The sequence below is a fragment of the Lissotriton helveticus genome, chromosome 1_2 (genome assembly GCF_964261635.1).
Source record: "Lissotriton helveticus chromosome 1_2, aLisHel1.1, whole genome shotgun sequence".
NCBI classification, from domain to species: Eukaryota; Metazoa; Chordata; class Amphibia; order Caudata; family Salamandridae; genus Lissotriton; species Lissotriton helveticus.
In genome coordinates this window covers 423,613,072-423,685,160 of record NC_136058.1, presented here as the reverse complement: position 1 = coordinate 423,685,160, position 72,089 = coordinate 423,613,072, and positions in this window count along the sequence as shown.

Sequence of the window (72,089 nt, the reverse complement as noted above, 5' to 3'; positions counted from 1 at the left end):
GGCACCTCTGTCTCTTAAAATGAGGATGCAGCATGTCCTTCTCTGTCACTTATATTGAGGATGCAGCAGGGTCACCTCTGTCACTTATATTGAGGATGCAGCAGGACCTTCTCTGTCACTTATATTGAGGATTCAGCAGGACCACCTCTGTCACTTATATTGTGGATGCAGCAGGATCACCTCTGTCACTTACATTAAGGAAGCTGCAGGGTCACCTCTGACACTTATATTGAGGATGCAGCAGGGTCACATCTGTCACTTATATTGAGGATTCAGCAGGACCACCTCTGTCACTTATATTGTGGATGCAGCAGGATCACCTCTGTCACTTACATTAAGGATGCTGCAGGGTCACCTCTGACACTTATATTGCGGATTCAGTAGGACCACCTCTGTCACTTATATTGTGGATGCAGCAGGACCACCTCTGTCACTTACATTGAGGATGCAGCAGGATCACCTCTGTCACTTATATTGAGGATGCAGCAGGGTCACATCTGTCACTTACATTGAGGATGCAGCAGGGCCACCTCTGTCACTTATATTGAGGATGCGGCAGGGTCACCTCTGTCCCTTATATTGAGGATGCAGCAGGGCCACCTCTGTCACTTATATTGAGGATGCAGCAGGGCCACCTCTGACACTTATTTTGAGGATGCAGAAGGGTCACCTCCGTCACTTATATTGAGGATGCGGCAGGGTCACCTCTGTCCCTTATATTGAGGATGCAGCAGGACCACCTCTGTCACTTATATTGAGGATGCAGCAGGACCACCTCTGTCACTTATATTGAGGATGCAGCAGGACCACCTCTGTCACTTATATTGAGGATGCAGCAAGACCACCTCTGTCACTTATATTGAGGATGCAGCAGGATCACCTCTGTCTCTTATATTGAGGATGCAGCAGGGCCATCTCTGTCACTTATATTGAGGATGCAGCAGGGTCACCTCTGTCACTTATATTGAGGATGCAGCAGGGTCACCTCTGTCACTAATACTGAGGATGCATCAGGATCACCTCTGTCACTTATATTGAGGATGCAGCAGGGTCACCTTTGACACTTATATTGAGGATGCAGCAGGGCCACCTCTGTTACTTATATTGAGGATGCAGCAGGGTCATCTCTGTCACTTATATTGAGGATGCAGCAGGGTCACCTCTGTCACTTATATTGAGGATGCAGCAGGGTCACCTCTGTCACTTATATTGAGGGTGCAGCAGGGTCACCTCTGTCACTTATATTAAGGATGCAGCAGGACTACCTCTGTCTCTTATATTGCGGATGAAGCAGGGCCACCTCTGTCACTTATATTGGCGATGCAGCAGGGTCACCTCTGTCACCTATAATGAGGGTGCAGCAGGGCCACCTCTGTCTCTTATATTGAGGATGCAGCAGGGCCACCTCTGTCTCTTATAATGAGGATGCAGCAGGATCACCTCTGTCACTTATATTGAGGATGCAGCAGGTACCACCAACGTCACTTACATTGAGGATGCAGCAGGGTCACCTCTGTCACTTACATTGAGGATGCAGCAGGACCACCTCTGTCTCTTATATTGAGGATGCAGCAGCGCCACCTCTGTCTCTTATAACGAGGATGCAGCAGGGTTACCTCTGTCTCTTAAAATGAGGATGCAGCAGGTCCTTCTCTGTCACTTATATTGAGGATGCAGCAGGGTCACCTCTGTCACTTATATTGAGGATGCAGCAGGACCTTCTCTGTCACTTATATTGAGGATTCAGCAGGACCACCTCTGTCACTTATATTGTGGATGCAGCAGGATCACCTCTGTCACTTACATTAAGGATGCTGCAGAGTCACCTCTGACACTTATATTGAGGATGCAGCAGGGCCACCTTTGTCACTTATATTGAGGATGCAGCAGGATCACCTCTGTCACTTATATTGAGTATGCAGCAGGACCACCTCTGTCACTTATATTGAGGATGCAGCAGGGTCACCTCTGACACTTATGTTGAGGATGCAGCAGGACCACCTCTGTCACTTATATTGAGGATGCAGCAGGGTCACCTCCGTCACTTATATTGAGGATGCAGCAGGGTCACCTCTGACACTTATATTGAGGATGCAGCAGGACCACCTCTGTCACTTATATTGAGGATGCAGCAGGGTCACCTCCGTCACTTATATTGAGGATGTAGCAGGGTCCCCTCTGACACTTATATTGAGGATGCAGCAGGATCACCTCTGTCACTTATATTGAGTATGCAGCAGGACCACCTCTGTCACTTATATTGAGGATGCAGAAGGGTCACCTCTGACACTTATGTTGAGGATGCAGCATTGTCACCTCTGACACTTATATTGAAGATGCAGCAGGACCACCTCTGTCACTTATATTGAGGATGCAGCAGGGTCACCTCCGTCACTTATATTGAGGATGCAGCAGGGTCACCTCTGACACTTATATTGAGGATGCAGCAGGGTCACTCCTGTCACTTATATTGAGGAGGCAGTAGGACCACCCCTGTCACTTATATTAAGGATGCAGCAGGGTCACCTCTGTCACTTATATTGAGGATGCAGCAGGATCACCTCCATCACTTATATTGAGGATGCAGCAGGGCCACCTTTGTCACTTACATTGAGGATGCAGCAGGGTCACCTCTGTCAATTATATTGAGGATGCTGCAGGGTCAACTCTGACACTTATATTGAGGATGCAGCTGGGCCACCTCTGTCATTTATATTAAGGATGCAGCAGGACCACCAATGTCACTTATATTGAGGATGCAGCAGGATCACCTCTGTCACTTATATTGAGGATGCAGCAGGACCACCTCTGTCTCTTATATTGAGGATGCAGCAGGGCCACCTCTGTCACTTATATTGAGGATGCAGCAGGGTCACCTCTGTCACTTATATTGAGGATGCAGCAGGGTCACCTCTGTCACTAATACTGAGGATGCATCAGGATCACCTCTGTCACTTATATTGAGGATGCAGCAGGGTCACCTTTGACACTTATATTGAGGATGCAGCAGGGCCACCTCTGTTACTTATATTGAGGATGCAGCAGGGTCATCTCTGTCACTTATATTGAGGATGCAGCAGGGTCACCTCTGTCACTTATATTGAGGATGCAGCAGGGTCACCTCTGTCACTTATATTGAGGGTGCAGCAGGGTCAACTCTGTCACTTATATTAAGGATGCAGCAGGACTACCTCTGTCTCTTATATTGCGTATGCAGCAGGGCCACCTCTGTCACTTATATTGGCGATGCAGCAGGGTCACCTCTGTCACTTATAATGAGGGTGCAGCAGGGCCACCTCTGTCTCTTATATTGAGGATGCAGCAGAGCCACCTCTGTCTCTTATAATGAGGATGCAGCAGGATCACCTCTGTCACTTATATTGAGGATGCAGCAGGTACCACCAACGTCACTTATATTGAGGATGCAGCAGGGTCACCTCTGTCACTTATATTGAGGATGCAGCAGTAACTTATATTGAAGATGCAGCAGGGCCACCTCTGTCACTTATATTGAGGATGCAGCAGGACCTTCTCTGTCACTTATATTGAGGGTGCAGCAGGGTCACCTCTGTCACTTATATTGAGGATGCAGCAGGGTCACCTCTGTCACTTATATTGAGGATAAGGCAGGACCTTCTCTGTCACTTATATTGAGGGTGCAGCAGGGTCACCTCTGTCACTTACATTGAGGATGCAGAAGGACCACCTCTGTCACTTATATTGAGGATGCAGCAGGTACCACCAACGTCACTTATATTGAGGATGCAGCAGGGCCACCTCTGTCACTTATATTGAGTATGCAGCAGGGTCACCTCTGTCACTTATATTGAGGATGCAGCAGGGTCACCTCTGTCACTTATATTGAGGGTGCAGCAGGGTCACCTCTGTCACTTACATTGAGGATGCAGCAGGACCACCTCTGTCTCTTATATTGAGGATGCAGCAGCGCCACCTCTGTCTCTTATAACGAGGATGCAGCAGGGTTACCTCTGTCTCTTAAAATGAGGATGCAGCAGGTCCTTCTCTGTCACTTATATTGAGGATGCAGCAGGGTCACCTCTGCCACTTATATTGAGGATGCAGCAGGACCTTCTCTGTCACTTATATTGAGGATTCAGCAGGACCACCTCTGTCACCTATATTGTGGATGCAGCAGGATCACCTCTGTCACTTACATTAAGGATGCTGCAGGGTCACCTCTGACACTTATATTGAGGATGCAGCAGGGCCACCTTTGTCACTTATATTGAGGATGCAGCAGGATCACCTCTGTCACTTATATTAAGTATGCAGCAGGACCGCCTCTGTCACTTATATTGAGGATGCAGCAGGGTCACCTCTGACACTTATGTTGAGGATGCAGCAGGACCACCTCTGTCACTTATATTGAGGATGCAGCAGGGTCACCTCCGTCACTTATATTGAGGATGCAGCAGGGTCACCTCTGACACTTATATTGAGGATGCAGCAGGACCACCTCTGTCACTTATATTGAGGATGCAGCAGGGTCACCTCCATCACTTATATTGAGGATGCAGCAGGGTCACCTCCGTCACTTATATTGAGGATGTAGCAGGGTCCCCTCTGACACTTATATTGAGGATGCAGCAGGATCACCTCTGTCACTTATATTGAGTATGCAGCAGGACCACCTCTGTCACTTATATTGAGGATGCAGCAGGTACCACCAACGTCACTTATATTGAGGATGCAGCAGGGCCACCTCTGTCACTTACATTGAGTATGCAGCATGGTCACCTCTGTCACTTATATTGAGGATGCAGCAGGGTCACCTCTGTCACTTATATTGAGGGTGCAGCAGGGTCACCTCTGTCACTTACATTGAGGATGCAGCAGGACCACCTCTGTCTCTTATATTGAGGATGCAGCAGCGCCACCTCTGTCTCTTATAACGAGGATGCAGCAGGGTTACCTCTGTCTCTTAAAATGAGGATGCAGCAGGTCCTTCTCTGTCACTTATATTGAGGATGCAGCAGGGTCACCTCTGTCACTTATATTGAGGATGCAGCAGGACCTTCTCTGTCACTTATATTGAGGATTCAGCAGGACCACCTCTGTCACTTATATTGTGGATGCAGCAGGATCACCTCTGTCACTTACATTAAGGATGCTGCAGGGTCACCTCTGACACTTATATTGAGGATGCAGCAGGGCCACCTTTGTCACTTATATTGAGGATGCAGCAGGATCACCTCTGTCACTTATATTGAGTATGCAGCAGGACCACCTCTGTCACTTATATTGAGGATGCAGCAGGGTCACCTCTGACACTTATGTTGAGGATGCAGCAGGACCACCTCTGTCACTTATATTGAGGATGCAGCAGGGTCACCTCCGTCACTTATATTGAGGATGCAGCAGGGTCACCTCTGACACTTATATTGAGGATGCAGCAGGACCACCTCTGTCACTTATATTGAGGATGCAGCAGGGTCACCTCCGTCACTTATATTGAGGATGTAGCAGGGTCCCCTCTGACACTTATATTGAGGATGCAGCAGGATCACCTCTGTCACTTTTATTGAGTATGCAGCAGGACCACCTCTGTCACTTATATTGAGGATGCAGAAGGGTCACCTCTGACACTTATGTTGAGGATGCAGCATTGTCACCTCTGACACTTATATTGAAGATGCAGCAGGACCACCTCTGTCACTTATATTGAGGATGCAGCAGGGTCACCTCCGTCACTTATATTGAGGATGCAGCAGGGTCACCTCTGACACTTATATTGAGGATGCAGCAGGGTCACTCCTGTCACTTATATTGAGGAGGCAGTAGGACCACCCCTGTCATTTATATTACGGATGCAGCAGGGTCACCTCTGTCACTTATATTGAGGATGCAGCAGGATCACCTCTGTCACTTATATTGAGGATGCAGCAGGGCCACCTTTGTCACTTACATTGAGGATGCAGCAGGGTCACCTCTGTCAATTATATTGAGGATGCAGCAGGGTCAACTCTGACACTTATATTGAGGATGCAGCTGGGCCACCTCTGTCATTTATATTAAGGATGCAGCAGGACCACCAATGTCACTTATATTGAGGATGCAGCAGGATCACCTCTGTCACTTATATTGAGGATGCAGCAGGACCACCTCTGTCAATTATATTGAGGATGCAGCAGGACCACCTCTGTCACTTACATTATTGATGCTGCAGGGTCACCTCTGACACTTATATTGAGGATGCAGCTGGACCACCTCTGTCTCTTATATTGAGGATGCAGCAGGGCCACCTCTGTCTCTTATAATAAGGATGCAGCAGGGTTACCTCTGTCTCTTAAAATGAGGATGCAGCAGGTCCTTCTCTGTCACTTATATTGAGGATGCAGCAGGATCACCTCTGTCACTTATATTGAGGATGCAGCAGGGTCACCTCTGTCACTTATATTGAGGATGCAGCAGGGTCACCTCCGTCACTTATATTGAGGATGCAGCAGGGTCACCTCTGACACTTATATTGAGGATGCAGCAGGACCACCTCTGTCACTTATATTGAGGATGCAGCAGGGTCACCTCCATCACTTATATTGAGGATGCAGCAGGGTCACCTCCGTCACTTATATTGAGGATGTAGCAGGGTCCCCTCTGACACTTATATTGAGGATGCAGCAGGATCACCTCTGTCACTTATATTGAGTATGCAGCAGGACCCCCTCTGTCACTTATATTGAGGATGCAGCAGGTACCACCAACGTCACTTATATTGAGGATGCAGCAGGGCCACCTCTGTCACTTATATTGAGTATGCAGCATGGTCACCTCTGTCACTTATATTGAGGATGCAGCAGGGTCACCTCTGTCACTTATATTGAGGGTGCAGCAGGGTCACCTCTGTCACTTACATTGAGGATGCAGCAGGACCACCTCTGTCTCTTATATTGAGGATGCAGCAGCGCCACCTCTGTCTCTTATAACGAGGATGCAGCAGGGTTACCTCTGTATCTTAAAATGAGGATGCAGCAGGTCCTTCTCTGTCACTTATATTGAGGATGCAGCAGGGTCACCTCTGTCACTTATATTGAGGATGCAGCAGGACCTTCTCTGTCACTTATATTGAGGATTCAGCAGGACCACCTCTGTCACTTATATTGTGGATGCAGCAGGATCACCTCTGTCACTTACATTAAGGATGCTGCAGGGTCACCTCTGACACTTATATTGAGGATGCAGCAGGGCCACCTTTGTCACTTATATTGAGGATGCAGCAGGATCACCTCTGTCACTTATATTGAGTATGCAGCAGGACCACCTCTGTCACTTATATTGAGGATGCAGCAGGGTCACCTCTGACACTTATGTTGAGGATGCAGAAGGACCACCTCTGTCACTTATATTGAGGATGCAGCAGGGTCACCTCCGTCACTTATATTGAGGATGCAGCAGGGTCACCTCTGACACTTATATTTAGGATGCAGCAGGACCACCTCTGTCACTTATATTGAGGATGCAGCAGGGTCACCTCCGTCACTTATATTGAGGATGTAGCAGGGTCCCCTCTGACACTTATATTGAGGATGCAGCAGGATCACCTCTGTCACTTATATTGAGTATGCAGCAGGACCACCTCTGTCACTTATATTGAGGATGCAGAAGGGTCACCTCTGACACTTATGTTGAGGATGCAGCATTGTCACCTCTGACACTTATATTGAAGATGCAGCAGGACCACCTCTGTCACTTATATTGAGGATGCAGCAGGGTCACCTCCGTCACTTATATTGAGGATGCAGCAGGGTCACCTCTGACACTTATATTGAGGATGCAGCAGGGTCACTCCTGTCACTTATATTGAGGAGGCAGTAGGACCACCCCTGTCACTTATATTAAGGATGCAGCAGGGTCACCTCTGTCACTTATATTGAGGATGCAGCAGGATCACCTCTGTCACTTATATTAAGGATGCAGGATGACCACCTCTGTCACTTACATTGAGGATGCAGCAGGACCACCTCTGTCACTTATATTGAGGATGCAGCAGGATCACCTCTGTCACTTATATTGAGGATGCAGCAGGGTCACCTCTGTCACTTATATTAAGGATGCAGCAGGACTACCTCTGTCTCTTATATTGAGGATGCAGCAGGGCCACCTCTGTCACTTATATTGGCGATGCAGCAGGGTCACCTCTGTCACTCATATTGAGGGTGCAGCAGGGCCACCTCTGTCTCTTATATTGAGGATGCAGCAGTGCCACCTCTGTCTCTTATAATGAGGATGCAGCAGGGTCACCTCTGTCACTTATATTGAGGATGCAGCAGGATCACCTCTGTCACTTATATTGAGGATGCAGCAGGTACCACCAACGTCACTTATATTGAGGATGCAGCAGGGTCACCTCTGTCACTTATATTGAGGATGCAGCAGTCACTTATATTGAAGATGCAGCAGGACCTTCTCTGTCACTTATATTGAGGGTGCAGCAGGACCTTCTCTGTCACTTATATTGAGGGTGCAGCAGGGTCACATCTGTCACTTATATTGAGGATGCAGCAGGATCACCTCTGTCACTTATATTAAGGATGCAGGATGACCACCTCTGTCACTTACATTGAGGATGCAGCAGGACCACCTCTGTCACTTATATTGAGGATGCAGCAGGATCACCTCTGTCACTTATATTGAGGATGCAGCAGGGTCACCTCTGTCACTTATATTAAGGATGCAGGATGACCACCTCTGTCACTTACATTGAGGATGCAGCAGGACCACCTCTGTCACTTATATTGAGGATGCAGCAGGATCACCTCTGTCACTTATATTGAGGATGCAGCAGGGTCACCTCTGTCACTTATATTAAGGATGCAGCAGGACTACCTCTGTCTCTTATATTGAGGATGCAGCAGGGCCACCTCTGTCACTTATATTGGCGATGCAGCAGGGTCACCTCTGTCACTCATATTGAGGGTGCAGCAGGGCCACCTCTGTCTCTTATATTGAGGATGCAGCAGTGCCACCTCTGTCTCTTATAATGAGGATGCAGCAGGGTCACCTCTGTCACTTATATTGAGGATGCAGCAGGATCACCTCTGTCACTTATATTGAGGATGCAGCAGGTACCACCAACGTCACTTATATTGAGGATGCAGCAGGGTCACCTCTGTCACTTATATTGAGGATGCAGCAGTCACTTATATTGAAGATGCAGCAGGACCTTCTCTGTCACTTATATTGAGGGTGCAGCAGGACCTTCTCTGTCACTTATATTGAGGGTGCAGCAGGGTCACATCTGTCACTTACATTGAGGATGCAGCAGGACCACCTCTGTCTCTTATATTGAGGATGCAGCAGGGCCACCTCTGTCACTTATATTGAGGATGCAGCAGGGTCACCTCTGTCACTTATATTGAGGATGCAGCAGGGTCACCTCTGTCACTTATATTGAGGGTGCAGCAGGGTCACCTCTGTCACTTACATTGAGGATGCAGCAGGACCACCTCTGTCACTTATATCGAGGATGCAGCAGGTACCACCAACGTCACTTATATTGAGGATGCAGCAGGGCCACCTCTGTCACTTATATTGAGTATGCAGCAGGGTCACCTCTGTCACTTATATTGAGGATGCAGCAGAGTCACCTCTGTCACTTATATTGAGGGTGCAGCAGGGTCACCTCTGTCACTTACATTGAGGATGCAGAAGGACCACCTCTGTCTCTTATATTGAGGATGCAGCAGGGCACCTCTGTCTCTTAAAATGAGGATGCAGCATGTCCTTCTCTGTCACTTATATTGAGGATGCAGCAGGGTCACCTCTGTCACTTATATTGAGGATGCAGCAGGACCTTCTCTGTCACTTATATTGAGGATTCAGCAGGACCACCTCTGTCACTTATATTGTGGATGCAGCAGGATCACCTCTGTCACTTACATTAAGGAAGCTGCAGGGTCACCTCTGACACTTATATTGAGGATGCAGCAGGGTCACATCTGTCACTTATATTGAGGATTCAGCAGGACCACCTCTGTCACTTATATTGTGGATGCAGCAGGATCACCTCTGTCACTTACATTAAGGATGCTGCAGGGTCACCTCTGACACTTATATTGCGGATTCAGTAGGACCACCTCTGTCACTTATATTGTGGATGCAGCAGGACCACCTCTGTCACTTACATTGAGGATGCAGCAGGATCACCTCTGTCACTTATATTGAGGATGCAGCAGGGTCACATCTGTCACTTACATTGAGGATGCAGCAGGGCCACCTCTGTCACTTATATTGAGGATGCGGCAGGGTCACCTCTGTCCCTTATATTGAGGATGCAGCAGGGCCACCTCTGTCACTTATATTGAGGATGCAGCAGGGCCACCTCTGACACTTATTTTGAGGATGCAGAAGGGTCACCTCCGTCACTTATATTGAGGATGCGGCAGGGTCACCTCTGTCCCTTATATTGAGGATGCAGCAGGACCACCTCTGTCACTTATATTGAGGATGCAGCAGGACCACCTCTGTCACTTATATTGAGGATGCAGCAGGACCACCTCTGTCACTTATATTGAGGATGCAGCAAGACCACCTCTGTCACTTATATTGAGGATGCAGCAGGATCACCTCTGTCTCTTATATTGAGGATGCAGCAGGGCCATCTCTGTCACTTATATTGAGGATGCAGCAGGGTCACCTCTGTCACTTATATTGAGGATGCAGCAGGGTCACCTCTGTCACTAATACTGAGGATGCATCAGGATCACCTCTGTCACTTATATTGAGGATGCAGCAGGGTCACCTTTGACACTTATATTGAGGATGCAGCAGGGCCACCTCTGTTACTTATATTGAGGATGCAGCAGGGTCATCTCTGTCACTTATATTGAGGATGCAGCAGGGTCATCTCTGTCACTTATATTGAGGATGCAGCAGGGTCACCTCTGTCACTTATATTGAGGGTGCAGCAGGGTCACCTCTGTCACTTATATTAAGGATGCAGCAGGACTACCTCTGTCTCTTATATTGCGGATGAAGCAGGGCCACCTCTGTCACTTATATTGGCGATGCAGCAGGGTCACCTCTGTCACCTATAATGAGGGTGCAGCAGGGCCACCTCTGTCTCTTATATTGAGGATGCAGCAGGGCCACCTCTGTCTCTTATAATGAGGATGCAGCAGGATCACCTCTGTCACTTATATTGAGGATGCAGCAGGTACCACCAACGTCACTTACATTGAGGATGCAGCAGGGTCACCTCTGTCACTTACATTGAGGATGCAGCAGGACCACCTCTGTCTCTTATATTGAGGATGCAGCAGCGCCACCTCTGTCTCTTATAACGAGGATGCAGCAGGGTTACCTCTGTCTCTTAAAATGAGGATGCAGCAGGTCCTTCTCTGTCACTTATATTGAGGATGCAGCAGGGTCACCTCTGTCACTTATATTGAGGATGCAGCAGGACCTTCTCTGTCACTTATATTGAGGATTCAGCAGGACCACCTCTGTCACTTATATTGTGGATGCAGCAGGATCACCTCTGTCACTTACATTAAGGATGCTGCAGAGTCACCTCTGACACTTATATTGAGGATGCAGCAGGGCCACCTTTGTCACTTATATTGAGGATGCAGCAGGATCACCTCTGTCACTTATATTGAGTATGCAGCAGGACCACCTCTGTCACTTATATTGAGGATGCAGCAGGGTCACCTCTGACACTTATGTTGAGGATGCAGCAGGACCACCTCTGTCACTTATATTGAGGATGCAGCAGGGTCACCTCCGTCACTTATATTGAGGATGCAGCAGGGTCACCTCTGACACTTATATTGATGATGCAGCAGGACCACCTCTGTCACTTATATTGAGGATGCAGCAGGGTCACCTCCGTCACTTATATTGAGGATGTAGCAGGGTCCCCTCTGACACTTATATTGAGGATGCAGCAGGATCACCTCTGTCACTTATATTGAGTATGCAGCAGGACCACCTCTGTCACTTATATTGAGGATGCAGAAGGGTCACCTCTGACACTTATGTTGAGGATGCAGCATTGTCACCTCTGACACTTATATTGAAGATGCAGCAGGACCACCTCTGTCACTTATATTGAGGATGCAGCAGGGTCACCTCCGTCACTTATATTGAGGATGCAGCAGGGTCACCTCTGACACTTATATTGAGGATGCAGCAGGGTCACTCCTGTCACTTATATTGAGGAGGCAGTAGGACCACCCCTGTCACTTATATTAAGGATGCAGCAGGGTCACCTCTGTCACTTATATTGAGGATGCAGCAGGATCACCTCCATCACTTATATTGAGGATGCAGCAGGGCCACCTTTGTCACTTACATTGAGGATGCAGCAGGGTCACCTCTGTCAATTATATTGAGGATGCTGCAGGGTCAACTCTGACACTTATATTGAGGATGCAGCTGGGCCACCTCTGTCATTTATATTAAGGATGCAGCAGGACCACCAATGTCACTTATATTGAGGATGCAGCAGGATCACCTCTGTCACTTATATTGAGGATGCAGCAGGACCACCTCTGTCTCTTATATTGAGGATGCAGCAGGGCCACCTCTGTCACTTATATTGAGGATGCAGCAGGGTCACCTCTGTCACTTATATTGAGGATGCAGCAGGGTCACCTCTGTCACTAATACTGAGGATGCATCAGGATCACCTCTGTCACTTATATTGAGGATGCAGCAGGGTCACCTTTGACACTTATATTGAGGATGCAGCAGGGCCACCTCTGTTACTTATATTGAGGATGCAGCAGGGTCATCTCTGTCACTTATATTGAGGATGCAGCAGGGTCACCTCTGTCACTTATATTGAGGATGCAGCAGGGTCACCTCTGTCACTTATATTGAGGGTGCAGCAGGGTCAACTCTGTCACTTATATTAAGGATGCAGCAGGACTACCTCTGTCTCTTATATTGCGTATGCAGCAGGGCCACCTCTGTCACTTATATTGGCGATGCAGCAGGGTCACCTCTGTCACTTATAATGAGGGTGCAGCAGGGCCACCTCTGTCTCTTATATTGAGGATGCAGCAGAGCCACCTCTGTCTCTTATAATGAGGATGCAGCAGGATCACCTCTGTCACTTATATTGAGGATGCAGCAGGTACCACCAACGTCACTTATATTGAGGATGCAGCAGGGTCACCTCTGTCACTTATATTGAGGATGCAGCAGTAACTTATATTGAAGATGCAGCAGGGCCACCTCTGTCACTTATATTGAGGATGCAGCAGGACCTTCTCTGTCACTTATATTGAGGGTGCAGCAGGGTCACCTCTGTCACTTATATTGAGGATGCAGCAGGGTCACCTCTGTCACTTATATTGAGGATGCAGCAGGACCTTCTCTGTCACTTATATTGAGGGTGCAGCAGGGTCACCTCTGTCACTTACATTGAGGATGCAGAAGGACCACCTCTGTCACTTATATTGAGGATGCAGCAGGTACCACCAACGTCACTTATATTGAGGATGCAGCAGGGCCACCTCTGTCACTTATATTGAGTATGCAGCAGGGTCACCTCTGTCACTTATATTGAGGATGCAGCAGGGTCACCTCTGTCACTTATATTGAGGGTGCAGCAGGGTCACCTCTGTCACTTACATTGAGGATGCAGCAGGACCACCTCTGTCTCTTATATTGAGGATGCAGCAGCGCCACCTCTGTCTCTTATAACGAGGATGCAGCAGGGTTACCTCTGTCTCTTAAAATGAGGATGCAGCAGGTCCTTCTCTGTCACTTATATTGAGGATGCAGCAGGGTCACCTCTGCCACTTATATTGAGGATGCAGCAGGACCTTCTCTGTCACTTATATTGAGGATTCAGCAGGACCACCTCTGTCACTTATATTGTGGATGCAGCAGGATCACCTCTGTCACTTACATTAAGGATGCTGCAGGGTCACCTCTGACACTTATATTGAGGATGCAGCAGGGCCACCTTTGTCACTTATATTGAGGATGCAGCAGGATCACCTCTGTCACTTATATTAAGTATGCAGCAGGACCGCCTCTGTCACTTATATTGAGGATGCAGCAGGGTCACCTCTGACACTTATGTTGAGGATGCAGCAGGACCACCTCTGTCACTTATATTGAGGATGCAGCAGGGTCACCTCCGTCACTTATATTGAGGATGCAGCAGGGTCACCTCTGACACTTATATTGAGGATGCAGCAGGACCACCTCTGTCACTTATATTGAGGATGCAGCAGGGTCACCTCCATCACTTATATTGAGGATGCAGCAGGGTCACCTCCGTCACTTATATTGAGGATGTAGCAGGGTCCCCTCTGACACTTATATTGAGGATGCAGCAGGATCACCTCTGTCACTTATATTGAGTATGCAGCAGGACCACCTCTGTCACTTATATTGAGGATGCAGCAGGTACCACCAACGTCACTTATATTGAGGATGCAGCAGGGCCACCTCTGTCACTTACATTGAGTATGCAGCATGGTCACCTCTGTCACTTATATTGAGGATGCAGCAGGGTCACCTCTGTCACTTATATTGAGGGTGCAGCAGGGTCACCTCTGTCACTTACATTGAGGATGCAGCAGGACCACCTCTGTCTCTTATATTGAGGATGCAGCAGCGCCACCTCTGTCTCTTATAACGAGGATGCAGCAGGGTTACCTCTGTCTCTTAAAATGAGGATGCAGCAGGTCCTTCTCTGTCACTTATATTGAGGATGCAGCAGGGTCACCTCTGTCACTTATATTGAGGATGCAGCAGGACCTTCTCTGTCACTTATATTGAGGATTCAGCAGGACCACCTCTGTCACTTATATTGTGGATGCAGCAGGATCACCTCTGTCACTTACATTAAGGATGCTGCAGGGTCACCTCTGACACTTATATTGAGGATGCAGCAGGGCCACCTTTGTCACTTATATTGAGGATGCAGCAGGATCACCTCTGTCACTTATATTGAGTATGCAGCAGGACCACCTCTGTCACTTATATTGAGGATGCAGCAGGGTCACCTCTGACACTTATGTTGAGGATGCAGCAGGACCACCTCTGTCACTTATATTGAGGATGCAGCAGGGTCACCTCCGTCACTTATATTGAGGATGCAGCAGGGTCACCTCTGACACTTATATTGAGGATGCAGCAGGACCACCTCTGTCACTTATATTGAGGATGCAGCAGGGTCACCTCCGTCACTTATATTGAGGATGTAGCAGGGTCCCCTCTGACACTTATATTGAGGATGCAGCAGGATCACCTCTGTCACTTTTATTGAGTGTGCAGCAGGACCACCTCTGTCACTTATATTGAGGATGCAGAAGGGTCACCTCTGACACTTATGTTGAGGATGCAGCATTGTCACCTCTGACACTTATATTGAAGATGCAGCAGGACCACCTCTGTCACTTATATTGAGGATGCAGCAGGGTCACCTCCGTCACTTATATTGAGGATGCAGCAGGGTCACCTCTGACACTTATATTGAGGATGCAGCAGGGTCACTCCTGTCACTTATATTGAGGAGGCAGTAGGACCACCCCTGTCATTTATATTACGGATGCAGCAGGGTCACCTCTGTCACTTATATTGAGGATGCAGCAGGATCACCTCTGTCACTTATATTGAGGATGCAGCAGGGCCACCTTTGTCACTTACATTGAGCATGCAGCAGGGTCACCTCTGTCAATTATATTGAGGATGCAGCAGGGTCAACTCTGACACTTATATTGAGGATGCAGCTGGGCCACCTCTGTCATTTATATTAAGGATGCAGCAGGACCACCAATGTCACTTATATTGAGGATGCAGCAGGATCACCTCTGTCACTTATATTGAGGATGCAGCAGGACCACCTCTGTCAATTATATTGAGGATGCAGCAGGACCACCTCTGTCACTTACATTATTGATGCTGCAGGGTCACCTCTGACACTTATATTGAGGATGCAGCTGGACCACCTCTGTCTCTTATATTGAGGATGCAGCAGGGCCACCTCTGTCTCTTATAATGAGGATGCAGCAGGGTTACCTCTGTCTCTTAAAATGAGGATGCAGCAGGTCCTTCTCTGTCACTTATATTGAGGATGCAGCAGGATCACCTCTGTCACTTCTATTGAGGATGCAGCAGGGTCACCTCTGTCACTTATATTGAGGATGCAGCAGGGTCACCTCCGTCACTTATATTGAGGATGCAGCAGGGTCACCTCTGACACTTATATTGAGGATGCAGCAGGACCACCTCTGTCACTTATATTGAGGATGCAGCAGGGTCACCTCCATCACTTATATTGAGGATGCAGCAGGGTCACCTCCGTCACTTATATTGAGGATGTAGCAGGGTCCCCTCTGACACTTATATTGAGGATGCAGCAGGATCACCTCTGTCACTTATATTTAGTATGCAGCAGGACCCCCTCTGTCACTTATATTGAGGATGCAGCAGGTACCACCAACGTCACTTATATTGAGGATGCAGCAGGGCCACCTCTGTCACTTATATTGAGTATGCAGCATGGTCACCTCTGTCACTTATATTGAGGATGCAGCAGGGTCACCTCTGTCACTTATATTGAGGGTGCAGCAGGGTCACCTCTGTCACTTACATTGAGGATGCAGCAGGACCACCTCTGTCTCTTATATTGAGGATGCAGCAGCGCCACCTCTGTCTCTTATAACGAGGATGCAGCAGGGTTACCTCTGTCTCTTAAAATGAGGATGCAGCAGGTCCTTCTCTGTCACTTATATTGAGGATGCAGCAGGGTCACCTCTGTCACTTATATTGAGGATGCAGCAGGACCTTCTCTGTCACTTATATTGAGGATTCAGCAGGACCACCTCTGTCACTTATATTGTGGATGCAGCAGGATCACCTCTGTCACTTACATTAAGGATGCTGCAGGGTCACCTCTGACACTTATATTGAGGATGCAGCAGGGCCACCTTTGTCACTTATATTGAGGATGCAGCAGGATCACCTCTGTCACTTATATTGAGTATGCAGCAGGACCACCTCTGTCACTTATATTGAGGATGCAGCAGGGTCACCTCTGACACTTATGTTGAGGATGCAGAAGGACCACCTCTGTCACTTATATTGAGGATGCAGCAGGGTCACCTCTGACACTTATGTTGAGGATGCAGAAGGACCACCTCTGTCACTTATATTGAGGATGCAGCAGGGTCACCTCTGACACTTATATTTAGGATGCAGCAGGACCACCTCTGTCACTTATATTGAGGATGCAGCAGGGTCACCTCCGTCACTTATATTGAGGATGTAGCAGGGTCCCCTCTGACACTTATATTGAGGATGCAGCAGGATCACCTCTGTCACTTATATTGAGTATGCAGCAGGACCACCTCTGTCACTTATATTGAGGATGCAGAAGGGTCACCTCTGACACTTATGTTGAGGATGCAGCATTGTCACCTCTGACACTTATATTGAAGATGCAGCAGGACCACCTCTGTCACTTATATTGAGGATGCAGCAGGGTCACCTCCGTCACTTATATTGAGGATGCAGCAGGGTCACCTCTGACACTTATATTGAGGATGCAGCAGGGTCACTCCTGTCACTTATATTGAGGAGGCAGTAGGACCACCCCTGTCACTTATATTAAGGATGCAGCAGGGTCACCTCTGTCACTTATATTGAGGATGCAGCAGGATCACCTCTGTTACTTATATTGAGGATGCAGCAGGGCCACCTTTGTCACTTACATTGAGGATGCAGCAGGGTCACCTCTGTCAATTATATTGAGGATGCAGCAGGGTCAACTCTGACACTTATATTGAGGATGCAGCTGGGCCACCTCTGTCATTTATATTAAGGATGCAGCAGGACCACCAATGTCACTTATATTGAGGATGCAGCAGGATCACCTCTGTCACTTATATTGAGGATGCAGCAGGACCACCTCTGTCAATTATATTGAGGATGCAGCAGGACCACCTCTGTCACTTACATTAATGATGCTGCAGGGTCACCTCTGACACTTATATTGAGGATGCAGCTGGACCACCTCTGTCTCTTATATTGAGGATGCAGCAGGGCCACCTCTGTCTCTTATAATGAGGATGCAGCAGGGTTACCTCTGTCTCTTAAAATGAGGATGCAGCAGGTCCTTCTCTGTCACTTATATTGAGGATGCAGCAGGATCACCTCTGTCACTTATATTGAGGATGCAGCAGGGTCACCTCTGTCACTTATATTGAGGATGCAGCAGGGTCACCTCCGTCACTTATATTGAGGATGCAGCAGGGTCACCTCTGACACTTATATTGAGGATGCAGCAGGACCACCTCTGTCACTTATATTGAGGATGCAGCAGGGTCACCTCCATCACTTATATTGAGGATGCAGCAGGGTCACCTCCGTCACTTATATTGAGGATGTAGCAGGGTCCCCTCTGACACTTATATTGAGGATGCAGCAGGATCACCTCTGTCACTTATATTGAGTATGCAGCAGGACCACCTCTGTCACTTATATTGAGGATGCAGCAGGTACCACCAACGTCACTTATATTGAGGATGCAGCAGGGCCACCTCTGTCACTTATATTGAGTATGCAGCATGGTCACCTCTGTCACTTATATTGAGGATGCAGCAGGGTCACCTCTGTCACTTATATTGAGGGTGCAGCAGGGTCACCTCTGTCACTTACATTGAGGATGCAGCAGGACCACCTCTGTCTCTTATATTGAGGATGCAGCAGCGCCACCTCTGTCTCTTATAACGAGGATGCAGCAGGGTTACCTCTGTCTCTTAAAATGAGGATGCAGCAGGTCCTTCTCTGTCACTTATATTGAGGATGCAGCAGGGTCACCTCTGTCACTTATATTGAGGATGCAGCAGGACCTTCTCTGTCACTTATATTGAGGATTCAGCAGGACCACCTCTGTCACTTATATTGTGGATGCAGCAGGATCACCTCTGTCACTTACATTAAGGATGCTGCAGGGTCACCTCTGACACTTATATTGAGGATACAGCAGGGCCACCTTTGTCACTTATATTGAGGATGCAGCAGGATCACCTCTGTCACTTATATTGAGTATGCAGCAGGACCACCTCTGTCACTTATATTGAGGATGCAGCAGGGTCACCTCTGACACTTATGTTGAGGATGCAGCAGGACCACCTCTGTCACTTATATTGAGGATGCAGCAGGGTCACCTCCGTCACTTATATTGAGGATGCAGCAGGGTCACCTCTGACACTTATATTGAGGATGCAGCAGGACCACCTCTGTCACTTATATTGAGGATGCAGCAGGGTCACCTCCGTCACTTATATTGAGGATGTAGCAGGGTCCCCTCTGACACTTATATTGAGGATGCAGCAGGATCACCTCTGTCACTTATATTGAGTATGCAGCAGGACCACCTCTGTCACTTATATTGAGGATGCAGAAGGGTCACCTCTGACACTTATGTTGAGGATGCAGCATTGTCATCTCTGACACTTATATTGAAGATGCAGCAGGACCACCTCTGTCACTTATATTGAGGATGCAGCAGGGTCACCTCCGTCACTTATATTGAGGATGCAGCAGGGTCACCTCTGACACTTATATTGAGGATGCAGCAGGGTCACTCCTGTCACTTATATTGAGGAGGCAGTAGGACCACCCCTGTCACTTATATTAAGGATGCAGCAGGGTCACCTCTGTCACTTATATTGAGGATGCAGCAGGATCACCTCTGTCACTTATATTGAGGATGCAGCAGGGCCACCTTTGTCACTTACATTGAGGATGCAGCAGGGTCACCTCTGTCAATTATATTGAGGATGCAGCAGGGTCAACTCTGACACTTATATTGAGGATGCAGCTGGGCCACCTCTGTCATTTATATTAAGGATGCAGCAGGACCACCAATGTCACTTATATTGAGGATGCAGCAGGATCACCTCTGTCACTTATATTGAGGATGCAGCAGGACCACCTCTGTCAATTATATTGAGGATGCAGCAGGACCACCTCTTTCACTTACATTAATGATGCTGCAGGGTCACCTCTGACACTTATATTGAGGATGCAGCTGGACCACCTCTGTCTCTTATATTGAGGATGCAGCAGGGCCACCTCTGTCTCTTATAATGAGGATGCAGCGGGGTTACCTCTGTCTCTTAAAATGAGGATGCAGCAGGTCCTTCTCTGTCACTTATATTGAGGATGCAGCAGGATCACCTCTGTCACTTATATTGAGGATGCAGCAGGGTCACCTCTGTCACTTATATTGAGGATGCAGCAGGACCTTCTCTGTCACTTATATTGAGGATGCAGCAGGACCACCTCTGTCTCTTATATTGAGGATGCAGCAGGGCCACATCTGTCTCTTATAATGAGGATGCAGCAGGGTTACCTCTGTCTCTTAAAATGAGGATGCAGCAGGTCCTTTTTTGTCACTTATATTGAGGATGCAGCAGGGTCACCTCTGACACTTATATTGAGGATGCAGCAGGACCACCTCTGTCACTTATATTGAGGATGCAGCAGGGTCACCTCCGTCACTTATATTGCGGATGCAGCAGGGTCACCTCCGTCACTTATATTGAGGATGCAGCAGGGTCACCTCTGACACTTATATTGAGGATGCAGCAGGATCACCTCTGTCACTTATATTGAGTATGCAGCAGGGCCACCTCTGTCACTTATATTGAGGATGCAGCAGGGTCACCTCTGACACTTATGTTGAGGATGCAGCAGGACCACCTCCGTCACTTATATTGAGGATGCAGCATTGTTACCTCTGACACTTATATTGAGGATGCAGCAGGGTCACATCTGTCACTTACATTGAGGATGCAGCAGGGTCCCCCCTGTCACTTATATTGAGGATGCAGCAGGGTCACCTCTGACACTTATATTGAGGATGCAGCAGGGTCACCCCTGTCACTTATATTGAGGAAGCAGTAGGACCACCCCTGTCACTTATATTAAGGATGCAGCAGGGTCACCTCTGTCACTTATATTGAGGATGCAGCAGGATCACCTCCGTCACTTATATTTAGGATGCAGCAGGGCCACCTTTGTCACTTATATTGAGGATGCAGCAGGGTCACCTCTGTCACTTATATTCCGGATGCAGCAGGGTCAACTCTGACACTTATATTGAGGATGCAGCTGGGCCACCTCTGTCATTTATATTAAGGATGCAGCAGGACCACCAACGTCACTTATATTGAGGATGCAGCTGGACCACCTCTCTGACACTTATATTGAGGATGCAGCAGGACCACCTCTGTCACTTCTATTGAGGATGCAGCAGGACCACCTCTGTCACTTATATTGAGGATGCAGCAGGATCACCTCTGTCACTTATATTAAGGATGCTGCAGGGTCAACTCTGACACTTAAATTAAAGATGCTGCAGGGTCAACTCTGTCACTTATATTGAGGATGCAGCAGGATCACCTCTGTCACTTATATTGATGATGCAGCAGGACCACCTCTGTCACTTATATTGCGGATGCAGCAGGACCACCTCTGTCACTTATATTGAGGATGCAGCAGGACCACCTCTGTCACTTATATTGAGGATGCAGCAGGGTCACCTCTGTCACATATATTGAGGATGCAGCAGGACCACCTCTGTCACTTATATTGAGGATGCAGGATGACCACCTCTGTCACTTATATTGAGGATGCAGCAGGACCACCTCTGTCACTTATATTAAGGATGCAGGATGACCACCTCTGTCACTTATATTGAGGATGCAGCAGGACCACCTCTGTCATTTATATTGAGGATGCAGCAGGATCACCTCTGTCACTTATATTGAGGATGCAGCAGGGTCACCTCTGTCACTTATATTGAGGGTGCAGCAGGGTCACCTCTGTCACTTATATTAAGGATGCAGCAGGACTACCTCTGTCTCTTATATTGAGGATGCAGCAGGGCCACCTCTGTCACTTATATTGGCGATGCAGCAGGGTCACCTCTGTCACTCATATTGAGGGTGCAGCAGGGCCACCTCTGTCTCTTATAATGAGGATGCAGCAGGTCCTTCTCTGTCTCTTATATTGAGGATGCAGCAGGGTCACCTCTGTCACTTATATTGAGGATGCTGCAGGGTCACCTCTGACACTTATATTGAGGATGCAGCAGGGCCACCTTTGTCACTTATATTGAGGATGCAGCAGGATCACCTCTGTCACTTATATTGAGTATGCAGCAGGACCACCTCTGTCACTTATATTGAGGATGCAGCAGGGTCACCTCTGACACTTATGTTGAGGATGCAGCAGGACCACCTCTGTCACTTATATTGAGGATGCAGCAGGGTCACCTCCGTCACTTATATTGAGGATGCAGCAGGGTCACCTCTGACACTTATATTGAGGATGCAGCAGGACCACCTCTGTCACTTATATTGAGGATGCAGCAGGGTCACCTCCGTCACTTATATTGGGGATGTAGCAGGGTCCCCTCTGACACTTATATTGAGGATGCAGCAGGATCACCTCTGTCACTTATATTGAGTATGCAGCAGGACCACCTCTGTCACTTATATTGAGGATGCAGAAGGGTCACCTCTGACACTTATGTTGAGGATGCAGCATTGTCACCTCTGACACTTATATTGAAGATGCAGCAGGACCACCTCTGTCACTTATATTGAGGATGCAGCAGGGTCACCTCCGTCACTTATATTGAGGATGCAGCAGGGTCACCTCTGACACTTATATTGAGGATGCAGCAGGGTCACTCCTGTCACTTATATTGAGGAGGCAGTAGGACCACCCCTGTCACTTATATTAAGGATGCAGCAGGGTCACCTCTGTCACTTATATTGAGGATGCAGCAGGATCACCTCTGTCACTTATATTGAGGATGCAGCAGGGCCACCTTTGTCACTTACATTGAGGATGCAGCAGGGTCACCTCTGTCAATTATATTGAGGATGCAGCAGGGTCAACTCTGACACTTATATTGAGGATGCAGCTGGGCCACCTCTGTCATTTATATTAAGGATGCAGCAGGACCACCAATGTCACTTATATTGAGGATGCAGCAGGATCACCTCTGTCACTTATATTGAGGATGCAGCAGGACCACCTCTGTCAATTATATTGAGGATGCAGCAGGACCACCTCTGTCACTTACATTAATGATGCTGCAGGGTCACCTCTGACACTTATATTGAGGATGCAGCTGGACCACCTTTGTCTCTTATATTGAGGATGCAGCAGGGCCACCTCTGTCTCTTATAATGAGGATGCAGCAGGGTTACCTCTGTCTCTTAAAATGAGGATGCAGCAGGTCCTTCTCTGTCACTTATATTGAGGATGCAGCAGGATCACCTCTGTCACTTATATTGAGGATGCAGCAGGGTCACCTCTGTCACTTATATTGAGGATGCAGCAGGGTCACCTCCGTCACTTATATTGAGGATGCAGCAGGGTCACCTCTGACACTTATATTGAGGATGCAGCAGGACCACCTCTGTCACTTATATTGAGGATGCAGCAGGGTCACCTCCATCACTTATATTGAGGATGCAGCAGGGTCACCTCCGCCACTTATATTGAGGATGTAGCAGGGTCCCCTCTGACACTTATATTGAGGATGCAGCAGGATTACCTCTGTCACTTATATTGAGTATGCAGCAGGACCACCTCTGTCACTTATATTGAGGATGCAGCAGGTACCACCAACGTCACTTATATTGAGGATGCAGCAGGGCCACCTCTGTCACTTATATTGAGTATGCAGCATGGTCACCTCTGTCACTTATATTGAGGATGCAGCAGGGTCACCTCTGTCACTTATATTGAGGGTGCAGCAGGGTCACCTCTGTCACTTACATTGAGGATGCAGCAGGACCACCTCTGTCTCTTATATTGAGTATGCAGCAGCGCCACCTCTGTCTCTTATAACGAGGATGCAGCAGGGTTACCTCTGTCTCTTAAAATGAGGATGCAGCAGGTCCTTCTCTGTCACTTATATTGAGGATGCAGCAGGGTCACCTCTGTCACTTATATTGAGGATGCAGCAGGACCTTCTCTGTCACTTATATTGAGGATTCAGCAGGACCACCTCTGTCACTTATATTGTGGATGCAGCAGGATCACCTCTGTCACTTACATTAAGGATGCTGCAGGGTCACCTCTGACACTTATATTGAGGATGCAGCAGGGCCACCTTTGTCACTTATATTGAGGATGCAGCAGGATCACCTCTGTCACTTATATTGAGTATGCAGCAGGGCCACCTCTGTCACTTATATTGAGTATGCAGCATGGTCACCTCTGTCACTTATATTGAGGATGCAGCAGGGTCACCTCTGTCACTTATATTGAGGGTGCAGCAGGGTTAACTCTGTCACTTACATTGAGGATGCAGCAGGACCACCTCTGTCTCTTATATTGAGGATGCAGCAGCGCCACCTCTGTCTCTTATAACGAGGATGCAGCAGGGTTACCTCTGTCTCTTAAAATGAGGATGCAGCAGGTCCTTCTCTGTCACTTATATTGAGGATGCAGCAGGGTCACCTCTGTCACTTATATTGAGGATGCAGCAGGACCTTCTCTGTCACTTATATTGAGGATTCAGCAGGACCACCTCTGTCACTTATATTGTGGATGCAGCAGGATCACCTCTGTCACTTACATTAAGGATGCTGCAGGGTCACCTCTGACACTTATATTGAGGATGCAGCAGGGCCACCTTTGTCACTTATGTTGAGGATGCAGCAGGACCACCTCTGTCACTTATATTGAGGATGCAGCAGGGTCACCTCCGTCACTTATATTGAGGATGCAGCAGGGTCACCTCTGACACTTATATTGAGGATGCAGCAGGACCACCTCTGTCACTTATATTGAGGATGCAGCAGGGTCACCTCCGTCACTTATATTGAGGATGTAGCAGGGTCCCCTCTGACACTTATATTGAGGATGCAGCAGGATCACCTCTGTCACTTATATTGAGTATGCAGCAGGATCACCTCTGTCACTTATATTGAGGATGCAGAAGGGTCACCTCTGACACTTATGTTGAGGATGCAGCATTGTCACCTCTGACACTTATATTGAAGATGCAGCAGGACCACCTCTGTCACTTATATTGAGGATGCAGCAGGGTCACCTCCGTCACTTATATTGAGGATGCAGCAGGGTCACCTCTGACACTTATATTGAGGATGCAGCAGGGTCACTCCTGTCACTTATATTGAGGAGGCAGTAGGACCACCCCTGTCACTTATATTAAGGATGCAGCAGGTTCACCTCTGTCACTTATATTGAGGATGCAGCAGGATCACCTCTGTCACTTATATTGAGGATGCAGCAGGGCCACCTTTGTCACTTACATTGAGGATGCAGCAGGGTCACCTCTGTCAATTATATTGAGGATGCAGCAGGGTCAACTCTGACACTTATATTGAGGATGCAGCTGGGCCACCTCTGTCATTTATATTAAGGATGCAGCAGGACCACCAATGCCACTTATATTGAGGATGCAGCAGGATCACCTCTGTCACTTATATTGAGGATGCAGCAGGACCACCTCTATCAATTATATTGAGGATGCAGCAGGACCACCTCTGTCACTTACATTAATGATGCTGCAGGGTCACCTCTGACACTTATATTGAGGATGCAGCTGGACCACCTCTGTCTCTTATATTGAGGATGCAGCAGGGCCACCTCTGTCTCTTATAATGAGGATGCAGCAGGGTTACCTCTGTCTCTTAAAATGAGGATGCAGCAGGTCCTTCTCTGTCACTTATATTGAGGATGCAGCAGGATCACCTCTGTCACTTATATTGAGTATGCAGCAGGGCCACCTCTGTCACTTATATTGAGTATGCAGCATGGTCACCTCTGTCACTTATATTGAGGATGCAGCAGGGTCACCTCTGTCACTTATATTAAGGGTGCAGCAGGGTCACCTCTGTCACTTACATTGAGGATGCAGCAGGACCACCTCTGTCTCTTATATTGAGGATGCAGCAGCGCCACCTCTGTCTCTTATAACGAGGATGCAGCAGGGTTACCTCTGTCTCTTAAAATGAGGATGCAGCAGGTCCTTCTCTGTCACTTTTATTGAGGATGCAGCAGGGTCACCTCTGTCACTTATATTGAGGATGCAGCAGGACCTTCTCTGTCACTTATATTGAGGATTCAGCAGGACCACCTCTGTCACTTATATTGTGGATGCAGCAGGATCACCTCTGTCACTTACATTAAGGATGCTGCAGGGTCACCTCTGACACTTATATTGAGGATGCAGCAGGGCCACCTTTGTCACTTATGTTGAGGATGCAGCAGGACCACCTCTGTCACTTATATTGAGGATGCAGCAGGGTCACCTCCGTCACTTATATTGAGGATGCAGCAGGGTCACCTCTGACACTTATATTGAGGATGCAGCAGGACCACCTCTGTCACTTATATTGAGGATGCAGCAGGGTCACCTCCGTCACTTATATTGAGGATGTAGCAGGGTCCCCTCTGACACTTATATTGAGGATGCAGCAGGATCACCTCTGTCACTTATATTGAGTATGCAGCAGGACCACCTCTGTCACTTATATTGAGGATGCAGAAGGGTCACCTCTGACACTTATGTTGAGGATGCAGCATTGTCACCTCTGACACTTATATTGAAGATGCAGCAGGACCACCTCTGTCACTTATATTGAGGATGCAGCAGGGTCACCTCCGTCACTTATATTGAGGATGCAGCAGGGTCACCTCTGACACTTATATTGAGGATGCAGCAGGGTCACTCCTGTCACTTATATTGAGGAGGCAGTAGGACCACCCCTGTCACTTATATTAAGGATGCAGCAGGGTCACCTCTGTCACTTATATTGAGGATGCAGCAGGATCACCTCTGTCACTTATATTGAGGATGCAGCAGGGCCACCTTTGTCACTTACATTGAGGATGCAGCAGGGTCACCTCTGTCAATTATATTGAGGATGCAGCAGGGTCAACTCTGACACTTATATTGAGGATGCAGCTGGGCCACCTCTGTCATTTATATTAAGGATGCAGCAGGACCACCAATGTCACTTATATTGAGGATGCAGCAGGATCACCTCTGTCACTTATATTGAGGATGCAGCAGGACCACCTCTGTAAATTTTATTGAGGATGCAGCAGGACCACCTCTGTCACTTACATTAATGATGCTGCAGGGTCACCTCTGACACTTATATTGAGGATGCAGCTGGACCACCTCTGTCTCTTATATTGAGGATGCAGCAGGGCCACCTCTGTCTCTTATAATGAGGATGCAGCAGGGTTACCTCTGTCTCTTAAAATGAGGATGCAGCAGGTCCTTCTCTGTCACTTATATTGAGGATGCAGCAGGATCACCTCTGTCACTTATATTGAGGATGCAGCAGGGTCACCTCTGTCACTTATATTGAGGATGCAGCAGGACCTTCTCTGTCACTTATATTGAGGATGCAGCAGGACCACCTCTGTCTCTTATATTGAGGATGCAGCAGGGCCACATCTGTCTCTTATAATGAGGATGCAGCAGGGTTACCTCTGTCTCTTAAAATGAGGATGCAGCAGGTCCTTTTTTGTCACTTATATTGAGGATGCAGCAGGGTCACCTCTGACACTTATATTGAGGATGCAGCAGGACCACCTCTGTCACTTATATTGAGGATGCAGCAGGGTCACCTCCGTCACTTATATTGCGGATGCAGCAGGGTCACCTCCGTCACTTATATTGAGGATGCAGCAGGGTCACCTCTGACACTTATATTGAGGATGCAGCAGGATCACCTCTGTCACTTATATTGAGTATGCAGCAGGGCCACCTCTGTCACTTATATTGAGGATGCAGCAGGGTCACCTCTGACACTTATGTTGAGGATGCAGCAGGACCACCTCCGTCACTTATATTGAGGATGCAGCATTGTTACCTCTGACACTTACATTGAGGATGCAGCAGGGTCACATCTGTCACTTACATTGAGGATGCAGCAGGGTCCCCCCTGTCACTTATATTGAGGATGCAGCAGGGTCACCTCTGACACTTATATTGAGGATGCAGCAGGGTCACCCCTGTCACTTATATTGAGGAATCAGTAGGACCACCCCTGTCACTTATATTAAGGATGCAGCAGGGTCACCTCTGTCACTTATATTGAGGATGCAGCAGGATCACCTCCGTCACTTATATTTAGGATGCAGCAGGGCCACCTTTGTCACTTATATTGAGGATGCAGCAGGGTCACCTCTGTCACTTATATTCCGGATGCAGCAGGGTCAACTCTGACACTTATATTGAGGATGCAGCTGGGCCACCTCTGTCATTTATATTAAGGATGCAGCAGGACCACCAACGTCACTTATATTGAGGATGCAGCTGGACCACCTCTCTGACACTTATATTGAGGATGCAGCAGGACCACCTCTGTCACTTCTATTGAGGATGCAGCAGGACCACCTCTGTCACTTATATTGAGGATGCAGCAGGATCACCTCTGTCACTTATATTAAGGATGCTGCAGGGTCAACTCTGACACTTAAATTAAAGATGCTGCAGGGTCAACTCTGTCACTTATATTGAGGATGCAGCAGGATCACCTCTGTCACTTATATTGATGATGCAGCAGGACCACCTCTGTCACTTATATTGCGGATGCAGCAGGACCACCTCTGTCACTTATATTGAGGATGCAGCAGGACCACCTCTGTCACTTATATTGAGGATGCAGCAGGGTCACCTCTGTCACATATATTGAGGATGCAGCAGGACCACCTCTGTCACTTATATTGAGGATGCAGGATGACCACCTCTGTCACTTATATTGAGGATGCAGCAGGACCACCTCTGTCACTTATATTAAGGATGCAGGATGACCACCTCTGTCACTTATATTGAGGATGCAGCAGGACCACCTCTGTCATTTATATTGAGGATGCAGCAGGATCACCTCTGTCACTTATATTGAGGATGCAGCAGGGTCACCTCTGTCACTTATATTGAGGGTGCAGCAGGGTCACCTCTGTCACTAATATTAAGGATGCAGCAGGACTACCTCTGTCTCTTATATTGAGGATGCAGCAGGGCCACCTCTGTCACTTATATTGGCGATGCAGCAGGGTCACCTCTGTCACTCATATTGAGGGTGCAGCAGGGCCACCTCTGTCTCTTATAATGAGGATGCAGCAGGTCCTTCTCTGTCTCTTATATTGAGGATGCAGCAGGGTCACCTCTGTCACTTATATTGAGGATGCAGCAGGATCACCTCTGTCACTTATATTGAGGATGCAGCAGGGCCACATCTGTCACTTACATTGAGGATGCAGCAGGACCACCTCTTTCTCTTATATTGAGGGTGCAGCAGGGCCACCTCTGTCACTTATATTGAGGGTGCAGCAGGTACCACCAACGTCACTTATATTGAGGATGCAGCAGGGTCACCTCTGTCACTTATATTGAGGATGCAGCAGGACCTTCTCTGTCACTTATATTGAGGGTGCAGCAGGGTCACATCTGTCACTTACATTGAGGATGCAGCAGGACCACCTCTTTCTCTTATATTGAGGATGCAGCAGGGCCACCTCTGTCACTTATATTGAGGATGCAGCAGGGTCACCTCTGTCACTTATATTGAGGATGCAGCAGGGTCTCCTCTGTCACTTATATTTAGGATGCAGCAGGACCTTCTCTGTCACTTATATTGAGGGTGCAGCAGGGTCACCTCTGTCACTTACATTGAGGATGCAGCAGGACCACCTCTGTCACTTATATTGAGGATGCAGCAGGTACCACCAACGTCACTTATATTGAGGATGCAGCAGGGCCACCTCTGTCACTTATATTGAGTATGCTGCAGGGTCACCTCTGTCACTTATATTGAGGATGCAGCAGGGTCACCTCTGTCACTTATATTCAGGGTGCAGCATGGTCACCTCTGTCACTTACATTGAGGATGCAGCAGGACCACCTCTGTCTCTTATGTTGAGGATGCAGCAGGGCCACCTCTGTCTCTTATAATGAGGATGCAGCAGGGTTACCTCTGTCTCTTAAAATGAGGATGCAGCAGGTCCTTCTCTGTGATTTATATTGAGGATGAAGCAGGGTCACCTCTGTCACTTATATTGAGGATGCAGCAGGACCTTCTCTGTCACTTATATTGAGGATTCAGCAGGACCACCTCTGTCACTTATATTGTGGATGCAGCAGGATCACCTCTGTCACTTACATTAAGGATGCTGCAGGGTCACCTCTGACACTTATATTGAGGATGCAGCAGGGTCACATCTGTCACTTATATTAAGGATTCAGCACTACCACCTCTGTCACTTATATTGTGGATGCAGCAGGATCACCTCTGTCACTTACATTAAGGATGCTGCAGGGTCACCTCTGACACTTATATTGCGGATTCAGCAGGACCACCTCTGTCACTTATATTGTGGATGCAGCAGGATCACCTCTGTCACTTACATTGAGGATGCAGCAGGATCACCTCTGTCACTGATATTGAGGATGCAGCAGGGTCACATCTGTCACTTACATTGAGGATGCAGCAGGGCCACCTCTGTCACTTATATTGAGGATGCGGCAGGGTCACCTCTGTCCCTTATTTTGAGGATGCAGCAGGGCCACCTCTGTCACTTATATTGAGGATGCAGAAGGGTCACCTCCGTCACTTATATTGAGGATGCAGCAGGACTACCTCTGTCTCTTATATTGAGGATGCAGCAGGGCCACCTCTGTCACTTATATTGGCGATGCAGCAGGGTCACCTCTGTCACTCATATTGAGGGTGCAGCAGGGCCACCTCTGTCTCTTATAATGAGGATGCAGCAGGTCCTTCTCTGTCTCTTATATTGAGGATGCAGCAGGGTCACCTCTGTCACTTATATTGAGGATGCAGCAGGATCACCTCTGTCACTTATATTGAGGATGCAGCAGGGCCACATCTGTCACTTACATTGAGGATGCAGCAGGACCACCTCTTTCTCTTATATTGAGGGTGCAGCAGGGCCACCTCTGTCACTTATATTGAGGGTGCAGCAGGTACCACCAACGTCACTTATATTGAGGATGCAGCAGGGTCACCTCTGTCACTTATATTGAGGATGCAGCAGGACCTTCTCTGTCACTTATATTGAGGGTGCAGCAGGGTCACATCTGTCACTTACATTGAGGATGCAGCAGGACCACCTCTTTCTCTTATATTGAGGATGCAGCAGGGCCACCTCTGTCACTTATATTGAGGATGCAGCAGGGTCACCTCTGTCACTTATATTGAGGATGCAGCAGGACCACCTCTTTCTCTTATATTGAGGGTGCAGCAGGGCCACCTCTGTCACTTATATTGAGGGTGCAGCAGGTACCACCAACGTCACTTATATTGAGGATGCAGCAGGGTCACCTCTGTCACTTATATTGAGGATGCAGCAGGACCTTCTCTGTCACTTATATTGAGGGTGCAGCAGGGTCACATCTGTCACTTACATTGAGGATGCAGCAGGGCCACATCTGTCACTTACATTGAGGATGCAGCAGGACCACCTCTTTCTCTTATATTGAGGGTGCAGCAGGGCCACCTCTGTCACTTATATTGAAGGTGCAGCAGGTACCACCAACGTCACTTATATTGAGGATGCAGCAGGGTCACCTCTGTCACTTATATTGAGGATGCAGCAGGACCTTCTCTGTCACTTATATTGAGGGTGCAGCAGGGTCACATCTGTCACTTACATTGAGGATGCAGCAGGACCACCTCTTTCTCTTATATTGAGGATGCAGCAGGGCCACCTCTGTCACTTATATTGAGGATGCAGCAGGGTCACCTCTGTCACTTATATTGAGGATGCAGCAGGGTCTCCTCTGTCACTTATATTTAGGATGCAGCAGGACCTTCTCTGTCACTTATATTGAGGGTGCAGCAGGGTCACCTCTGTCACTTACATTGAGGATGCAGCAGGACCACCTCTGTCACTTATATTGAGGATGCAGCAGGTACCACCAACGTCACTTATATTGAGGATGCAGCAGGGTCACATCTGTCACTTACATTGAGGATGCAGCAGGGCCACCTCTGTCACTTATATTGAGGGTGCAGCAGGGTCACATCTGTCACTTACATTGAGGATGCAGCAGGACCACCTCTTTCTCTTATATTGAGGATGCAGCAGGGCCACCTCTGTCACTTATATTGAGGGTGCAGCAGGTACCACCAACGTCACTTATATTGAGGATGCAGCAGGGTCACCTCTGTCACTTATATTGAGGATGCAGCAGGACCTTCTCTGTCACTTATATTGAGGATGCAGCAGGGTCACATCTGTCACTTACATTGAGGATGCAGCAGGACCACCTCTTTCTCTTATATTGAGGATGCAGCAGGGCCACCTCTGTCACTTATATTGAGGATGCAGCAGGGTCACCTCTGTCACTTATATTGAGGATGCAGCAGGGTCTCCTCTGTCACTTATATTTAGGATGCTGCAGGGTCACCTCTGACACTTATATTGCGGATTCAGCAGGACCACCTCTGTCACTTATATTGTGGATGCAGCAGGATCACCTCTGTCACTTACATTGAGGATGCAGCAGGATCACCTCTGTCACTGATATTGAGGATGCAGCAGGGTCACATCTGTCACTTACATTGAGGATGCAGCAGGGCCACCTCTGTCACTTATATTGAGGATGCGGCAGGGTCACCTCTGTCCCTTATTTTGAGGATGCAGCAGGGCCACCTCTGTCACTTATATTGAGGATGCAGAAGGGTCACCTCCGTCACTTATATTGAGGATGCGGCAGGGTCACCTCTGTCCCTTATATTGAGGATGCAGCAGGGCCACCTCTGACACTTATTTTGAGGATGCAGAAGGGTCACCTCCGTCACTTATATTGAGGATGCGGCAGGGTCACCTCTGTCCCTTATATTGAGGATGCAGCAGGACCACCTCTGTCACTTATATTGAGGATGCAGCAGGACCACCTCTGTCACTTATATTGAGGATGCAGCAGGACCACCTCTGTCACTTATATTGAGGATGCAGCAAGACCACCTCTGTCACTTATATTGAGAATGCAGCAGGATCACCTCTGTCTCTTATATTGAGGATGCAGCAGGGCCACCTCTGTCACTTATATTGAGGATGCAGCAGGGTCACCTCTGTCACTTATATTGAGGATGCAGCAGGGTCACCTCTGTCACTAATACTGAGGATGCATCAGGATTAGGCATGGGCGGAAAATCCGTTCCGCTCGCGGATTTTGCGGATTTTCGTGAAATCCGCAATCCGCGAGATTTGCGAATTTCCTGCAAAATCCGCAAATCCGCGAGCAGCGGATTTTGCTCGCACTGCTCGCACTGTTCGCGTGAGTTCGCGCCCCGCGTATAAGTGCGAAATTGCAGAAATATGATCTAAGCAAAACTGAAAGTAACTACTTACCAGGTTCAAAAGTTCAGGCACATCATTAGTAGCCATTTCCTGTAGTGCTTCCTGAGGGGCCCCTCCAGAGTTCAGTTGCCAGTTGAAACTATTATGTGACCCTGCTCTGAACCTCAGAATAGTTACACATATGCCACAAAGGTCATGAATTACAGCTAAGGGAGACAAGCAGGAGCCAGGCTGGAAGTTAAAATCCATTAATCAGCCCCTAATTCATTATTGTCAGTTGGGGCAGGGCAGGTGTTGTAACTAATTTTGCAACAATGAAAGCACTTAGCAAGTGCAAAAGATCACTAATCAGGGCGCACTAAGGAAGCAGGTGCCAGCTAAAAAAATATTCTGTGACACATTAATCAGCCCCAAATTAATTCAGGTCACTTGAGGCAGGGAAGGTGTGCTTTGCTTTGCCGAAAATAATGTACACTGGACAACCAGAGGGTGTGGTGATGAAACAGAGGGTGGCATGGGTGGGCCAGAGGGTGGCATGAGTAGTCAGAGAGTGGCAGTGGTGACAGAGAGTGGCAGTGATGAAGAAGAGTGTCCCAAACAGGTTGGACACGTAGAAACAACAAGTTCGCAAAACTTGCGACCCGACAGGTAAGTTCGCAAATTGCGAAATTGTAAAAACCCTCGCGAACTGGCAGAAACACGGGCGAACACAAAAAAAAAAAAATCCGCAAATTCGCGGGAATTCGCGGATTTTGCGGATTGCGAGTTCGCAAATCCGCAAATTCGCGGATTGCCAATCCGCAAAATCCGCTCATGCCTAATCAGGATCCCCTCTGTCACTTATAGTGAGGATGCAGTAGGGTCACCTTTGACACTTATATTGAGGATGCAGCAGGGCCACCTCTGTTACTTATATTGAGGATGCTGCAGGGTCATCTCTGTCACTTATTTTGAGGATGCAGCAGGGTCACCTCTGTCACTTATATTGAGGATGCAGCAGGGTCACCTCTGTCACTTATATTGAGGGTGCAGCAGGGTCACCTCTGTCACTTATATTAAGGATGCAGCAGGACTACCTCTGTCTCTTATATTGCGGATGCAGCAGGGCCACCTCTGTCACTTATATTGGCGATGCAGCAGGGTCACCTCTGTCACTTATAATGAGGGTGCAGCAGGGCCACCTCTGTCTCTTATATTGAGGATGCAGCAGGGCCACCTCTGTCTCTTATAATGAGGATGCAGCAGGATCACCTCTGTCACTTATATTGAGGATGCAGCAGGTACCACCAACGTCACTTTTATTGAGGATGCAGCAGGGTCACCTCTGTCACTTATATTGAGGATGCAGCAGTCACTTATATTGAAGATGCAGCAGGGACACCTCTGTCACTTATATTGAGGATGCAGCAGGACCTTCTCTGTCACTTATATTGAGGGTGCAGCAGGGTCACCTCTGTCACTTATATTGAGGATGCAGCAGGGTCACCTCTGTCACTTATATTGAGGATGCAGCAGGACCTTCTATGTCACTTATATTGAGGGTGCAGCAGGGTCACCTCTGTCACTTACATTGAGGATGCAGCAGGACCACCTCTGTCACTTATATTGAGGATGCAGCAGGTACCACCAACGTCACTTATATTGAGGATGCAGCAGGGCCACCTCTGTCACTTATATTGAGTATGCAGCAGGGTCACCTCTGTCACTTATATTGAGGATGCAGCAGGGTCACCTCTGTCACTTATATTGAGCGTGCAGCAGGGTCACCTCTGTCACTTACATTGAGGATGCAGCAGGACCACCTCTGTCTCTTATATTGAGGATGCAGCAGCGCCACCTCTGTCTCTTATAACGAGGATGCAGCAGGGTTACCTCTGTCTCTTAAAATGAGGATGCAGCAGGTCCTTCTCTGTCACTTATATTGAGGATGCAGCAGGGTCACCTCTGCCACTTATATTGAGGATGCAGCAGGACCTTCTCTGTCACTTATAGTGAGGATTCAGCAGGACCACCTCTGTCACTTATATTGTGGATGCAGCAGGATCACCTCTGTCACTTACATTAAGGATGCTGCAGGGTCACCTCTGACACTTATATTGAGGATGCTGCAGGGCCACCTTTGTCACTTATATTGAGGATGCAGCAGGATCACCTCTGTCACTTATATTGAGTATGCAGCAGGACCACCTCTGTCACTTATATTGAGGATGCAGCAGGGTCACCTCTTACACTTATGTTGAGGATGCAGCAGGACCACCTCTGTCACTTATATTGAGGATGCAGCAGGGTCACCTCCGTCACTTATATTGAGGATGCAGCAGGGTCACCTCTGACACTTATATTGAGGATGCAGCAGGACCACCTCTGTCACTTATATTGAGGATGCAGCAGGGTCACCTCCGTCACTTATATTGAGGATGCAGCCGGGTCACCTCCGTCACTTATATTGAGGATGTAGCAGGGTCCCCTTTGACACTTATATTGAGGATGCAGCAGGATCACCTCTGTCACTTATATTGAGTATGCAGCAGGACCACCTCTGTCACTTATATTGAGGATGCAGCAGGTACCACCAACGTCACTTATATTGAGGATGCAGCAGGGCCACCTCTGTCACTTATATTGAGTATGCAGCAGGGTCACCTCTGTCACTTATATTGAGGATGCAGCAGGGTCACCTCTGTCACTTATATTGAGGGTGCAGCAGGGTCACCTCTGTCACTTACATTGAGGATGCAGCAGGACCACCTCTGTCTCTTATATTGAGGATGCAGCAGCGCCACCTCTGTCTCTTATAACGAGGATGCAGCAGGGTTACCTCTGTCTCTTAAAATGAGGATGCAGCAGGTCCTTCTCTGTCACCTATATTGAGGATGCAGCAGGGTCACCCCTGTCACTTATATTGAGGATGCAGCAGGACCTTCTCTGTCACTTATATTGAGGATTCAGCAGGACCACCTCTGTCACTTATATTGTGGATGCAGCAGGATCACCTCTGTCACTTACATTAAGGATGCTGCAGGGTCACCTCTGACACTTATATTGAGGATGCAGCAGGGCCACCTTTGTCACTTATATTGAGGATGCAGCAGGATAACCTCTGTCACTTATATTGAGTATGCAGCAGGACCACCTCTGTCTCTTATATTGAGGATGCAGCAGCGCCACCTCTGTCTCTTATAACGAGGATGCAGCAGGGTTACCTCTGTCTCTTAAAATGAGGATGCAGCAGGTCCTTCTCTGTCACTTATATTGAGGATGCAGCAGGGTCACCTCTGCCACTTATATTGAGGATGCAGCAGGACCTTCTCTGTCACTTATATTGAGGATTCAGCAGGACCACCTCTGTCACTTATATTGTGGATGCAGCAGGATCACCTCTGTCACTTACATTAAGGATGCTGCAGGGTCACCTCTGACACTTATATTGAGGATGCAGCAGGGCCACCTTTGTCACTTATATTGAGGATGCAGCAGAGTCACCTCTGACACTTATGTTGAGGATGCAGCTGGACCACCTCTGTCACTTATATTGAGGATGCAGCAGGGTCACCTCCGTCACTTATATTGAGGATGCAGCAGGGTCACCTCTGACACTTATATTAAGGATGCAGCAGGACCACCTCTGTCACTTATATTGAGGATGCAGCAGGGTCACCTCCGTCACTTATATTGAGGATGTAGCAGGGTCCCCTCTGACACTTATATTGAGGATGCAACAGGATCACCTCTGTCACTTATATTGAGTATGCAGCAGGACCACCTCTGTCTCTTATATTGAGGATGCAGCAGCGCCACCTCTGTCTCTTATAACGAGGATGCAGCAGGGTTACCTCTGTCTCTTAAAATGAGGATGCAGCAGGTCCTTCTCTGTCACTTATATTGAGGATGCAGCAGGGTCACCTCTGCCACTTATATTGAGGATGCAGCAGGACCTTCTCTGTCACTTATATTGAGGATTCAGCAGGACCACCTCTGTCACTTATATTGTGGATGCAGCAGGATCACCTCTGTCACTTACATTAAGGATGCTGCAGGGTCACCTCTGACACTTATATTGAGGATGCAGCAGGGCCACCTTTGTCACTTATATTGAGGATGCAGCAGGATCACCTCTGTCACTTATATTGAGTATGCAGCAGGACCACCTCTGTCACTTATATTGAGGATGCAGCAGGGTCACCTCTGACACTTATGTTGAGGATGCAGCAGGACCACCTCTGTCACTTATATTGAGGATGCAGCAGGGTCACCTCTGACACTTATATTGAGGATGCAGCAGGGTCACCTCCGTCACTTATATTGAGGATGCAGCAGGGTCACCTCCGTCACTTATATTGAGGATGTAGCAGGGTCCCCTCTGAGACTTATATTGAGTATGCAGCAGGATCACCTCTGTCACTTATATTGAGTATGCAGCAGGACCACCTCTGTCACTTATATTGAGGATGCAGAAGGGTCACCTCTGACAATTATGTTGAGGATGCAGGATTGTCACCTCTGACACTTATATTGAAGATGCAGCAGGACCACCTCTGTCACTTATATTGAGGATGCAGCAGGGTCACCTCCGTCACTTATATTGAGGATGCAGCAGGGTCACCTCTGACACTTATATTGAGGATGCAGCAGGGTCACTCCTGTCACTTATATTGAGGAGGCAGTAGGACCACCCCTGTCACTTATATTAAGTATGCAGCAGGGTCACCTCTGTCACTTATATTGAGGATGCAGCAGGATCACCTCTGTCAATTATATTGAGGATGCAGCAGGGTCAACTCTGACACTTATATTGAGGATGCAGCTGGGCCACCTCTGTCATTTATATTAAGGATGCTGCAGGGTCACCTCTGACACTTATATTGAGGATGCAGCTGGGCCACCTCTGTCATTTATATTAAGGATGGAGCAGGACCACCAATGTCACTTCTATTGAGGATGCAGCAGGATCACCTCTGTCACTTATATTGAGGATGCAGCAGGACCACCTCTGTCACTTATATTGAGGATGCAGCAGGATCACCTCTGCCACTTATATTGCGGATGCAGCAGGACCACCTCTGTCACTTATATTGAGGATGCAGCAGGACCTTCTCTGTCACTTATATTGAGGGTGCAGCAGGGTCACCTCTGTCACTTACATTGAGGATGCAGCAGGACCACCTCTGTCACTTATATTGAGGATGCAGCAGGTACCACCAACGTCACTTATATTGAGGATGCAGCAGGGCCACCTCTGTCACTTATATTGAGTATGCAGCAGGGTCACCTCTGTCACTTATATTGAGGATGCAGCAGGGTCACCTCTGTCACTTACATTGAGGATGCAGCAGGACCACCTCTGTCTCTTATATTGAGGATGCAGCAGCGCCACCTCTGTCTCTTATAACGAGGATGCAGCAGGGTTACCTCTGTCTCTTAAAATGAGGATGCAGCAGGTCCTTCTCTGTCACTTATATTGAGGATGCAGCAGGGTCACCTCTGCCACTTATATTGAGGATGCAGCAGGACCACCTCTGTCTCTTATATTGAGGATGCAGCAGCGCCACCTCTGTCTCTTATAACGAGGATGCAGCAGGGTTACCTCTGTCTCTTAAAATGAGGATGCAGCAGGTCCTTCTCTGTCACTTATATTGAGTATGCAGCAGGACCACCTCTGTCACTTATATTGAGGATGCAGCAGGGTCACCTCTTACACTTATGTTGAGAATGCAGCAGGACCACCTCTGTCACTTATATTGTGGATGCAGCAGGATCACCTCTGTCACTTACATTAAGGATGCTGCAGGGTCACCTCTGACACTTATATTGAGGATGCTGCAGGGCCACCTTTGTCACTTATATTGAGGATGCAGCAGTATCACCTCTGTCACTTATATTGAGTATGCAGCAGGACCACCTCTGTCACTTATATTGAGGATGCAGCAGGGTCACCTCTTACACTTATGTTGAGGATGCAGCAGGACCACCTCTGTCACTTATATTGAGGATGCAGCAGGGTCACCTCCGTCACTTATATTGAGGATGCAGCAGGGTCACCTCTGACACTTATATTGAGGATGCAGCAGGACCACCTCTGTCACTTATATTGAGGATGCAGCAGGGTCACCTCCGTCACTTATATTGAGGATGCAGCAGGGTCACCTCCCTCACTTATATTGAGGATGTAGCAGGGTCCCCTCTGACACTTATATTGAGGATGCAGCAGGATCACCTCTGTCACTTATATTGAGTATGCAGCAGGACCACCTCTGTCACTTATATTGAGGATGCAGCAGGTACCACCAACGTCACTTATATTGAGTATGCAGCAGGGTCACCTCTGTCACTTATATTGAGGATGCAGCAGGGTCACCTCTGTCACTTATATTGAGGGTGCAGCAGGGTCACCTCTGTCACTTACATTGAGGATGCAGCAGGACCACCTCTGTCTCTTATATTGAGGATGCAGCAGCGCCACCTCTGTCTCTTAAAATGAGGATGCAGCAGGTCCTTCTCTGTCACTTATATTTAGGATGCAGCAGGGTCACCTCTGTCACTTATATTGAGGATGCAGCAGGACCTTCTCTGTCACTTATATTGAGGAGTCAGCAGGACCACCTCTGTCACTTATATTGTGGATGCAGCAGGATCACCTCTGTCACTTACATTAAGGATGCTGCAGGGTCACCTCTGACACTTATATTGAGGATGCAGCAGGGCCACCTTTGTCACTTATATTGAGGATGCAGCAGGATCACCTCTGTCACTTATATTGAGTATGCAGCAGGACCACCTCTGTCACTTATATTGAGGATGCAGCAGGGTCACCTCTGACACTTATGTTGAGGATGCAGCAGGACCACCTCTGTCACTTATATTGAGGATGCAGCAGGGTCACCTCCGTCACTTATACTGAGGATGCAGCAGGGTCGCCTCTGACACTTATATTGAGGATGCAGCAGGACCACCTCTGTCACTTATATTGAGGATGCAGCAGGGTCACCTCCGTCACTTATATTGAGGATGTAGCAGGGTCTCCTCTGACACTTATATTGAGCATGCAGCAGGATCACCTCTGTCACTTATATTGAGTATGCAGCAGGACCACCTCTGTCTCTTATATTGAGGATGCAGCAGCGCCACCTCTGTCTCTTATAACGAGGATGCAGCAGGGTTACCTCTGTCTCTTAAAATGAGGATGCAGCAGGTCCTTCTCTGTCACTTATATTGAGGATGCAGCAGGTTCACCTCTGCCACTTATATTGAGGATGCAGCAGGACCTTCTCTGTCACTTATATTGAGGATTCAGCAGGACCACCTCTGTCACTTATATTGTGGATGCAGCAGGATCACCTCTGTCACTTACATTAAGGATGCTGCAGGGTCACCTCTGAAACTTATATTGAGGATGCAGCAGGGCCACCTTTGTCACTTATATTGAGGATGCAGCAGGATCACCTCTGTCACTAATATTGAGTATGCAGCAGGACCACCTCTGTCACTTATATTGAGGATGCAGCAGGGTCACCTCTGACACTTATGTTGAGGATGCAGCAGGACCACCTCTGTCACTTATATTGAGAATGCAGCAGGGTCACCTCCGTCACTTATATTGAGGATGCAGCAGGGTCACCTCTGACACTTATATTGAGGATGCAGCAGGGTCACCTCCGTCACTTATATTGAGGATGCAGCAGGGTCACCTCCGTCACTTATATTGAGGATGTAGCAGGGTCCCCTCTGACACTTATATTGAGGATGCAGCAGGATCACCTCTGTCACTTATATTGAGTATGCAGCAGGACCACCTCTGTCACTTATATTGAGGATGCAGAAGGGTCACCTCTGACACTTATGTTGAGGATGCAGGATTGTCACCTCTGACACTTATATTGAAGATGCAGAAGGACCACCTCTGTCACTTATATTGAGGATGCAGCAGGGTCACCTCCGTCACTTATATTGAGGATGCAGCAGGGTCACCTCTGACACTTATATTGAGGATGCAGCAGGGTCACTCCTGTCACTTATATTGAGGAGGCAGTAGGACCACCCCTGTCACTTATATTAAGGATGCAGCAGGATCACCTCCGTCACTTATATTGAGGATGCAGCAGGGCCACCTTTGTCACTTACATTGAGGATGCAGCAGGGTCACCTCTGTCAATTATATTGAGGATGCAGCAGGGTCAACTCTGACACTTATATTGAGGATGCAGCTGGGCCACCTCTGTCATTTATATTAAGGATGCTGCAGGGTCACCTCTGACACTTATATTGAGGATGCAGCTGGGCCACCTCTGTCATTTATATTAAGGATGGAGCAGGACCACCAATGTCACTTCTATTGAGGATGCAGCAGGATCACCTCTGTCACTTATATTGAGGATGCAGCAGGACCACCTCTGTCACTTATATTGAGGATGCAGCAGGATCACCTCTGCCACTTATATTGCGGATGCAGCAGGACCACCTCTGTCACTTATATTGAGGATGCAGCAGGACCACCTCTGTCACTTATATTGAGGATGCAGCAGGGTCACCTCTGTCACTTATATTGAGGATGCAGCAGGACCACCTCTGTCACTTATATTGAGGATGCAGGATGACTACCTCTGTCACTTATATTGAGGAATGCACCAGGACCACCTCTGTCACTTATATTGAGGATGCAGGATGACCACCTATGTCATTTATATTGAGGATGCAGCAGGACCATCTCTGTCACTTATATTGAGGATGCAGCAGGATCACCTTTGTCACTTATATTGAGGATGCAGCAGGGTCACATCTGTCACTTACATTGAGGATGCGGCAGGGTCACCTCTGTCCCTTATATTGAGGATGCAGCAGGGCCACCTCTGTCACTTATATTGAGGATGCAGCAGGGCCACCTCTGACACTTATTTTGAGGATGCAGAAGGGTCACCTCCGTCACTTATATTGAGGATGCGGCAGGGTCACCTCTGTCCCTTATATTGAGGATGCAGCAGGACCACCTCTGTCACTTATATTGAGGATGCAGCAGGACCACCTCTGTCACTTATATTGAGGATGCAGCAGGACCACCTTTGTCACTTATATTGAGGATGCAGCAAGACCACCTCTGTCACTTATATTGAGGATGCAGCAGGGTCACCTCTGTCACTAATACTGAGGATGCATCAGGATCACCTCTGTCTCTTATATTGAGTATGCAGCAGGGTCACCTCTGACACTTATATTGAGGATGCAGCAGGGCCACCTCTGTTACTTATATTGAGGATGCAGCAGGGCTACCTCTGTCACTTATATTGAGGATGCAGCAGGGTCGCCTCTGTCACTTATATTGAGGGTGCAGCAGGGTCACCTCTGTCACTTATATTAAGGATGCAGCAGGACCACCTCTGTCTCTTATGTTGAGGATGCAGCAGGGCCACCTCTGTCACTTATATTGACGATGCAGCAGGGTCACCTCTGTCACTTATTTTGAGGGTGCAGCAGGGCCACCTCTGTCACTTATATTAAGGATGGAGCAGGACCACCTCTGTCTCTTAAAATGAGGATGCAGCAGGACTTCTCTGTTACTTATATTGACGATGCAGCAGGGTCACCTCTGTCACTTACATTGAGGATGCAGCAGGGTCATCTCTGTCACTTATATTGAGCATGCAGCAGGACCACCTCTGTCACTTATATTGAGGATGCAGCAGGACCACCTCTGTCACTTATATTGAGGATGCAGCCGGACCACCTCTGTCACTTATATTGAGGATGCAGCAGGGTCACCTCTGACACTTATATTGAGGGTGCAGCAGGACCACCTCTGTCACTTATATTGAAGATGCAGCAGGGTCACCTCTGTCACTTATATTGAGGATGCAGCAGGATCACCATGCAGCAGGGTCACCTCTGTCACTTATATTGAGGATGCAGCAGGACCACCTCTGTCACTTATATTGAGGATGCAGCAGGATCACCTCTGTCACTTATATTGAGGATGCATCAGGGTCACATCTGACACTTATATTGAGGAAGCAGCAGGACCACCTCTGCCACTTATATTGAGGATGCAGCAGGGTCACCTCTGTCACTTATATTGAGGATGCAGCAGGGCCACCTCTGTCACTTATATTGAGGATGCAGCAGGGTCACCTCTTACACTTATGTTGAGGATGCAGCAGGACCACCTCTGTCACTTATATTGAGGATGCAGCAGGGTCACCTCCGTCACTTATATTGAGGATGCAGCAGGGTCACCTCTGTCACTTATATTGAGTATGCAGCAGGACCACCTCTGTCACTTATATTGAGGATGCAGCAGGGTCACCTCTTACACTTATGTTGAGGATGCAGCAGGACCACCTCTGTCACTTATATTGAGGATGCAGCAGGGTCACCTCCGTCACTTATATTGAGGATGCAGCAGGGTCACCTCTGACACTTATATTGAGGATGCAGCAGGACCACCTCTGTCACTTATATTGAGGATGCAGCAGGGTCACCTCTGTCACTTATATTGAGGATGCAGCAGGGTCACCTCCGTCACTTATATTGAGGATGTAGCAGGGTCCCCTCTGACACTTATATTGAGGATGCAGCAGGATCACCTCTGTCACTTATATTGAGTATGCAGCAGGACCACCTCTGTCACTTATATTGAGGATGCAGCAGGTACCACCAACGTCACGTATATTGAGGATGCAGCAGGGCCACCTCTGTCACTTATATTGAGTATGCAGCAGGGTCACCTCTGTCACTTATATTGAGGATGCAGCAGGGTCACCTCTGTCACTTATATTGAGGGTGCAGCAGGGTCACCTCTGTCACTTACATTGAGGATGCAGCAGGACCACCTCTGTCTCTTATATTGAGGATGCAGCAGCGCTACCTCTGTCTCTTATAACGAGGATGCAGCAGGGTTACCTCTGTCTCTTAAAATGAGGATGCAGCAGGTCCTTCTCTGTCACTTATATTGAGGATGCAGCAGGGTCACCTCTGTCACTTATATTGAGGATGCAGCAGGACCTTCTCTGTCACTTATATTGAGGATTCAGCAGGACCACCTCTGTCACTTATATTGTGGATGCAGCAGGATCACCTCTGTCACTTACATTAAGGATGCTGCAGGGTCACCTCTGACACTTATATTGAGGATGCAGCAGGGCCACCTTTGTCACTTATATTGAGGATGCAGCAGGATAACCTCTGTCACTTATATTGAGTATGCAGCAGGACCACCTCTGTCACTTATATTGAGGATGCAGCAGGGTCACCTCTGACACTTATGTTGAGGATGCAGCAGGACCACCTCTGTCACTTATATTGAGGATGCAGCAGGGTCACCTCCGTCACTTATATTGAGGATGCAGCAGGGTCACCTCTGACACTTATATTGAGGATGCAGCAGGACCACCTCTGTCATTTATATTGAGGATGCAGCAGGGTCACCTCCGTCACTTATATTGAGGATGTAGCAGGGTCCCCTCTGACACTTATATTGAGGATGCAGCAGGATCACCTCTGTCACTTATATTGAGTATGCAGCAGGACCACCTCTGTCTCTTATATTGAGGATGCAGCAGCGCCACCTCTGTCTCTTATAACGAGGATGCAGCAGGGTTACCTCTGTCTCTTAAAATGAGGATGCAGCAGGTCCTTCTCTGTCACTTATATTGAGGATGCAGCAGGGTCACCTCTGCCACTTATATTGAGGATGCAGCAGGACCTTCTCTGTCACTTATATTGAGGATTCAGCAGGACCACCTCTGTCACTTATATTGTGGATGCAGCAGGATCACCTCTGTCACTTACATTAAGGATGCTGCAGGGTCACCTCTGACACTTATATTGAGGATGCAGCAGGGCCACCTTTGTCACTTATATTGAGGATGCAGCAGGATCACCTCTGTCACTTATATTGAGTATGCAGCAGGACCACCTCTGTCACTTATATTGAGGATGCAGCAGGGTCACCTCTGACACTTATGTTGAGGATGCAGCAGGACCACCTCTGTCACTTATATTGAGGATGCAGCAGGGTCACCTCTGACACTTATATTGAGGATGCAGCAGGGTCACCTCTGTCACTTATATTGAGGATGCAGCAGGGTCACCTCTGTCACTTATATTGAGGATGTAGCAGGGTCCCCTCTGACATTTATATTGAGGATGCAGCAGGATCACCTCTGTCACTTATATTGAGTATGCAGCAGGACCACCTCTGTCACTTATATTGAGGATGCAGAAGGGTCACCTCTGACACTTATGTTGAGGATGCAGGATTGTCACCTCTGACACTTATATTGAAGATGCAGCAGGACCGCCTCTGTCAATTATATTGAGGATGCAGCAGGGTCACCTCCGTCACTTATATTGAGGATGCAGCAGGGTCACCTCTGACACTTATATTGAGGATGCAGCAGGGTCACTCCTGTCACTTATATTGAGGAGGCAGTAGGACCACCCCTGTCACTTATATTAAGGATGCAGCAGGGTCACCTCTGTCACTTATATTGAGGATGCAGCAGGATCACCTCCGTCACTTATATTGAGGATGCAGCAGGGCCACCTTTGTCACTTACATTGAGGATGCAGCAGGGTCACCTCTGTCAATTATATTGAGGATGCAGCAGGGTCAACTCTGACACTTATATTGAGGATGCAGCTGGGCCACCTCTGTCATTTATATTAAGGATGCTGCAGGGTCACCTCTGACACTTATATTGAGGATGCAGCTGGGCCACCTCTGTCATTTATATTAAGGATGGAGCAGGACCACCAATGTCACTTCTATTGAGGATGCAGCAGGATCACCTCTGTCACTTATATTGAGGATGCAGCAGGACCACCTCTGTCACTTATATTGAGGATGCAGCAGGATCACCTCTGCCACTTATATTGCGGATGCAGCAGGACCCCCTCTGTCACTTATATTGAGGATGCAGCAGGACCTTCTCTGTCACTTATATTGAGGGTGCAGCAGGGTCACCTCTGTCACTTACATTGAGGATGCAGCAGGACCACCTCTGTCACTTATATTGAGGATGCAGCAGGTACCACCAACGTCACTTATATTGAGGATGCAGCAGGGCCACCTCTGTCACTTATATTGAGTATGCAGCAGGGTCACCTCTGTCACTTATATTGAGGATGCAGCAGGGTCACCTCTGTCACTTATATTGAGGGTGCAGCAGGGTCACCTCTGTCACTTACATTGAGGATGCAGCAGGACCACCTCTGTCTCTTATATTGAGGATGCAGCAGCGCCACCTCTGTCTCTTATAACGAGGATGCAGCAGGGTTACCTCTGTCTCTTAAAATGAGGATGCAGCAGGTCCTTCTCTGTCACTTATATTGAGGATGCAGCAGGGTCACCTCTGCCACTTATATTGAGGATGCAGCAGGACCACCTCTGTCTCTTATATTGAGGATGCAGCAGCGCCACCTCTGTCTCTTATAACGAGGATGCAGCAGGGTTACCTCTGTCTCTTAAAATGAGGATGCAGCAGGTCCTTCTCTGTCACTTATATTGAGTATGCAGCAGGACCACCTCTGTCACTTATATTGAGGATGCAGCAGGGTCACCTCTTACACTTATGTTGAGGATGCAGCAGGACCACCTCTGTCACTTATATTGTGGATGCAGCAGGATCACCTCTGTCACTTACATTAAGGATGCTGCAGGGTCACCTCTGACACTTATATTGAGGATGCAGCAGGGCCACCTTTGTCACTTATATTGAGGATGCAGCAGGATCACCTCTGTCACTTATATTGAGTATGCAGCAGGACCACCTCTGTCACTTATATTGAGGATGCAGCAGGGTCACCTCTGACACTTATGTTGAGGATGCAGCAGGACCACCTCTGTCACTTATATTGAGGATGCAGCAGGGTCACCTCCGTCACTTATACTGAGGATGCAGCAGGGTCGCCTCTGACACTTATATTGAGGATGCAGCAGGACCACCTCTGTCACTTATATTGAGGATGCAGCAGGGTCACCTCCGTCACTTATATTGAGGATGTAGCAGGGTCCCCTCTGACACTTATATTGAGCATGCAGCAGGATCACCTCTGTCACTTATATTGAGTATGCAGCAGGACCACCTCTGTCTCTTATATTGAGGATGCAGCAGCGCCACCTCTGTCTCTTATAACGAGGATGCAGCAGGGTTACCTCTGTCTCTTAAAATGAGGATGCAGCAGGTCCTTCTCTGTCACTTATATTGAGGATGCAGCAGGTTCACCTCTGCCACTTATATTGAGGATGCAGCAGGACCTTCTCTGTCACTTATATTGAGGATTCAGCAGGACCACCTCTGTCACTTATATTGTGGATGCAGCAGGATCACCTCTGTCACTTACATTAAGGATGCTGCAGGGTCACCTCTGACACTTATATTGAGGATGCAGCAGGGCCACCTTTGTCACTTATATTGAGGATGCAGCAGGATCACCTCTGTCACTTATATTGAGGATGCAGAAGGGTCACCTCCGTCACTTATATTGAGGATGCAGCAGGGTCACCTCCGTCACTTATATTGAGGATGTAGCAGGGTCCCCTCTGACACTTATATTGAGGATGCAGCAGGATCACCTCTGTCACTTATATTGAGTATGCAGCAGGACCACCTCTGTCACTTATATTGAGGATGCAGAAGGGTCACCTCTGACACTTATGTTGAGGATGCAGGATTGTCACCTCTGACACTTATATTGAAGATGCAGAAGGACCACCTCTGTCACTTATATTGAGGATGCAGCAGGGTCACCTCCGTCACTTATATTGAGGATGCCGCAGGGTCACCTCTGACACTTATATTGAGGATGCAGCAGGGTCACTCCTGTCACTTATATTGAGGAGGCAGTAGGACCACCCCTGTCACTTATATTAAGGATGCAGCAGGGTCACCTCTGTCGCTTATATTGAGGATGCAGCAGGATCACCTCCGTCACTTATATTGAGGATGCAGCAGGGCCACCTTTGTCACTTACATTGAGGATGCAGCAGGGTCACCTCTGTCAATTATATTGAGGATGCAGCAGGGTCAACTCTGACACTTATATTGAGGATGCAGCTGGGCCACCTCTGTCATTTATATTAAGGATGCTGCAGGGTCACCTCTGACACTTATATTGAGGATGCAGCTGGGCCACCTCTGTCATTTATATTAAGGATGGAGCAGGAATACCAATGTCACTTCTATTGAGGATGCAGCAGGATCACCTCTGTCACTTATATTGAGGATGCAGCAGGACCACCTCTGTCACTTATATTGAGGATGCAGCAGGATCACCTCTGCCACTTATATTGCGGATGCAGCAGGACCACCTCTGTCACTTATATTGAGGATGCAGCAGGACCACCTCTGTCACTTATATTGAGGATGCAGCAGGGTCACCTCTGTCACTTATATTGAGGATGCAGCAGGACCACCTCTGTCACTTATATTGAGGATGCAGGATGACCACCTCTGTCACTTATATTGAGGAATGCACCAGGACCACCTCTGTCACTTATATTGAGGATGCAGGATGACCACCTATGTCATTTATATTGAGGATGCAGCAGGACCATCTCTGTCACTTATATTGAGGATGCAGCAGGATCACCTTTGTCACTTATATTGAGGATGCAGCAGGGTCACATCTGTCACTTACATTGAGGATGCGGCAGGGTCACCTCTGTCCCTTATATTGAGGATGCAGCAGGGCCACCTCTGTCACTTATATTGAGGATGCAGCAGGGCCACCTCTGACACTTATTTTGAGGATGCAGAAGGGTCACCTCCGTCACTTATATTGAGGATGCGGCAGGGTCACCTCTGTCCCTTATATTGAGGATGCAGCAGGACCACCTCTGTCACTTATATTGAGGATGCAGCAGGACCACCTCTGTCACTTATATTGAGGATGCAGCAGGACCACCTCTGTCACTTATATTGAGGATGCAGCAAGACCACCTCTGTCACTTATATTGAGGATGCAGCAGGGTCACCTCTGTCACTAATACTGAGGATGCATCAGGATCACCTCTGTCTCTTATATTGAGTATGCAGCAGGGTCACCTCTGACACTTATATTGAGGATGCAGCAGGGCCACCTCTGTTACTTATATTGAGGATGCAGCAGGGCTACCTCTGTCACTTATATTGAGGATGCAGCAGGGTCGCCTCTGTCACTTATATTGAGGGTGCAGCAGGGTCACCTCTGTCACTTATATTAAGGATGCAGCAGGACCACCTCTGTCTCTTATGTTGAGGATGCAGCAGGGCCACCTCGGTCACTTATATTGACGATGCAGCAGGGTCACCTCTGTCACTTATTTTGAGGGTGCAGCAGGGCCACCTCTGTCACTTATATTAAGGATGCAGCAGGACCACCTCTGTCTTTTATAATGAGGATGCAGCAGGGTTACCTCTGTCTCTTAAAATGAGGATGCAGCAGGACTTCTCTGTTACTTATATTGACGATGCAGCAGGGTCACCTCTGTCACTTACATTGAGGATGCAGCAGGGTCATCTCTGTCACTTATATTGAGCATGCAGCAGGACCACCTCTGTCACTTATATTGAGGATGCAGCAGGACCACCTCTGTCACTTATATTGAGGATGCAGCCGGACCACCTCTGTCACTTATATTGAGGATGCAGCAGGGTCACCTCTGACACTTATATTGAGGGTGCAGCAGGGCCACCTCTGTCACTTATATTGAGGATGCAGCAGGGTCACCTCTTACACTTATGTTGAGGATGCAGCAGGACCACCTCTGTCACTTATATTGAGGATGCAGCAGGGTCACCTCCGTCACTTATATTGAGGATGCAGCAGGGTCACCTCTGTCACTTATATTGAGTATGCAGCAGGACCACCTCTGTCACTTATATTGAGGATGCAGCAGGGTCACCTCTTACACTTATGTTGAGGATGCAGCAGGACCACCTCTGTCACTTATATTGAGGATGCAGCAGGGTCACCTCCGTCACTTATATTGAGGATGCAGCAGGGTCACCTCTGACACTTATATTGAGGATGCAGCAGGACCACCTCTGTCACTTATATTGAGGATGCAGCAGGGTCACCTCCGTCACTTATATTGAGGATGCAGCAGGGTCACCTCCGTCACTTATATTGAGGATGTAGCAGGGTCCCCTCTGACACTTATATTGAGGATGCAGCAGGATCACCTCTGTCACTTATATTGAGTATGCAGCAGGACCACCTCTGTCACTTATATTGAGGATGCAGCCGGACCACCTCTGTCACTTATATTGAGGATGCAGCAGGGTCACCTCTGACACTTATATTGAGGGTGCAGCAGGACCACCTCTGTCACTTATATTGAAGATGCAGCAGGGTCACCTCTGTCACTTATATTGAGGATGCAGCAGGATCACCATGCAGCAGGGTCACCTCTGTCACTTATATTGAGGATGCAGCAGGACCACCTCTGTCACTTATATTGAGGATGCAGCAGGATCACCTCTGTCACTTATATTGAGGATGCATCAGGGTCACATCTGACACTTATATTGAGGAAGCAGCAGGACCACCTCTGCCACTTATATTGAGGATGCAGCAGGGTCACCTCTGTCACTTATATTGAGGATGCAGCAGGGCCACCTCTGTCACTTATATTGAGGATGCAGCAGGGTCACCTCTTACACTTATGTTGAGGATGCAGCAGGACCACCTCTGTCACTTATATTGAGGATGCAGCAGGGTCACCTCCGTCACTTATATTGAGGATGCAGCAGGGTCACCTCTGTCACTTATATTGAGTATGCAGCAGGACCACCTCTGTCACTTATATTGAGGATGCAGCAGGGTCACCTCTTACACTTATGTTGAGGATGCAGCAGGACCACCTCTGTCACTTATATTGAGGATGCAGCAGGGTCACCTCCGTCACTTATATTGAGGATGCAGCAGGGTCACCTCTGACACTTATATTGAGGATGCAGCAGGACCACCTCTGTCACTTATATTGAGGATGCAGCAGGGTCACCTCCGTCACTTATATTGAGGATGCAGCAGGGTCACCTCCGTCACTTATATTGAGGATGTAGCAGGGTCCCCTCTGACACTTATATTGAGGATGCAGCAGGATCACCTCTGTCACTTATATTGAGTATGCAGCAGGACCACCTCTGTCACTTATATTGAGGATGCAGCAGGTACCACCAACGTCACTTATATTGAGGATGCAGCAGGGCCACCTCTGTCACTTATATTGAGTATGCAGCAGGGTCACCTCTGTCACTTATATTGAGGATGCAGCAGGGTCACCTCTGTCACTTATATTGAGGGTGCAGCAGGGTCACCTCTGTCACTTACATTGAGGATGCAGCAGGACCACCTCTGTCTCTTATATTGAGGATGCAGCAGCGCCACCTCTGTCTCTTATAACGAGGATGCAGCAGGGTTACCTCTGTCTCTTAAAATGAGGATGCAGCAGGTCCTTCTCTGTCACTTATATTGAGGATGCAGCAGGGTCACCTCTGTCACTTATATTGAGGATGCAGCAGGACCTTCTCTGTCACTTATATTGAGGATTCAGCAGGACCACCTCTGTCACTTATATTGTGGATGCAGCAGGATCACCTCTGTCACTTACATTAAGGATGCTGCAGGGTCACCTCTGACACTTATATTGAGGATGCAGCAGGGCCACCTTTGTCACTTATATTGAGGATGCAGCAGGATAACCTCTGTCACTTATATTGAGTATGCAGCAGGACCACCTCTGTCACTTATATTGAGGATGCAGCAGGGTCACCTCTGACACTTATGTTGAGGATGCAGCAGGATCACCTCTGTCACTTATATTGAGTATGCAGCAGGACCACCTCTGTCTCTTATATTGAGGATGCAGCAGCGCCACCTCTGTCTCTTATAACGAGGATGCAGCAGGGTTACCTCTGTCTCTTAAAATGAGGATGCAGCAGGTCCTTCTCTGTCACTTATATTGAGGATGCAGCAGGGTCACCTCTGCCACTTATATTGAGGATGCAGCAGGACCTTCTCTGTCACTTATATTGAGGATTCAGCAGGACCACCTCTGTCACTTATATTGTGGATGCAGCAGGATCACCTCTGTCACTTACATTAAGGATGCTGCAGGGTCACCTCTGACACTTATATTGAGGATGCAGCAGGGCCACCTTTGTCACTTATATTGAGGATGCAGCAGGATCACCTCTGTCACTTATATTGAGTATGCAGCAGGACCACCTCTGTCACTTATATTGAGGATGCAGCAGGGTCACCTCTGACACTTATGTTGAGGATGCAGCAGGACCACCTCTGTCACTTATATTGAGGATGCAGCAGGGTCACCTCTGACACTTATATTGAGGATGCAGCAGGGTCACCTCCGTCACTTATATTGAGGATACAGCAGGGTCACCTCCGTCACTTATATTGAGGATGTAGCAGGGTCCCCTCTGACATTTATATTGAGGATGCAGCAGGATCACCTCTGTCACTTATATTGAGTATGCAGCAGGACCACCTCTGTCACTTATATTGAGGATGCAGAAGGGTCACCTCTGACACTTATGTTGAGGATGCAGGATTGTCACCTCTGACACTTATATTGAAGATGCAGCAGGACCACCTCTGTCACTTATATTGAGGATGCAGCAGGGTCACCTCCGTCACTTATATTGAGGATGCAGCAGGGTCACCTCTGACACTTATATTGAGGATGCAGCAGGGTCACTCCTGTCACTTATATTGAGGAGGCAGTAGGACCACCCCTGTCACTTATATTAAGGATGCAGCAGGGTCACCTCTGTCACTTATATTGAGGATGCAGCAGGATCACCTCCGTCACTTATATTGAGGATGCAGCAGGGCCACCTTTGTCACTTACATTGAGGATGCAGCAGGTCACCTCTGTCAATTATATTGAGGATGCAGCAGGGTCAACTCTGACACTTATATTGAGGATGCAGCTGGGCCACCTCTGTCATTTATATTAAGGATGCTGCAGGGTCACCACTGACACTTATATTGAGGATGCAGCTGGGCCACCTCTGTCATTTATATTAAGGATGGAGCAGGACCACCAATGTCACTTCTATTGAGGATGCAGCAGGATCACCTCTGTCACTTATATTGAGGATGCAGCAGGACCACCTCTGTCACTTATATTGAGGATGCAGCAGGATCACCTCTGCCACTTATATTGCGGATGCAGCAGGACCACCTCTGTCACTTATATTGAGGATGCAGCAGGACCTTCTCTGTCACTTATATTGAGGGTGCAGCAGGGTCACCTCTGTCAATTACATTGAGGATGCAGCAGGACCACCTCTGTCACTTATATTGAGGATGCAGCAGGTACCACCAACGTCACTTATATTGAGGATGCAGCAGGGCCACCTCTGTCACTTATATTGAGTATGCAGCAGGGTCACCTCTGTCACTTATATTGAGGATGCAGCAGGGTCACCTCTGTCACTTATATTGAGGGTGCAGCAGGGTCACCTCTGTCACTTACATTGAGGATGCAGCAGGACCACCTCTGTCTCTTATATTGAGGATGCAGCAGCGCCACCTCTGTCTCTTATAACGAGGATGCAGCAGGGTTACCTCTGTCTCTTAAAATGAGGATGCAGCAGGTCCTTCTCTGTCACTTATATTGAGGATGCAGCAGGGTCACCTCTGCCACTTATATTGAGGATGCAGCAGGACCACCTCTGTCTCTTATATTGAGGATGCAGCAGCGCCACCTCTGTCTCTTATAACGAGGATGCAGCAGGGTTACCTCTGTCTCTTAAAATGAGGATGCAGCAGGTCCTTCTCTGTCACTTATATTGAGTATGCAGCAGGACCACCTCTGTCACTTATATTGAGGATGCAGCAGGGTCACCTCTTACACTTATGTTGAGGATGCAGCAGGACCACCTCTGTCACTTATATTGTGGATGCAGCAGGATCACCTCTGTCACTTACATTAAGGATGCTGCAGGGTCACCTCTGACACTTATATTAAGGATGCTGCAGGGCCACCTTTGTCACTTATATTGAAGATGCAGCAGGATCACCTCTGTCACTTATATTGAGTATGCAGCAGGACCACCTCTGTCACTTATATTGAGGATGCAGCAGGGTCACCTCTTACACTTATGTTGAGGATGCAGCAGGACCACCTCTGTCACTTATATTGAGGATGCAGCAGGGTCACCTCCGTCACTTATATTGAGGATGCAGCAGGGTCACCTCTGACACTTATATTGAGGATGCAGCAGGACCACCTCTGTCACTTATATTGAGGATGCAGCAGGGTCACCTCCGTCACTTATATTGAGGATGCAGCAGGGTCACCTCCGTCACTTATATTGAGGATGTAACAGGGTCCCCTCTGACACTTATATTGAGGATGCAGCAGGATCACCTCTGTCACTTATATTGAGTATGCAGCAGGACCACCTCTGTCACTTATATTGAGGATGCAGCAGGTACCACCAACGTCACTTATATTGAGGATGCAGCAGGGCCACCTCTGTCACTTATATTGAGTATGCAGCAGGGTCACCTCTGTCACTTATATTGAGGATGCAGCAGGGTCACCTCTGTCACTTATATTGAGGGTGCAGCAGGGTCACCTCTGTCACTTACATTGAGGATGCAGCAGGACCACCTCTGTCTCTTATATTGAGGATGCACCAGCGCCACCTCTGTCTCTTATAACGAGGATGCAGCAGGGTTACCTCTGTCTCTTAAAATGAGGATGCAGCAGGTCCTTCTCTGTCACTTATATTGAGGATGCAGCAGGGTCACCTCTGTCACTTATATTGAGGATGCAGCAGGACCTTCTCTGTCACTTATATTGAGGAGTCAGCAGGACCACCTCTGTCACTTATATTGTGGATGCAGCAGGATCACCTCTGTCACTTACATTAAGGATGCTGCAGGGTCACCTTTGACACTTATATTGAGGATGCAGCAGGGCCACCTTTGTCACTTATATTGAGGATGCAGGAGGATCACCTCTGTCACTTATATTGAGTATGCAGCAGGAGCACCTCTGTCACTTATATTGAGGATGCAGCAGGGTCACCTCTGACACTTATGTTGAGGATGCAGCAGGACCACCTCTGTCACTTATATTGAGGATGCAGCAGGGTCACCTCCGTCACTTATATTGAGGATGCAGCAGGGTCGCCTCTGACACTTATATTGAGGATGCAGCAGGACCACCTCTGTCACTTATATTGAGGATGCAGCAGGGTCACCTCCGTCACTTATATTGAGGATGTAGCAGGGTCCCCTCTGACACTTATATTGAGCATGCAGCAGGATCACCTCTGTCACTTATATTGAGTATGCAGCAGGACCACCTCTGTCTCTTATATTGAGGATGCAGCAGCGCAACCTCTGTCTCTTATAACGAGGATGCAGCAGGGTTACCTCTGTCTCTTAAAATGAGGATGCAGCAGGTCCTTCTCTGTCACTTATATTGAGGATGCAGCAGGGTCACCCCTGCCACTTATATTGAGGATGCAGCAGGACCTTCTCTGTCACTTATATTGAGGATTCAGCAGGACCACCTCTGTCACTTATATTGTGGATGCAGCAGGATCACCTCTGTCACTTACATTAAGGATGTTGCAGGGTCACCTCTGACACTTATATTGAGGATGCAGCAGGGCCACCTTTGTCACTTATATTGAGGATGCAGCAGGATCACCTCTGTCACTTATATTGAGTATGCAGCAGGACCACCTCTGTCACTTATATTGAGGATGCAGCAGGGTCACCTCTGACACTTATGTTGAGGATGCAGCAGGACCACCTCTGTCACTTATATTGAGAATGCAGCAGGGTCACCTCCGTCACTTATATTGAGGATGCAGCAGGGTCTCCTCTGACACTTATATTGAGGATGCAGCAGGGTCACCTCCGTCACTTATATTGAGGATGCAGCAGGGTCACCTCCGTCACTTATATTGAGGATGTAGCAGGGTCCCCTCTGACACTTATATTGAGGATGCAGCAGGATCACCTCTGTCACTTATATTGAGTATGCAGCAGGACCACCTCTGTCACTTATATTGAGGATGCAGAAGGGTCACCTCTGACACTTATGTTGAGGATGCATGATTGTCACCTCTGACACTTATATTGAAGATGCAGCAGGACCACCTCTGTCACTTATATTGAGGATGCAGCAGGGTCACCTCCGTCACTTATATTGAGGATGCAGCAGGATCATCTCCGTCACTTATATTGAGGATGCAGCAGGGCCACCTTTGTCACTTACATTGAGGATGCAGCAGGGTCACCTCTGTCAATTATATTGAGGATGCAGCAGGGTCAACTCTGACACTTATATTGAGGATGCAGCTGGGCCACCTCTGTCATTTATATTAAGGATGCTGCAGGGTCACCTCTGACACTTATATTGAGGATGCAGCTGGGCCACCTCTGTCATTTATATTAAGGATGGAGCAGGACCACCAATGTCACTTCTATTGAGGATGCAGCAGGATCACCTCTGTCACTTATATTGAGGATGCAGCAGGACCACCTCTGTCACTTATATTGAGGATGCAGCAGGATCACCTCTGCCACTTATATTGCGGATGCAGCAGGACCACCTCTGCCACTTATATTGAGGATGCAGCAGGACCTTCTCTGTCACTTATATTGAGGGTGCAGCAGGGTCACCTCTGTCACTTACATTGAGGATGCAGCAGGACCACCTCTGTCACTTATATTGAGGATGCAGCAGGTACCACCAACGTCACTTATATTGAGGATGCAGCAGGGCCACCTCTGTCTCTTATAACGAGGATGCAGCAGGGTTACCTCTGTCTCTTAAAATGAGGATGCAGCAGGTCCTTCTCTGTCACTTATATTGAGGATGCAGCAGGGTCACCTCTGCCACTTATATTGAGGATGCAGCAGGACCACCTCTGTCTCTTATATTGAGGATGCAGCAGCGCCACCTCTGTCTCTTATAACGAGGATGCAGCAGGGTTACCTCTGTCTCTTAAAATGAGGATGCAGCAGGTCCTTCTCTGTCACTTATATTGAGTATGCAGCAGGACCACCTCTGTCACTTATATTGAGGATGCAGCAGGGTCACCTCTTACACTTATGTTGAGGATGCAGCAGGACCACATCTGTCACTTATATTGTGGATGCAGCAGGATCACCTCTGTCACTTACATTAAGGATGCTGCAGGGTCACCTCTGACACTTATATTGAGGATGCTGCAGGGCCACCTTTGTCACTTATATTGAGGATGCAGCAGGATCACCTCTGTCACTTATATTGAGTATGCAGCAGGACCACCTCTGTCACTTATATTGAGGATGCAGCAGGGTCACCTCTTACACTTATGTTGAGGATGCAGCAGGACCACCTCTGTCACTTATATTGAGGATGCAGCAGGGTCACCTCCGTCACTTATATTGAGGATGCAGCAGGGTCACCTCTGACACTTATATTGAGGATGCAGCAGGACCACCTCTGTCACTTATATTGAGGATGCAGCAGGGTCACCTCCGTCACTTATATTGAGGATGCAGCAGGGTCACCTCCGTCACTTATATTGAGGATGTAACAGGGTCCCCTCTGACACTTATATTGAGGATGCAGCAGGATCACCTCTGTCACTTATATTGAGTATGCAGCAGGACCACCTCTGTCACTTATATTGAGGATGCAGCAGGTACCACCAACGTCACTTATATTGAGGATGCAGCAGGGCCACCTCTGTCACTTATATTGAGTATGCAGCAGGGTCACCTCTGTCACTTATATTGAGGATGCAGCAGGGTCACCTCTGTCACTTATATTGAGGGTGCAGCAGGGTCACCTCTGTCACTTACATTGAGGATGCAGCAGGACCACCTCTGTCTCTTATATTGAGGATGCAGCAGCGCCACCTCTGTCTCTTATAACGAGGATGCAGCAGGGTTACCTCTGTCTCTTAAAATGAGGATGCAGCAGGTCCTTCTCTGTCACTTATATTGAGGATGCAGCAGGGTCACCTCTGTCACTTATATTGAGGATGCAGCAGGACCTTCTCTGTCACTTATATTGAGGAGTCAGCAGGACCACCTCTGTCACTTATATTGTGGATGCAGCAGGATCACCTCTGTCACTTACATTAAGGATGCTGCAGGGTCACCTCTGACACTTATATTGAGGATGCAGCAGGGCCACCTTTGTCACTTATATTGAGGATGCAGGAGGATCACCTCTGTCACTTATATTGAGTATGCAGCAGGAGCACCTCTGTCACTTATATTGAGGATGCAGCAGGGTCACCTCTGACACTTATGTTGAGGATGCAGCAGGACCACCTCTGTCACTTATATTGAGGATGCAGCAGGGTCACCTCCGTCACTTATATTGAGGATGCAGCAGGGTCGCCTCTGACACTTATATTGAGGATGCAGCAGGACCACCTCTGTCACTTATATTGAGGATGCAGCAGGGTCACCTCCGTCACTTATATTGAGGATGTAGCAGGGTCCCCTCTGACACTTATATTGAGCATGCAGCAGGATCACCTCTGTCACTTATATTGAGTATGCAGCAGGACCACCTCTGTCTCTTATATTGAGGATGCAGCAGCGCCACCTCTGTCTCTTATAACGAGGATGCAGCAGGGTTACCTCTGTCTCTTAAAATGAGGATGCAGCAGGTCCTTCTCTGTCACTTATATTGAGGATGCAGCAGGGTCACCCCTGCCACTTATATTGAGGATGCAGCAGGACCTTCTCTGTCACTTATATTGAGGATTCAGCAGGACCACCTCTGTCACTTATATTGTGGATGCAGCAGGATCACCTCTGTCACTTACATTAAGGATGCTGCAGGGTCACCTCTGACACTTATATTGAGGATGCAGCAGGGTCACCTTTGTCACTTATATTGAGGATGCAGCAGGATCACCTCTGTCACTTATATTGAGTATGCAGCAGGACCACCTCTGTTACTTATATTGAGGATGGAGCAGGGTCACCTCTGACACTTATGTTGAGGATGCAGCAGGACCACCTCTGTCACTTATATTGAGAATGCAGCAGGGTCACCTCCGTCACTTATATTGAGGATGCAGCAGGGTCACCTCTGACACTTATATTGAGGATGCAGCAGGGTCACCTCCGTCACTTATATTGAGGATGCACCAGGGTCACCTCCGTCACTTATATTGAGGATGTAGCAGGGTCCCCTCTGACACTTATATTGAGGATGCAGCAGGATCACCTCTGTCACTTATATTGAGTATGCAGCAGGACCACCTCTGTCACTTATATTGAGGATGCAGAAGGGTCACCTCTGACACTTATGTTGAGGATGCATGATTGTCACCTCTGACACTTATATTGAAGATGCAGCAGGACCACCTCTGTCACTTATATTGAGGATGCAGCAGGGTCACCTCCGTCACTTATATTGAGGATGCAGCAGGGTCACCTCTGACACTTATATTGAGGATGCAGCAGGGTCACTCCTGTCACTTATATTGAGGAGGCAGTAGGACCACCCCTGTCACTTATATTAAGGGTGCAGCAGGGTCACCTCTGTCACTTATATTGAGGATGCAGCAGGATCACCTCCGTCACTTATATTGAGGATGCAGCAGGGCCACCTTTGTCACTTACATTGAGGATGCAGCAGGGTCACCTCTGTCAATTATATTGAGGATGCAGCAGGGTCAACTCTGACACTTATATTGAGGATGCAGCTGGGCCACCTCTGTCATTTATATTAAGGATGCTGCAGGGTCACCTCTGACACTTATATTGAGGATGCAGCTGGGCCACCTCTGTCATTTATATTAAGGATGGAGCAGGACCACCAATGTCACTTCTATTGAGGATGCAGCAGGATCACCTCTGTCACTTATATTGAGGATGCAGCAGGACCACCTCTGTCACTTATATTGAGGATGCAGCAGGATCACCTCTGCCACTTATATTGCGGATGCAGCAGGACCACCTCTGTCACTTATATTGAGGATGCAGCAGGACCACCTCTGTCACTTATATTGAGGATGCAGCAGGGTCACCTCTGTCACTTATATTGAGGATGCAGCAGGACCACCTCTGTCACTTATATTGAGGATGCAGGATGACCACCTCTGTCACTTATATTGAGGAATGCACCAGGACCACCTCTGTCACTTATATTGAGGATGCAGGATGACCACCTATGTCATTTATATTGAGGATGCAGCAGGACCATCTCTGTCACTTATATTGAGGATGCAGCAGGATCACCTTTGTCACTTATATTGAGGATGCAGCAGGGTCACATCTGTCACTTACATTGAGGATGCGGCAGGGTCACCTCTGTCCCTTATATTGAGGATGCAGCAGGGCCACCTCTGTCACTTATATTGAGGATGCAGCAGGGCCACCTCTGACACTTATTTTGAGGATGCAGAAGGGTCACCTCCGTCACTTACATTGAGGATGCGGCAGGGTCACCTCTGTCCCTTATATTGAGGATGCAGCAGGGCCACCTCTGTCACTTATATTGAGGATGCAGCAGGGCCACCTCTGACACTTATTTTGAGGATGCAGAAGGGTCACCTCCGTCACTTATATTGAGGATGCGGCAGGGTCACCTCTGTCCCTTATATTGAGGATGCAGCAGGACCACCTCTGTCACTTATATTGAGGATGCAGCAGGACCACCTCTGTCACTTATATTGAGGATGCAGCAGGACCACCTCTGTCACTTATATTGAGGATGCAGCAAGACCACCTCTGTCACTTATATTGAGGATGCAGCAGGGTCACCTCTGTCACTAATACTGAGGATGCATCAGGATCACCTCTGTCTCTTATATTGAGGATGCAGCAGGGCCACCTCTGTTACTTATATTGAGGATGCAGCAGGGCTACCTCTGTCACTTATATTGAGGATGCAGCAGGGTCGCCTCTGTCACTTATATTGAGGGTGCAGCAGGGTCACCTCTGTCACTTATATTAAGGATGCAGCAGGACCACCTCTGTCTCTTATGTTGAGGATGCAGCAGGGCCACCTCTGTCACTTATATTGACGATGCAGCAGGGTCACCTCTGTCACTTATTTTGAGGGTGCAGCAGGGCCACCTCTGTCACTTATATTAAGGATGCAGCAGGACCACCTCTGTCTCTTATAATGAGGATGCAGCAGGGTTACCTCTGTCTCTTAAAATGAGGATGCAGCAGGACTTCTCTGTTACTTATATTGACGATGCAGCAGGGTCACCTCTGTCACTTACATTGAGGATGCAGCAGGGTCATCTCTGTCACTTATATTGAGCATGCAGCAGGACCACCTCTGTCACTTATATTGAGGATGCAGCAGGACCACCTCTGTCACTTATATTGAGGATGCAGCCGGACCACCTCTGTCACTTATATTGAGGATGCAGCAGGGTCACCTCTGACACTTATATTGAGGGTGCAGCAGGACCACCTCTGTCACTTATATTGAAGATGCAGCAGGGTCACCTCTGTCACTTATATTGAGGATGCAGCAGGATCACCATGCAGCAGGGTCACCTCTGTCACTTATATTGAGGATGCAGCAGCACCACCTCTGTCACTTATATTGAGGATGCAGCAGGATCACCTCTGTCACTTATATTGAGGATGCATCAGGGTCACATCTGACACTTATATTGAGGAAGCAGCAGGACCACCTCTGCCACTTATATTGAGGATGCAGCAGGGTCACCTCTGTCACTTATATTGAGGATGCAGCAGGGCCACCTCTGTCACTTATATTGGCGATGCAGCAGGGTCACCTCTGTCACTCATATTGAGGGTGCAGCAGGGCCACCTCTGTCTCTTATAATGAGGATGCAGCAGGTCCATCTCTGTCTCTTATATTGAGGATGCAGCAGGGTCACCTCTGTCACTTATATTGAGGATGCAGCAGGGTCACCTCTGTCGCTTATATTGAGGATGCAGCAGGATCACCTCTGTCACTTATATTGAGGATGCAGCAGGTACCACCAACGTCACTTATATTGAGGATGCAGCAGGGTCACCTCTGTCACTTATATTGAGGATGCAGCAGGACCTTCTCTGTCACTTATATTGAGGGTGCAGCAGGGTCACATCTGTCACTTACATTGAGGATGCAGCAGGACCACCTCTTTCTCTTATATTGAGGATGCAGCAGGGCCACCTCTGTCACTTATATTGAGGATGCAGCAGGGTCACCTCTGTCACTTATATTGAGGATGCAGCAGGGTCTCCTCTGTCACTTATATTTAGGATGCAGCAGGACCTTCTCTGTCACTTATATTGAGGGTGCAGCAGGGTCACCTCTGTCACTTACATTGAGGATGCAGCAGGACCACCTCTGTCACTTATATTGAGGATGCAGCAGGTACCACCAACGTCACTTATATTGAGGATGCAGCAGGGCCACCTCTGTCACTTATATTGAGTATGCAGCAGGGTCACCTCTGTCACTTATATTGAGGATGCAGCAGGGTCACCTCTGTCACTTATATTCAGGGTGCAGCATGGTTACCTCTGTCACTTACATTGAGGATGCAGCAGGACCACCTCTGTCTCTTATGTTGAGGATGCAGCAGGGCCACCTCTGTCTCTTATAATGAGGATGCAGCAGGGTTACCTCTGTCTCTTAAAATGAATATGCAGCAGGTCCTTCTCTGTCACTTATATTGAGGATGCAGCAGGGTCACCTCTGTCACTTATATTGAGGATGCAGCAGGACCTTCTCTGTCACTTATATTGAGGATTCAGCAGGACCACCTCTGTCACTTATATTGTGGATGCAGCAGGATCACCTCTGTCACTTACATTAAGGATGCTGCAGGGTCACCTCTGACACTTATATTGAGGATGCAGCAGGGTCACATCTGTCACTTATATTGAGGATTCAGCAGGACCACCTCTGTCACTTATATTGTGGATGCAGCAGGATCACCTCTGTCACTTACATTAAGGATGCTGCAGGGTCACCTCTGACACTTATATTGCGGATTCAGCAGGACCACCTCTGTCACTTATATTGTGGATGCAGCAGGATCACCTCTGTCACTTACATTGAGGATGCAGCAGGATCACCTCTGTCACTGATATTGAGGATGCAGCAGGGTCACATCTGTCACTTACATTCAGGATGCAGCTGGGCCACCTCTGTCACTTATATTGGGGATGCGGCAGGGTCACCTCTGTCCCTTATTTTGAGGATGCAGCAGGGGCACCTCTGTCACTTATATTGAGGATGCAGAAGGGTCACCTCCGTCACTTATATTGAGGATGCGGCAGGGTCACCTCTGTCCCTTATATTGAGGATGCAGCAGGGCCACCTCTGACACTTATTTTGAGGATGCAGAAGGGTCACCTCCGTCACTTATATTGAGGATGCGGCAGGGTCACCTCTGTCCCTTATATTGAGGATGCAGCAGGACCACCTCTGTCACTTATATTGAGGATGCAGCAGGACCACCTCTGTCACTTATATTGAGTATGCAGCAGGACCACCTCTGTCACTTATATTGAGGATGCAGCAAGACCACCTCTGTCACTTATATTGAGGATGCAGCAGGATCACCTCTGTCTCTTATATTGAGGATGCAGCAGGGCCACCTCTGTCACTTATATTGAGGATGCAGCAGGGTCACCTCTGTCACTTATATTGAGGATGCAGCAGGGTCACCTCTGTCACTAATACTGAGGATGCATCAGGATCACCTCTGTCACTTATATTGAGGATGCAGCAGGGTCACCTTTGACACTTATATTGAGGATGCAGCAGGGCCACCTCTGTTACTTATATTGAGGATGCAGCAGGGTCATCTCTGTCACTTATATTGAGGATGCAGCAGGGTCACCTCTGTCACTTATATTGAGGATGCAGCAGGGTCACCTCTGTCACTTATATTGAGGGTGCAGCAGGGTCACCTCTGTCACTTATATTAAGGATGCAGCAGGACTACCTCTGTCTCTTATATTGCGGATGCAGCAGGGCCACCTCTGTCACTTATATTGGCGATGCAGCAGGGTCACCTCTGTCACTTATAATGAGGGTGCAGCAGGGCCACCTCTGTCTCTTATATTGAGGATGCAGCAGGGCCACCTCTGTCTCTTATAACGAGGATGCAGCAGGATCACCTCTGTCACTTATATTGAGGATGCAGCAGGTACCACCAACGTCACTTTTATTGAGGATGCAGCAGGGTCACCTCTGTCACTTATATTGAGGATGCAGCAGTCACTTATATTGAAGATGCAGCAGGGCCACCTCTGTCACTTATATTGAGGATGCAGCAGGACCTTCTCTGTCACCTATATTGAGGGTGCAGCAGGGTCACCTCGGTCACTTATATTGAGGATGCAGCAGGGTCACCTCTGTCACTTATATTGAGGATGCAGCAGGACCTTCTCTGTCACTTATATTGAGGGTGCAGCAGGGTCACCTCTGTCACTTACATTGAGGATGCAGCAGGACCACCTCTGTCACTTATATCGAGGATGCAGCAGGTACCACCAACGTCACTTATATTGAGGATGCAGCAGGGCCACCTCTGTCACTTATATTGAGTATGCAGCAGGGTCACCTCTGTCACTCTATTGAGGGTGCAGCAGGGTCACCTCTGTCACTTACATTGAGGATGCAGCAGGACCACCTCTGTCTCTTATATTGAGGATGCAGCAGCGCCACCTCTGTCTCTTATAACGAGGATGCAGCAGGGTTACCTCTGTCTCTTAAAATGAGGATGCAGCAGGTCCTTCTCTGTCACTTATATTGAGGATGCAGCAGGGTCACCTCTGCCACTTATATTGAGGATGCAGCAGGACCTTCTCTGTCACTTATATTGAGGATTCAGCAGGACCACCTCTGTCACTTATATTGTGGATGCAGCAGGATCACCTCTGTCACTTGTGTAGGAAGGTACATCCTGACTATGGTTGCCCCCAACTTTTTGCCCTGTGTTTTAGCTGGTTTTGGACATAGTCGACCTGGGACCCTGCCAATCAGGACCCCAGGCCTACTGCTCTCTCTTTAAAATGGATTCCATGTACCCTAGGTGCATTTCCAATTGGTACTGGGCCACCTTATCAGACCCTGTAACTCAGGGCATAGGTGTACCCAGGGCTGCCAGGGGCTGCAGCATGTATTATGCCACCCCTGGCTGGCCTCCTAAATTTGACACAACTGGCTGCATGACAGCTGGGGCGAAGTCGTGTAATCACCCTTTGCTTTAGGTATAGTAGCTCTATATCTAACCATACAATGGACACCCGAGTTCCTATCAGTCACTCCTATGGCAGGCCTTGACAATCCTGAAGGCAGAGTGCATGGGCTCGTGTGAACTGTGTTCTGGCCCGAGCCGAGCCGGTTGCAGCTTGCGGAGAAAAGACCCAATGGCTGTTCCATGATAACGCGTACCACATCGGTAACTTCGGTGTCGCGTTATCAAGACATGTCGAGTAAGGTGTCATACGAATCGGGGTGCTGCCCTCTCACCAACCCTGGCGACGAGGTTAGCATTCCGCCCTTCTAGAGGGACACGACATGTACGTAACTGTGAACCCCGGTTAAAGTTAACGAAAGCCTCAGCTCCACAAAATGGATGCTGCCACCACAGACACGAGTCTGACCTCCTGCTGCTGGGAGTCCTTCCAGCGAGGAGCACTTGGACAAAGGGTTTCCTGTCGAGGGCGGTGTTCGCACCGTCCCAGACAGGGTTTGTGTATTCTGGGTAGGTAGGGCTTTTGCGAGAAGGTGACTGCGGAGTGGCACCCCGGTGCTCACTACGCATCTGCCGGTTAGAACCAGTTCCAGGGGCGACAGCCCTGGCCTGGGGAAAGTCCGGCAGGGGAGAGGGGTGTAACTACCCCCCTTCCTGGTCCCACCCTTAGGGCAGGACCTAGTCATGCACCCGCCCCTTTCTTTAGGATAAAGGCCGGAGCGGGGACCCTTCCAAATTAGATCATCTTTGAATCAAGAATACTTTCTACGAAAGGACTTCAAGACTCTTCTCAAGATTTCTCCCTTGTGGCTAAGGAGTAGTCACCCTGCATCAGCGGGCACCATCTAAGAACTCTGCGGTTTGCTGTAAGTCCTTCCTCAAGGAATCCGACGGCCCAGCTCGACGAGAACCGGCTTCCCTGGCACCTCTGACCTCTACCCACGTCATCAGCTCAGCTGTGATCTGTGGGTGCGACGAGACCTCGAGGGACCGGCCATCATCAGAACCTGCACGCTCTTAAAAACCAGCACGACCATCGAGATAACTCTCTGGTGAGTGCTCTGGGGTCCGAGAAGCCCCGACCCTGAGCCGCTCCAGCACCGAAGTGCAGTCTCCCAGCATCTCCACGATCTGCGTGGGGCCCTTCTGCTCGCTGCTCAGCACGTTGTCTGGTCACTAGCCGCTGGCTTGTGCCCTTCTGTGACGACATCCGAGAACCAACACTGCCGGTCTGGTTGCTCCAGACTGGCCCTTGCTTCCATCTCTTTGAGAAGCACCCCGGACCCTCCTGGTCCCCTCAAGACGCCGACAGCGACATCCGTCGTGGGACAGCTCGCACCTCCACCGTGGTCGCCGACAACGCCTCCTGGTCCGTGAGACTGCAGAGCCTAGCGTCGCCCACTCACCTGGTCGAGGTGACGGCCAACTGGTGCCTTCCTGGTACCCTCTGACTACTGGCTAGTGGTACGAACTTGGTCCCCTCTGCTTTCAGGTTTTTCATCAATCTCTACGAACTATACACCACTGGTCGCCGGCCAGCAACTCCTTTTCTTCCGGCTCCTGGCTCGTCAGCGAAGACCCCGACGCCTGTAAGACTTGTGCAGCCGCAGCCCTCGTGGCTAGGTAACTCGGCATTTCGGTGCCTGCATAGCCTCCTTACTCTAGGGTCCCGAGTCCCTCGCTTCCGACTTGCCTTAACCTTTCCGTGTCCTCGGACACTTGTCTTTAAACTGTGCACTTGAAGTATTTACTAAAGAGATTTGGTTTGTGCTTAGTACCCTGTCCTCATAAAGAGTACAGGGCTGTTGTGATTCTTAATAAATATATTGTTTATTTTCATAACACTTGTGTGGTGTCCTTTCACTGGGTGTTCAAGGGGTACATGTGTGGTAAACAGCTGGCTTAACGCGCCCTCTCGAGTCTTTAGCCTTAGACTGCTCGTATCCACGCTACTAGGATAGCTGGTCTGTAGGTTGACTTACAACCAAACACCATAAGGGTCGTTGGAACGATACATAGCGGTCGCTAGAATAGCGAACGTTGCATATCGGGCCAACTTCTCACATTGGTGAGCAGCGGTTGGGATTTGAGCTTGCTGTTGTTTTACCACACGTATCCTAAGAATATCTTGTTGAAAGATCGCACAAGTACTGTTAGCACATATAACTAAAGCTTAGAATACTCTGAGTTCTACTGAACCAGCTGTTGTAGCTCCTCAAGGCTTAGCACACCTTGGCTACAACTCTTAGCAAGGGATCAGTAGGAAAACACATAGTGTAGGTAGGTGCATCACTTACACCACACTAGAAACAGTATGTCGGGCCAAGGAGGAAACTCTGAGTCTCCCCTTGTGTCAGTTGACCCTCCACAGGTCATCCCTTCAGGATATACTGTGCTGAGCTTCAAGGAGTTAAGACGATTGTGTCACTCCCGGAAGATTCAGCAGGGGTCTAACCCCACAACGTCCTTTCTGATTGGTCTCTTGGAGACTTATGATGCCAGGAGAGCTGAGAAACTTCGTAGCTCTTCTAATCCAGAAGGAGACATGCCTCCCCTCGAGGGAACCCGGGACGATCCTGACCTCATTCACCTCGCAACCGAGAACGAGGATGTGGAGGAGGATGAGGATGAGGATCTCTCAGGGGACGAGGCAGATAAGGGACAGGTAGAAGTCGTTCGACTAAGCAGGTCCAACTTAAGCAAACATGACAGTGGTACTGGGGGACCCCCGGGGCCACTATCAGGTCAGCTTAACATTGGGAATGGACGAGTTAGGTCTCTATCAAGGGGCTCTAACAGATCCTTTCGAACCAATGGCTCTCTCAACTCTTCTCACAGAGGAATGTCTTCCCCTAAGAGGAGAGTGTATGAAGCTGAAGAAAGGGCAATCAAACTGAGGATTGAAAGGGAAGAACTTGCCCTGGCCAAAGAGAGACTTGCCTTTGCTAGAGAGCAAGAATTATGTGGGCTACAGCCCACTGGTGGCAGCAATGTACCTAGCAATAGGGAAAGGAGTTTTGATACAAAGCACCTGAATAAGATAGTGCCCCCCTTTAAAGAAGGGGATGACATCCACAAATGGATTACTGCTTTGGAGAGAGCCTGCACTGTGCAGGGTGTTCCCCAAAGTCAGTGGGCAGCTATCTTGTGGCTCTCCTTTGACGGTAAAGGTAGAGATAAGCTCCTCACCACAAGGGTGGAGGATGCTAACAATTACCAAATCTTGAAGAATGTACTGGTTGATGGGTTCGGTTTAACCACTGAACAATACAGGATGCTGTTCAGAGACACCCAGAAAACTCAGTCTCAAGATTGGACTGACTTTGTCGATTGTGCCACTAAGGCTTTTGAAGGCTGGCTACTGGGTAGTAAGGTTACTGATTTTAAAGGATTGTATAATCTAATTATGAGGGAGCAAATCTTAAATAATTGTCAGAACCAGCTATTACATCAGCACCTGGTAGACTCTGAGTTGACCTCTCCACAGGAATTGGGTAAGAGGGCAGACAAATGGGTCAGAACCAGGGTTAGGCCTAAAAACCAGGGTGGTGACCAGAAAAAGGAATCGACCAAGCCTCAAGAGAAGGGTGGGGATAAATCCACAGAGAAGACTTCCCAAGGGCCCCAAAACTCCAACAAGGGTGGTGGGTCCCAGAACACTCCTTCCGAACAGAAGAAACCTTATTGCCATACCTGTAAACAGGTGGGCCATTACAAAAGTGATGCCAAGTGCCCTACAAATAGCAATAAGGAAAACATACCCCCAAGTAATACTCCTAGACCTCCTGTTACCACTAGTGGTAATCCCCAAGGTGGTGGGAGTGCCCCCAAGAATGTGGTGGGCATTACTTTGGGAAATCAGGAGGACTATGGCCTAGCCAGGTTCCCTGACCACACTCTTGTCTGTGAGACTGGCATGGGGTTTGCCAACTTCACTACTGGACCCCACATTTTGGGCAAGTATAGACAAGAAGTTTTAGTGAATGGTCAGAAAGTTGAGGCATTCAGAGACACAGGGGCCAGCCTCACCATGGTGAGTGACCATCTGGTCCCCTCTGCTCAACTGACCCCTGGTTTTACTTATCAGGTGACGGACATTCATGGAATGAAGAGAAGGCATCCCATGGCAGTAGTCAAGCTCAGCTGGGGTAATGTCACAGGGCCCCTGAGAGTGGCAGTGACAGATAACCTTCCTGTAGATTGCTTACTGGGGAATGACCTGGAACTCTCAGCATGGGCTGAGGTGGAGCAAGAAACTCATTCCAGAATGATAGGCCTATCCAGACAGGTTAGTGGGGCAGTAATAGCTACAGCCCCAGTCCAAGCACCATTCCTCCCTGAAAAGGTTGGAAGGGCAGTGGTAGCCACTGCCCAGGCTCAGACAGACTTTCCAGAGCAGGATAGGAGAGCTGTGACAGTCACAGCCCAAACACAGACTGAGTGCCCTCCTGAAAAGGTTGGCAAGGTTGAAATGGTCTCAGCCTCTACTCAGACAGATAGTGAGGTTGTGAAGCCTGAAACAATGGATCACTCCACTCAAACGGAGAGCATTGAGGAGGAAGAAGAGTCTTCCCCCTCCCAGACACTAGGTGAGAGCCAGCCTCCTCAGGGAACTGACTCTACCCCTGTTGAAGGAACTGCCCCAGAGGTAGTCAGGCCTAGCCTGGCAGAGCCCCTGATGGCAGTGGACCCTTCCCAGGTGGGACCCAGTCTGGAGCAGGTAAACTGCACCTCTCTACCCTGCCTCAGTCAGCCCAGGGCTGAAGAGGACAGGGAGGCCAGTGGTGGACCCCAAAGGGCCCCCTGTCCAAAAGAACCCCTTAATCAAAAGATTAGGATCACTGAAGCTGGTGAACCTAGCCAAGTGAAAATGAAACAGACTCCTGAGGGATCCCCCTTAAAAGTAGTTAGGGAACTCCCACAGCTGGACACTGTTGGGCACAGCCAAACATGGGGCCTAAAAACCCCAGACCTGACCTGTCCCTCCAGTAAGCCAAACAGAGGGACTCAGCCTCCAGCTTTAGGTAGCCAGAGGCTGACCCTGAGAGCTCAGTGCATCTCAGCTAAAGAAAGAAAGGCACACATGATGAATGGTGATTGGAGGAAGTTGAGCCCAAAGGTAGAGGAGCCTCACTTCAGTACTCCATCCCAGCATCAGCCTTCTTCTTTCCCAAGACACACCAGAGACAGAGATTCCCTATGGTGGAGACCCTCAGATACCCTTAGGGTGAGGGGTTGCCTAGTGGACCATGACACAGGGGGAAACCAAGCCAGAGCTGGTCCTTCCTTATATGGCCACTTAGGTAATAGAGGCTTACCTGGACAAGGATAGCCTTATCTCCTTTCGTTTGGGGGGGGGGTTGTGTAGGAAGGTACATCCTGACTATGGTTGCCCCCAACTTTTTGCCCTGTGTTTTAGCTGGTTTTGGACATAGTCGACCTGGGACCCTGCCAATCAGGACCCCAGGCCTACTGCTCTCTCTTTCAAATGGATTCCATGTACCCTAGGTGCATTTCCAATTGGTACTGGGCCACCTTATCAGACCCTGTAACTCAGGGCATAGGTGTACCCAGGGCTGCCAGGGGCTGCAGCATGTATTATGCCACCCCTGGCTGGCCTCCTAAATTTGACACAACTGGCTGCATGACAGCTGGGGCGAAGTCGTGTAATCACCCTTTGCTTTAGGTATAGTAGCTCTATATCTAACCATACAATGGACACCCGAGTTCCTATCAGTCACTCCTATGGCAGGCCTTGACAATCCTGAAGGCAGAGTGCATGGGCTCGTTTGAACTGTGTTCTGGCCCGAGCCGAGCCGGTTGCAGCTTGCGGAGAAAAGACCCAATGGCTGTTCCATGATAACGCGTACCACATCGGTAACTTCGGTGTCGCGTTATCAAGACATGTCGAGTAAGGTGTCATACGAATCGGGGTGCTGCCCTCTCACCAACCCTGGCGACGAGGTTAGCATTCCGCCCTTCTAGAGGGACACGACATGTACGTAACTGTGAACCCCGGTTAAAGTTAACGAAAGCCTCAGCTCCACAAAATGGATGCTGCCACCACAGACACGAGTCTGACCTCCTGCTGCTGGGAGTCCTTCCAGCGAGGAGCACTTGGACAAAGGGTTTCCTGTCGAGGGCGGTGTTCGCACCGTCCCAGACAGGGTTTGTGTATTCTGGGTAGGTAGGGCTTTTGCGAGAAGGTGACTGCGGAGTGGCACCCCGGTGCTCACTACGCATCTGCCGGTTAGAACCAGTTCCAGGGGCGACAGCCCTGGCCTGGGGAAAGTCCGGCAGGGGAGAGGGGTGTAACTACCCCCCTTCCTGGTCCCACCCTTAGGGCAGGACCTAGTCATGCACCCGCCCCTTTCTTTAGGATAAAGGCCGGAGCGGGGACCCTTCCAAATTAGATCATCTTTGAATCAAGAATACTTTCTACGAAAGGACTTCAAGACTCTTCTCAAGATTTCTCCCTTGTGGCTAAGGAGTAGTCACCCTGCATCAGCGGGCACCATCTAAGAACTCTGCGGTTTGCTGTAAGTCCTTCCTCAAGGAATCCGACGGCCCAGCTCGACGAGAACCGGCTTCCCT